This window comes from Haliaeetus leucocephalus, unplaced genomic scaffold (genome assembly GCF_000737465.1).
Source record: "Haliaeetus leucocephalus isolate CR32 unplaced genomic scaffold, Haliaeetus_leucocephalus-4.0 Scaffold848, whole genome shotgun sequence".
Lineage (NCBI taxonomy): Eukaryota > Metazoa > Chordata > Aves > Accipitriformes > Accipitridae > Haliaeetus > Haliaeetus leucocephalus.
Genome location: NW_010973284.1, coordinates 8,144,736 through 8,205,683, shown reverse-complemented (window position 1 = coordinate 8,205,683; position 60,948 = coordinate 8,144,736). Strand labels below are relative to the sequence as shown.

The 60,948-nt window shown below is 49.8% G+C and overlaps 1 protein-coding gene across 1 annotated transcript; it reads right to left on the bottom strand.

Moving 5' to 3' along the window:
- Window positions 1–346: 346 nt before the first annotated feature.
- Window positions 347–27,531, bottom strand: PIK3R3 (phosphoinositide-3-kinase, regulatory subunit 3 (gamma)). The gene is made up of 10 exons (XM_010582439.1): window positions 27,351–27,531; window positions 12,102–12,213; window positions 9,659–9,757; window positions 8,036–8,216; window positions 7,067–7,192; window positions 6,160–6,302; window positions 4,250–4,426; window positions 3,342–3,416; window positions 2,800–2,970; window positions 347–1,351 (listed from the first exon to the last, which is right to left on the bottom strand). Exons 1-10 carry the CDS (start codon window positions 27,454–27,456, stop codon window positions 1,150–1,152), a joined length of 1,392 nt encoding a protein of 463 aa, XP_010580741.1. The 5' UTR covers window positions 27,457–27,531; the 3' UTR covers window positions 347–1,149.
- Window positions 27,532–60,948: the final 33,417 nt, after the last annotated feature.

The following is a 60,948-nucleotide window of genomic DNA, read 5'->3' as shown; positions in this document are numbered from 1 at the left end:
CAAATCAGAGGAGATCTATAATTAGCATGCTCACTTCTGTACAACTGGAAATGACTACACCTCATGAAAGAATTTTGTACAATAAGCCATCCAGAAGCATTCAATTGCACCTACCTCTTTTATACCAAAATCAAGCATTACAAGAGTCTGTCATTGTTCAGCAAGAGAACTGCAACAGGCAAGTGCAAGCTTCATTCTAGTTTACATTCTGAAGCACAGTATCATTAAAAACTGAAAACAGAATCCCAAGCTGACGGATGGGAGGAAGGGGGGTGAAGGAAGAGGAGGGTGAGCAATTACATCAGATCAGACAAATTTAGTGTTTTGAAGCCACACAATGTTTAGCTTTTCCTTTTATTTGTTTCAAGTTTTGGTGTAGAAAGTATGTGCAGATGCTAATGCAACCTTCCCCATAAGTGCTCAATCTAGCAACAAACAAAGTTTTGGTGTGTTCAATTTGGTTATAAATGTTTCCTTTAAGTGAAGACCTGTAGTGCCATTGAAACCAAAACTTTGTTATACTGTTGGCAAAAAAATAAAGCAACTTTTCTTTACAAGCATTTTTCCATTTAAATAAAAACCTGAAGCTTTCCCATAATTCCTTTGGTCTTCTCTCACCAAATTCCATGCTACCTCAAGACAAGCCCTCTTTTGGAAGTTCGGCTGAATCGCAGTGAAGCTGCTAAAATTAACAGAGAAGAATTGCTGTGGTAGTTTCCCCCCTAGTTTCTTGGGAGTTTAAGACTGAAAGACATTACTGATGCCTCAAACAGAGGCTTCAAATTGTCTCTACAAGAACAAGAGAAAACAAAATCCAATTAGAAGTTCCACTGAAGGTGCCTGGCAAAAAATTATCTCCATAAAATGATGTTTTGCTTCCAGTATTTTTGTATGTGTTGTGTTGAGTTTATTCCCCTCATAAGGAAACAAAAGTATCAGTGTAAAAGCACAGCTGAGCTTTTAAGGTAGCACCAGGACACCTACACCCAAGTTGTCGTCTTGTTGCTGCTAGGCCTCTTTTTGATTCACATTCACAGAATCACTTCTTGTGCAAAACAAGCAGTCTAAGGAGAAAGAATGCCCTCCAAGTTCTAATAAAAACTGTAGAAAAGAATCCAAGATAGCCAACACTTTCCTCCTCCCCAAAATTTATCTGCAGAGAGAGGCGGGCATCTGTGCGTAGACAGGATAGGCAAGCCTGACATTTAGGGAATCGTTGTGTTGGACAAGGGATGTCTGCTGGTAATGAAGAACCAAATCCTTAAGCGTGCTGTACAGGTTATACGGTTCTGCAAACCCGTAACCTCTTGGAGTGCTGTAGATCACACAGTGTTTCACTTCTCCATCAGCTCTGCAAAGAAAGAAACCAGGAGAGTTTAACATCAAAGGACAAACCCAAAGTGACAGTCTATTAACAATTAACTAAGGCAGCAACCCTGCCAGTCACTAAATTACATAATGGAGGACCCAGCAGATGCAAGTTGAGGAGATTAATATAGTCTGTGAAGAAACAGTGCTTCAGGGCATGTGATTAAACACTCTTGCATAATAATCCACATAAGAGGCCTCTTCTACCCCAGCAGTACAATTCCCTACTGCATTGTTCTCCAAATGTTTCTTGGAAAAGAAAAAAAAAAAAGTCAAGAGCTTAACCAAGAAGATAAGCACCTGAAGTCAGCTATGATTTTGTGCTCAACTTATCTGGAAACCTTTCCACTAAGCAAAGAAGCCAAAACCCACAAATTCTTAGGATCTACAGAGTATTTCATGAAATGCAGCACTAACCTTCAGTGTGCATTTTTTTAATGTTCAACATGGCATGGGTTCAAGTTGGTTCATTATCTGAAGTCATAGTGACTGAGTCCCTAACTTGGCAAAGCAGTTACTGCAACACAGTATTTCCAAAGCTGTTAGAAAAACTTATCTGCCAGAAAGATCGAGTATTATGTAATCCCTGTACTGGAGACTATTACAATCCAAGTCACATGTAGGAACAGCTTACGTTATGCCATCCCCTTGCTATCTTGTAGTACAATACCAACCACGCAAAAGTATCTGATGAACCCATCACTTCAGTGACTGTGACAAACAGTATCTTGAACACAGCAGATACTACAATCTCCAGTTACCTTGAGGTGATACACCTTCACATAATAATTTCTTGGACTTGCTTTCAGAAGCAATTAACCTCATGTGAAATAAATCAGTGAAAGCCATTTTGCACTCCAGAACAGGCTTGAAGGGGATTTTAGATAATGGAATCAGAGTATTTCTGACCTCCATTACACCAGCATAAAATGAAGTGAAACACAAGAAATCAATGCAACGTTGTCTGAATGTCATAAAAACTATTGCTCACAAGTTATGTCTCCTCTGAAGCACCACCATTGTCTTAAACATACAAGAGAAAGCATCTAGAGTTGGCCATGTCTGAAAACAAGAATGGAAGATGTTAAAGATTTGCAGCCCCATTTTTCTTCTTCCCATGCATTCCTTGGCAGGGAATAATATGGGAGAATTTGGCCTTAATTTACTTACGACTGTAGAGCTTCAAGTTGGGATACTCCAGAATTTTGTACTAGCTACTGTGGTGACTAAAGAGACTGCTAGGACTACAGTTATTGCGCATTCAAAGCACATTTTTGCAACAAAGCTTTTACCATGCTAGTCTTCCTGCAAACATGCAACACATTCCAATGAGTAGGCCTAGGCTAGGCCTGGCTTTTGTTCTCCAAAATAAAGAGCTGTGGTGGAGATTTATGAATTGAGTAGTTAGAACAAAAAGGAAAACAGACTTACACCACAGAACAAGCATAACATCCTTTCTTGCTACTCTCTCGAATTAAAAATGCTCCATCAGGTTTCCCACAGAGCAAGTCTTCTGCTTGGATACGGTTGAGATCCCCAACAAACCAAGTTTTCTCATCATGATGTGGCAGGTTTTCATCTTCTTCATTCACAAAGTATGTGCTGAAAGAGAGGATAAATTACTGACCCGCTGGTTAAGTTAAAAGGAGTTCATAGGCAGAGTGATTTATTTTTGCAGAAATCATTCAAAGAAATAGCAGAACACACCCAAACTGGGAGGTGAGGCTCCTAATGCACAGATATTAAAGGCTTCAACTAAAGGCTGGAACTTAACTGTTTCAACTTCGTTTAATCCTAAATGCTTCAGCAGCGTTGATGCCTCACATGACATACAGTTCCCCTAGAGAATTTCTCCCTTTTTCTGCAGTCCTTCCTTTTTCTATAGTCCTTTACTGAGAAACTGGTGTTTCATATTACCAAACCCCACAAGAGAAAACACTTCTCAGGAAAATTGTATTTATAATGACACTTACTCATCAATATTTTCATTTTTGATCCCCAGCCAGTCATTTATTCGCTTCTGTCTCACCCCTTTGTGATTGAGCCATCTGCCAGAAGAAGAGAGCATTAATACATTACTTCAGAGTACATGTACGGGTTTTCTTACTGAGCAAGCTGAAGCTCAGACACAAGGTTCCACAAAGAAACAGTCTGGGGCTTAGTTTGTTCTCCAGTAGCAAGAGCCACAGAAAGACCATAGATTCCATAAGAGTGCTTCCTTGCATCACCTTCTGAGGTCCCTCCTTTACTGGACACAGCAAAAAGGAGACATGAAGCAATCTCTTAAATGGACAAAGAGGAGCGTTGAGCTGAGGAAGAGGTACTGCCTCTGCACAGTGCAGTCCAGAAAGGAAGTGGAAAACAAATTGTGACAGCTGTCTGTTTCTCTTGGGAAAACAAAACAGGTCTTGCCACTGGCTTCTTCTAACCTCCTAACATCACCTTCCGAGACAGTGTGCTTCCCTCTGTCTTCTGCCACAATCCTAGTGCACTGAGCCCAGCCCAAGGACATTAGGAATTGGATAACAGTGGTGTCAGTGAAATGAAGGGTGGGTACAAGCAACATCTGCTGCACCTAGCACAAAAAGTACTAACCTCTGTTATAAACAAAACCTGTGCCTGGTAATACAACTCATTTATCTTAAATGTTTTATTTACAGGAGTTGCAGAATGTGCACCTAGTTGTGGCAGGCTCCTTAAGTAATTAAGTCATGAAGAGGCCAACCAATTACTCAGACATCCCATGCCAGAACATAGCACTTCAGCACTCACAGAACTTTGGTTGTGAAAAGAAAATTAAATTCCCATTATCCTGACGGAAACAGTCATTAATCAGGTTCACCAGAGACACTATTCTGAGGTACAGGTCAGGCTTACTTACACGAGATACTGATCTCTGATTTTGCGGAGCTGAATTAGGTCAGGCTTAATACTATTCATTTTCTTATCAGTCTCCCTATTGTCCAGAGCTTGTTTCTTCAAATCTTGTTCCAGGCGCATTTTACTATCATGGATCTCACCCAGGCGTGATTTTAATTTTTCATAGTTCATCATTATCCTGCAAACAAGTGTAATATTTGAGAGGTGAGGTCAAACCAGTCTAGAAGGACTGAACCTTACCAGTAGCACTTTATATAAGAGTATCACAAGAACTACCTTAAGAGCAGCTCCTCCCTTTGACCACCTCATCTTAACATGAAAATTACTGTAAGAGTGTGTGCTGGTTTTGGCTGGGATAGAGGTAATTTTCTTCATAGTAGCTAGTACGGGGCTATGTTTTGGATTTGTGCTGAAAACAGCGCAGAGATATTTTTATTATTGCTGAGCAGCGCTTACACAGAGTCAAGGCCCTTTCTGCCTCTCACAACACCCCACCAGTGAGTAGGCTGGGGGTGTACAAGAAGCTGTGAGGGGACACAGCTGGGACAGCTGACCCCCACTGACCAAAGGGATATTCCAGACCACGTGATATCACGCTCAGTATATAAAGCTGGGGGAAGAAGGAAGGGGAGAACGTTCAGAGTTATGGCGTTTTGACTTCCTGAGTAACCATTACGCATGATGGAACCCTGCTTTCCTGGAGATGGCTGAACACCTGCCTGCCAATGGGAAGCGGTGAATGAATTCTTTGGTTTGCTTTGCTTGCGTGCACAGCTTTTGCTTTACTCATTAAACTGTCTTTATCTTAACCATAAGTTTTCTCACTTTTACTCTTTTGATTCTCTCCCCTGTCCCACCAGGGGGGAGTGAGTGAGCAGCTCTGTGGTGCTTAGCTGCTGCCTGGGGTTAAACCACAACAGAGTGCCAGAAAAGACCTCTTGCCATAAGGCCTACCACCCTTTTGCATAGTTTGAACCTTCAGTTTACCTTAATATATTTCCTTCTGGCAGAGATGCCGGAACAAATTATCTCTAGGAGAGTAAGCTAGAACAGAACCCTCCTTCACTGTCAGATTCACTTTTTGGTATATCAATTATGCAATCTCACCATAGGTATCAGTACTAGCAAGATTTCAAATGCAGACTTCAATTACTGATCAAGAGCTACCAGGAGTAACGCTGCCTGTCCCTTCATTCAAGATTAGTTTGCAGGTTTGATACGAATCAGGAGAATTACATATTTCCCCTGTTAATTGATCTTTAGTCAGAATGAAACACCACAACTGCATAATAAGATTGTTACAGGTAACTGTTTTCAGTCTAAAAATCTCCTTAAGGTTACCCTCCTGTGATTCATAAAGCACTGTGTCAAGTTAAGCATTATACCTAGCATTCTTCAAAGGCCCAGATACAGCTTTTTCTGCTAGTATCTTCACAGAAGGGCAATTTCAAATGAGGCCCTTACTGAATTTCTGTTAGACAACCAGTATCCACTACCAAGTAGTGGCAATCAAATACTGATCTTCTTTGAAAGTGACTAAAACTGACTATGGACTATGAGATTTACCAGATCTATGTACATTTCAGTTTACAAGTAAAAGATTTTTCTGAATTATATTCCGAGCAAATCCAAACAGAAGTGGGATAAGCAAATAAAATTATTTCCTGATCCTTTCCTGGTCCTCATCACAGTATCTCAATTTACTGAAGTTAAGAGAGAATAATCCAGAGATCTCCCACCTCTTCTCTCTACAATGCAATTCCTTGACAGAAGAGGGCTTTACTGAAGGTTCAGACAAAATACTGAGTTCACAAAGTATTTTATATGATGCAGTATTATACAAAAGAATTTCATGGGAGTGTCAATGTGGACACTAGTTCTTCCTTGTAAGCAAACAACTTGAGAGCCTACCGTTCAATTTCTTTGTCATTCCCCTCCCTGCGAAATCGCTCAATGTATTCTTTGCTGTATCGCTCTTGTGAGTGGCACTGTTCCTCAAATATCTTAATAGTTTCATTAAATGCTTCAATTGCGGTCCTCTTCATCTGAATTTCCTATGTGAGGAAAGAGTTCTTCATCATTTGTTCGTGATACAGATGACAATGCAAGACTTGATTATGTTCCCTAAATTGACTGAGAGGAACTGTTCTCCCCTCAAGTCAAAATGTGATTAATCAGTTTTAAATTTAGTCAAATGTCCGAGTAGAGTCAGGGCAGTACAGGGAAGACTTACTCCCTGTAAGTCTACCCTCCTCCCCCACATGATGCTCTCTATTAGGCTGCAAACCCCTCAAATATTTTAGTCATATTTTCCATCCTAGTTTGCAGGAAGACTGCCAGCAAACATCCTCCCCATATATGAACTATCTTATTTTACGAGAAGCAGTCCAAATACTGTATTCACACTTCCTTAATGCATAATATCTGGTACCCGATTTGAACATGACTTATAAAGAACCTGGACAAACCCCTCTACAATTCTCACTGCAGCATACAGCAGCTGGAAATACTCAGCAGCCAAGGAAGAAATCTGCAGTGCAAAGCTTGTAGGTGATGGCCGCCTCCACCGCTCTACCTTATACTAGGGAAGCTCAGCTCCTCTTTCTTCCTTGCTCTAGCACCATACCTCTAGGACTACCAAACAAGTAATATTCAATGTTTCCATCAAATTTGAAACCACCTTGCTCTATTCCACAATTTACTGGTTTTTTCCTTGTATTTTCTGACCTGGGACTGCCTTTATTAGCAATAACAGGTTAAAATAATTTACTTTTTAAACAACAAGAAACAGTCTACACATAGCTAAAGTAGAACCAACCTGTGATGTTCTGGTATATTCTTCATACAATTTGTCATACTCTTTACTCTTTTCCTGATACTGAGCGTGGTATTCTTGAAGCTTTTTACCTACTGCATCTATATTATCTTCTTTCACCAACTGATCCTGTACATACAAAAAGCTATTAAGTCTTCAAGCAAAGCAGCTTTTCCTTAAGAGTATTTGTTTAGGTTAAATGAATACACTTGTGCACATTTGCATTTTACAGCTATTAGCATGATTTTTATTATCAGGTTTCTACAGAACAGAACACAAACACTGTATCTAAATCCCCCTTCCTCCACGCAGTAAGTCCCACGGTTCAGACAGTAGGAACTGGAACTATGGGACACCAAGAACTATGCCAAAATACTAAGCTTCCAAAAACACACTACAGCTTCAGTCTAGGATTGCTATCCCCTATTAGAGAAAGGAGGAAGTGAATTGCTCAGAAAGTTAAAGATCAGAGTATTTTTTTTCCAAAAAGCTCTGCAGTTTTTTCCTTAATGCAGGACAGTGTCTCAGGCTACTGAATAAAACTTTAAAAAAAATATTCTTGAAAAATTGAGATGGCTACGCACAGCTACGCAGCTGCATGGCTCATATGCGCTTCAAGGGCAACACTGTCTGTAACAGTGCCCTGTGGGTCCATAAGGGTCCAGGGGAAAAAAAAAGAAGAAAAAAGGCTTCTCAGAGGTTAAAGTCTGCTGCATGTCAGGGTTTCACTTCTCTATTGGACTGCTCAGATGGAGACTGGGAACTTGATAAAATGAAGAAACTTAGATGGCTAGTCAATTTGGAATATCCATTAGTATGAGCAAAGCAAGGTCAAATGTGAAAACTCACTTTTTTTTTCCAGTTTTCAAAAAAATATATCCGGCTTCACGTAGAGAAAACAAAATTATATACACATTTGCCATTTTCTTCTTGTCTGCACTGTTAGCTATTGGGGTCCAATGAAGATCTTACCTGCTGGTACCGGGACACTGGATACATCAATTTCACATCAAGCTTTGGATTATACTGAGCAAGAGACTCATTGCGGTAGTGGTTAATGAGTTCCACGACTGAGTTAAACGTTAGTGGATCAGAAAAGCCATATTTTCCATCCCGATGATAGATCTTTATCAGTTTATTGTTGCCACCCTTCCTGTAAAGTGATACAGTCATTCAGAGGTTTTACTGTGTACCTCCTATCCCTCTTCAACACTAAGGCTGCTAACAAAGACACCAGTGAAATTCCTGGGCAAGTGGCTTTGACACTGTACACCTTCATAGTGATTCTTTACATACTAGCAGATATTAGGTAGTTTAAGAGTCAATACACACAGAATTACCAGATATTTGAACAGGAGCAAAGCCCAAAGTAAATCTCTTCCTATGTGTTCATTCTGGAGCCAGCTTATGGTATTTAAGACCTAGATTTGCCAGAAGTTTTGCAAGGGAAAAGGAGGATGCTGAAGGCTGAATAAAAGAGCCATACGAAAACCCAAACCCACAATTTGGGGTCACTAATAGTATACAACCCAGTATACATTTATACAGTGATTAACAAGTCTTTTGAGTTATGAGTGCTAACACAGGATACATGAACCTAAACAAAATCCTTTGAGGATTACAAGATGGTTGTAAGTTTAGGACATTATCCAGATTTATACATTCTAGCGGTTTCCACAAACATAGTGCTCATTTCTTCCTTTTTTCACCAACAGACTGTTTAGACAATATCCTGTCCTTCCTGTACTCTCAATTTTGGTTCCTAATGACATCTGCGTTCAGCAAAATAACCAAATCATGCCAAACCTTAGTGCACAAACCATGAACTTCAAGGCAGAAGTCAAAGCAGAATTTAAACTACACCCTTGGGGTCAAACCTGCCATTAAGACAACAGAATTTCATGACAAGATCAAATATCTACCATATCACAGTAACTCCCAAAGGTGTGCTACAGAGGCAGTGGCTTATGCGCCTTGCCTGTTTGCCTCTAACAACTAATCTTGGGAGCCTGGCAGAGGCAAGCAGCTGGACAGGCTGGGCAAGGCACCAGCAGCTAGTCACATGAGGTCTGCTGCCTAACTGCAGCAGACAGGGCTGGGGCAGCTCTGGGAAGTCTGCCACTTGCAGACAATTTTAATGAAGAAAGGAACATGGCTCCAGTTCAATATTTCCTAAACTTTAGATCAGAAAGCACAAGATACTCTTTTTACAAAGACACTCTGTTCAATTCTCCAGAGCTGCATGCTGACGAGATATTCAACACACTCCCATTAATCAAAGCCCTAGTTTATAAATACCTTTTACCTTAGCAGTTCTGAAACTACGAAGCACTACTGAGTGGCTCTCCTCCCTGAGTCCCATCTAATCTACACAGAGATCCTTACAGTAGTGTTTAGTGAGGGACAGGATTCAATACACAGAACAGAACCAACTATCAGACCTGGCTATTTATTTGCTCATTCTGTGATCTGCAGTACCTTTGGGAACATCTCTCAAATTGAGCCATGTCAGCTTTACGCAGCCACTGCTGTCACTAGTACAGCAACTAGCTACTCAGGGTTTTACTATGTGGACTACAACTGCTCAATGCTTACCGTAATGTCAGAGTGTAGTCCCCCTGCATCTTGGTTGATGCATCACGCACCAGGAATGTTCCATCTGGCATGTCTCGTAGTTTGTCATTTACTTCTTCCCTGGAGAATGGAAAGAAAGGCAAAATTAGAAGTGTTAAGGACATGATCATCTTTGCCACAGGTATCAGTATTGGAGCCAGTAACACCAGCATGCGTAAGGAGTTCAATCTTCAAAATATCAGGCAATCTTCTTTCACACTCAGGCTCTCCAGTCTTTTAGGCCATCTAAAGCAAGTCTGAACTTGTGTAGTTATACCAAAAGGTAGCAGCTGCAGTCAACTGCCACTTAGGAAGAAGTCTCTGTTTAAGCAACAGTAGCAGCTGTGTCTCAGAGTTCACAACCTTTCCCTGTAATCTGCTCAGGTTTTAAAGTCCACACTGGAAACAGGTGCCCTTTGAGAAGCCAGTCCTGACCTCTTAAGAAATGGTCTCTAGCATCATAGCTCAGTGGTGTCTGGAGTTAGCACAGTTTTAGTCTCAAGAGACTCATTATTGGCTTAACTCTGATCTTATTTACAGCAGTTTTAAACCACTACAACCTTGCTAGCTTCAGTGCAACTTTTCCTTCTTCACAACTGAAGCACAAGGATACTCAGTCCAGTGCTTTAAGCTAAATCAAGAAATCTTCTAGTGAAAGTGAATACCTGTAAGCATTACAAAAATTATTACAGCTGAAGAGTTAAGTGTCTTGCCAGGTTTGACCATTTCACCTAGATTACATATCTCATTTTATAGCAGCTCCCTCACAGCTTAGAAGCACTAAGCACTTTTTAATACAATCATTCGGAAACTAAAGTTTATCAGGTAGCCTCAACATTATCTAAGTGAAGTAGGAAGCCTACTTAAATCTTACAAAGAAAAATCAACAGCAGCTTTTTTGTTCAAATACTAAGGAACAAAAGTGTTCTTATAAAAATAGCCTCAGTTTTGATTTAGCTACCTGAAAACCATTCTGTTAGTAAAACTGACTCCTATTAAGTATCATGTGCACATTCGCTTACTCCTCTCAGAACATTTTACAGATTGGACCCAGTTAACTCAAATGGCCTTCTTTCTGAATGGATAGATATGACCTAAGGGCTTGAGCTTATGTCTGCAAGTTGCACCCTGGAGCTAAGTGACAAAATTTTCATCGCAAGTTCTTGACTGAAGAACATGGCTCCTGCCCTGACAGCCCGATGTAGTCTGTACCTGCTGGCTGTCAAATTAGGGTCATAAACAATTCCATCTTTACATGCGTGTGTATCACATTTCAATCTAATAAAGCCACTCCACTGTGATTTGTACTGCATTAGCTCCTGCCATCACGTGCACTGTTACTTGAGGAACAAATCCACAGTCAATAAACTGATACCAGTATCGAGCAGCTTTAAACAAACCCTGCCTAGTGGGTTTTGTGATGAGGTTTTGCCACTCTGCTTCGATTTAGAATTAACAGAAAAATATCACTGCCAAGGCCCTTCAAAAGCAAGATCTATGCGGGTTTGCTTTGTAAAGATAAGGGTGGTACAATAAAGATATGAAAACTTTATTTCCTTTCTCAGAACTTCAGTGAACTGCTGTGGCAAACACATTCTTCTTGCCTTTATCTGACAAAGTGTTTCAGAGTATTATCTGCACAAGTTTGAGCAATTCCTTATCACACTCCCAGCGTGCTCATGTCTTCCCTTACAGTTCCAAATTCTAGACTCTTCAGAAGTGCCCTAAGAGGGAAAGAGATGACTGGACACTTCAGTTCTTTTATGCAATTAAGTATATAAAAACTGGTACTTCCTTTTCTGAACCTAACCCAAGACATCTATTTTCTCAAGTGCATAGAAAAGGGTTTCCTTAAGAGGTAAAAATTTATTTGGTATGTGTCTGTATCACCTGCTCAGTATAGCTCGTGATAGTTAGCATTTGTAAGAGCTATTTTTATAGCACCATGTTATACAAATTAATACAGATGCAATTTTAACCAAATGTTAATCAAAAATAAGAATGCAACTTTTATTCTGAGCAAGCCTCCTACTGAAATTTTTGCTGAACTGCATGTATTCCAGCACTGTATGCTTACAAAACCTTATTAGCTAGCACATTCAGAAGTACTTTTCTTTTGAACGAAATAATTTTCTCTTTTTTAAAGACTTTGTGTAACTAGAGAAATTTAGAAACCCAAAATAACTGTCACCAAGACTGGCACTATCTGCGCCAGAACAGTAACAACTTAAACACAAGTCCTGAATCCAGTTGAATACTTTCATTTAGGTGCTTCGCCAAGTATAGTACTGAAGCATTTCCCTCCTATAAAATGCTGCCTCAAATAGGCATGTTCTTTTTCTCTTGAATTCTAACAGGCTTATTCTATTTTTTAATAACATATATTAATATATTTTAGTTAATATATTTTAGTAATGTTGCTTACCTTGAGATGTCACCCCAGTACCACTCTGCTTCCTGCAGAGAGAAACTGGAATTGTCCTTTATTCCATTAGTATTGACTGGAGTCATTGGTTTGGGGGGCTTTGGAGGAAGAGCTGAAAATGAAGAACAGATTAAAGAAAGGTAAACAGGGGAAAATAATCACTTAACTGTTGATGAAATATGACAGTGAAGAAGTGAGAGAAAAATGTGCATCTTGAACTTGGATTTCAAGCTCTCTCAAAGTAAATGGAATCTGTAATTTTTAAAGAATTTTGAAGTTAACAGCTGCACTGTGATCCCAGATTTCCTAGTACTCAAACCAAACATGGGCTTGAGGGAGGGGAAAGGGAAAGAGTATGAGGAAACATGAGTTTTTGTTAAAAGGAAGACTGGCTCAGGCATGATTACAAGGGCAATCACAGCCTAAACCTCCACACAAGTTACAAAGGTGTATTGTGTTTGAAACCCACAGCCTGGAGAGCCCTGTGCACCACGATGGAAAAACTCCAGTTGCTTAGGTGTCACCAGTTCTTATGCCAACCTGTAAGAGCAAACGGGTGGACTCTTCAGAGGGAAAAACACTGCTAGCGAGAGAAGTGGTAGCTGGGCAGTGGTATATCCATCATAGGCCCAAGGTTCATGTTTCATACTAGATTTGTCATTTAGACTCCTGTTAGGAACAAAAGCTATGACTCTTTGAATACTACAGGACATGAGGTGATAAAGAAAGGGGAGAGGGGACATTAGGTCATTATTAGAGTGCCTGCACCACTTTACATAGCTGAAGTGTCTACCACAGGAAAGGGGATGCTACAAATCCCCAAAAGACAGGCAGAACTGCACATCTGTAGGCCTAGTGCATACCTGCCCATAATTCCCCTATTCCGAATTCAAGGCAAACAGGCTTTTACTTCTGTTCTCAAAACAGGTTACACAATGTAAGGGCATACAACACACTGAACCTCTTTCTATTTGGTCAGTTTTTGCTCAAACAACTTTATCATGGTCTTGAATGTAAGCCCTATATCAGGAGTAATTCAGCAGCCACAGGCATGCTCATGTATTGTAGAGACTCATCTGTCAGCAGAAATGCATTACACTATTTTCTTCGAGAAAGATGTCTTGAGTGCTCTCCCCTGCTTTGCAGAGTCTGAACGCTTCATCAAGAACAGTATCACTGAAACTGAGCATTTTCAGGCATTTCATGAGACAGAGTGTTTTACAGGGACAGGTCACATTTGAATTCAGAGTAAGAAAGCAGCTACACACATTGATTTGCTACTAGCACATTTTTAAGTCAGACCCTGAACATCTGTGCTCCCAGCCCTGTGCCCTAGCCATCAGATTACACAAGCATCAGCCAGCAGGCCTGACACACTGACAACAGCCATCTTTCAGACACACACGATCCCAGCGGACAAGCAGAAATACAAATAAAGGGAGCAGAAAGAAGATTTTGATCTCTAGCTCCAGTGTGGAATGGCTTAACGCTGAGAGGTGTGCTACTTGGCACCATCCATCTGCTCACCTCCGAGCCACACCTCCCACATTAAAGAAGAGAAAACAGTGTTCCAACTGCAGTTCCAAATACCATTTCATGTTGAATATCCAACACAGTAACTTCACTGTTCTCAGACAAACCAGTAGATACTTTAATCGAGCCAATCTAAACTAAATCTGAACCTTGACCCAGACGTTTGCACCCTGGGGTTGCTGACCAAACACCTGATTCAGATAGCAGCATTCATTCTGCGGGACTGAGCATTAAACCATAGCATACAGGTTCTTTTTATGGGTTGAGCTGGGAACTTTCAGGTGTGCACATACCTAGTGAGGCAATAACAGGTCTTGTTATAAAAGGAAGGTGAAAACCTTTGGATTCAGTGAAGTAGCTTCCTGGTTAGGAGGCTTCAATTATTCCTAGCTCAACTACTACAGTTGTTTGTATAGCACCTAGGTATTTGTACAAAGCACCATTGAGAGTAAGACACAGCTCTAACCCTACTTTGCTTTAAGCTCCCAGCCCCATCCTATTTTTGCAGGGTCAGAGGAGTATATATCCAGGCTAAGCCCATACAGTCAATTGTATTTACTATGCCCTATGCTGTTCCATCTCCCCCATTCAAAGTTCCTGAATTAGAAAATGTCTTCAGGTCCTCCCACCTCACATCTGGCTGTGCTACCCTACACACTCTAAGCAAGCGACAGGACAGACGTAGCAGTTCTGAGTCTCATCAGTGTCTGCACATGGCAGTAAATCTGAGTACAGAAAACCTGTAGATGTTCTATCTACTCCAGAATCTTTTGTAGATTGAGTCATCAACAAGCGCACGGAGTTTCATGTAAAAAACATAAAACAGCATGGAGAATTCTTAGAAAACTACACCAGCACCAGCAATTATTTCACTGGGTCTTGCAAGTTAAGGCTTGGGACATATCAAAAACGTCAAGATATTTTACAGTGTAAAAGCCTGTTTTATGCTGGTAATAGGGGCTTTCCAGAAGTGGCTTTCAAGTATTCTCTAGAGTACTTACTTCTCTAGCCCTCCCTGTAGGATTAAGTCTTGCTCCTTTATATACTGTGGAATTATTTAGCAGCTTTGTTAGGGCTCACTCCAAAGCACTGGGCACAGAAAAGCAAACTAACAAAGACCAGAGAGGTAAGGAACAGGAGTTTGCCATATGGACACAGAGCACTAGACATTATACCAAGGGTCCTTACTACAGGTGCAGGTTTTTCCTTCTTTCCCTTAATAGGTAGGTATCACGTCTCACTATTGGGGGTTGTCTGCAGAACTTCATTATGCGTAAGAAAATTGGAAGGAAATTCTTCCAGGGAGAAGAATAAGGCTTGGACCAGTTCCTGTAAAACCTGACTCATGGAAGCCAGTCCTTCTCACAATAGACTTTTGAAAAAAGCTTTTTAATAGCTTGCACATTTTAAAAATACAAAAGTATTTGCAAGGGTGGATCCTGTTTCCAGAGAGCTATGGATCTAATTCTTTACTTTCAATACTTTGAGCTCTTTGAGTCATAATAGATTTTCCCCTGTGTTGGATACAGAACCAGGCCCTTGCTATTCCTTTACCCAGTAGACTAACATGACCATCCATTTCAGCATTTCTTGGCTACCCTCTCAGCCTGATAAGACTGCAGACTGTACAAATAGAGAACTGAGCACAAAGGTAGTTTAAACCCCACAGCCAAGAACCTGTGATGACATGAGGGGAACATTTTCTAATAGCACAGCAAGTCTACTGTAATAGAGCAGCATCCACCCTACTGCTGCTCTTATAACACTGGCCCAGTGGGTTGCTAGAAGAGGCATCCTAAAATAGTTTTTACTAGTACCTAGACAGTACTAACCACCCTGCTAGGAGAAATCCTGTGATGTTTCTATGAGAAGCTACAGACAGCCTTAAAGAGTCTACAGATTTTGATTTAAATTTAAAAAAATCCAGTTTTATATACCTTCCTTGATGCTAAGTAGCTAAAATCCTACAAGTAAAGTAAAATAAGGCTGTCTTGAAGTCAACAGAAATGCTTTCAAGAGCAGGCATGTTTCCATGTCACTGGCTCCAATTCTGATCTAGCCACAGGTACAATCTTACTTTATCTCAAGTTCCGATTAGAGTGAACAATCCTGATGGTTTCTTGCCTCCTTTTCCTGGGAGAGAAAGAACATTGATCACAAGTGATTAACAGCACAACGGATCTATCTGTTCTAATAAAGAACTTGCTGTTAGCACCAGATACACAAGCGTTCTTCCCCTGCCATGTCTCTAGGACAGCTTTATGGCACAGATCTTTCCAAAACCCAGAAGGCAACAGCTCAGCTGGATCCTTCCACTCCCGCATGAGTACATTCCCAAGATCAGGTTCAGTTCTCAGTGACCACCTGGCTCGCAGCAATGACAGCAGACTGGCTCTCCCTCCTGCACGAGCGGGCATCTCTGGTTTTTCTTTCTTTAGCAACTCTAGTCCCCTCTTTCTAGCTTCCCCAAGCAGCCTAGCTTGAGCTAAATCCCAATCCCAGATCAGTGTCACTTAGAAGAGGGGAAATAAAAAAGAGCTGGTGATGGAGCGGAGGCGGCTGCAGCCAATGCGGGCCGGGCCCGGGATCGGATGTTGCTGACGTCAGGGCCCGGAAGGCTGCCGTGCTGGCTCCAGCAGGTAGCTTCAGCTGAGCTGCTCTGCAGAGCTGCAGCACAGGTCCTTGGAGAGAAAAGCCTATTGATTAGCCTTTGCCAAGGCAATTTTTCTGATGCTTTCTTGACTGAGTAGAATTGCTTTTTAAAAAGGCTACTCAAGATTTAACTGACATGATTCCCTGAAATCCAAACCACCTCCAACACCAAGACAACCAAGAAAGCTGGCAAGTGTCTGAAGTTCAGCACCATTGTATTTTTTGTTAACGTCTCTTGCAGAAAATAGTAGCCTGTATTAATCCCGAATTTAACTTCGGCAAAGTACACTGTGACTTCCATGAGATATGCACTTTTCCAAGTTTTGAACCAAAAACTTCACAAGTTTACATGATCTAAGAGTCACCGAGCCCTATGTGTGAGGGTTTTCAATGGCACTAATTCAGGAGGAATGAAAAAAGAAGAATGCCTTGGGTCTCCCAGTGCTACATCCCACACAGCATCCAGTCAAGCAGCCCATTTCTTCTCTGGCTGCAGTATTTGCATACAAGATAGACCTGCCAGTTAATTAAACTCTAATTTGCAGTTTTAAGGCAGATGCCACTTAAGTCTAAGAATGGCTCCATAACTTAGTTCTTCCAGTATTTTCCAAGAGCTGCAGGCCAGATACTTAAAAGCATAGTAGGTTTAAATGCAGTATTAACTCTATTACAAATAATCACAACTACCAAGTACTCTGATAAAGTAAATTTTAAGTCACTCGGCACTTCCATGAGCTTGTTTACTAGCCTTATTTCTGATGCTCTCAATCTACTCTCCTTCCACATTGTGACAAGCAGAAAACAGATCAGAGGATTTCCAAGACGGTTACCCAGCTTCAAAAAGGCTGACATACAGTAGATACCCTACAAACTGTAATATAAAGCTCTAGGAAGTGTCATTACTATGGAAACATGCAAGTAATCCACGGTTAGGCCAGCTAACATTTTAATGACATAGTCCTTAAGGACAGAAGGTTTTTTTTCCCTTTGGAGGTATAAATGAAGACTTGGAATGAAAATGTAGGCTAGCTTTTTTAAAAATAAAAAAAAATCTCCTCAATCTTTAAGTGCTCTCTGTAGTCTTAATCAATTTCTCACACTTTCCTCAATTTCTCTAACACTTTTAAGGCAAAGCCTCAAAATCTTTCCCTCCCTCAATAGCTCTATAGGTGTCCCTGCTGCACAAAATCCCCTCAAGATACCCAAGAAAAAAGCGTATGCTGAACAAAGGTGCTTTTTGCACACCATTTCCATGAAATTGTGTACTATGTGTGCAAGCTAGAGCAGTAAGGCACCATGCTTTTGCAGAGATTTTCCAGCTGACAAAGAGGAGGGTCATGCGCACCTGCTGACAGCAGTTCATTCCCCACCACTGGCAGGTAAGTTATCTTGGCAGCTCCACATCTCAGCTCGTCAGTTCTCTTGCCAAGACTCCTTTCACAAAGTACTGAGCACCAATGCCCTTCGAAGCTGCCCTTCCTCAAAGGGCAGCTAACACGCACTGCAAACTCCTCAAGGGACGGAGAAGGAAGCTACTCGATCACATTATTGCTGGCCACAGAACCTCAGGCATGCTCACATTTTCGCTCTCCTCCCCCAAAACAGGCGAGATGCCAAAGAATAAGATATATTCAAAGAATTGAAGTCTTTCAATATCTCATTACAGAAAACAGCAGACAAGTTGGCAGAAAGCCAGGCAGGCTTCCAATAAAAACACTCCCATTATAGCTTTGCTCGTGTTTCTATGAACTTTTATAAAAAACAACACCTTTAAGAAATATTTCAGTTTTGATTAATTGGCTTTTTTGATAAAGATCTGTTTTGTTTGAAAACTTCCCAGCTATCCAGTCCTCTCCCACACCTCCCAACCACTGTTTCACCTCCTACAGCCTGCCAGACTTCTGCAGCACTCTGATCTTCACAAGCACCCACAGCCACTGCATAGATTAAAAGATTATCTGCTACAGGACACCTGCAGAATGGTGGACAACAACAGTGTGTGAAGGGGCTGGCTCAAATTCAGAATTTTTTGGGGCATCTCACAAGGACCCCTCACTACTTCGCAAGGCTTCTTACTTCACAGCCTGAGACAGAAAAAAATAGAAGATGCTCACTGTCAGATAAATGACACTGGAATCTTTGACTTCTGTATTATAAAGTAACAGCACCTCCGCTTCATTCCAGCCTTTACATGAAGTTGCAAGGTCCCAAAACCTCAATTTCCCAATTATTTTCACTGCTTGATGAAAAACAGTTTTCCTTTCAACGCAGACCATAGTGTAACAGCTGCAAAGCTACAGCAGTGTCAGAGGTTCCATGATCAACAGGCTTGAGATGACTGTCCCAAAGTTAACATGAGGAGGTTAAAAAGAGTAAGTCCCCTTTTACCTACCAAGCATAATTAGCACACTATTAATAAAGTTTTAGAACTTTTGCCATGTTTCATGACTCAAAGATTGTCACTACCCAGCATCACATGCTCAGCTCACTTCAGGAAGTAATAGCTTTACCTCCTAGCCAGCAGGCCAAGGCTTTTACCAACTCTTTGGATGAAAGTCCGCGGCAGACATTTTATTGTCCATGAAAATCTGAAATATTCTGTAAGAACAATTGTACTTTATAGTTTCCAATGTCAGGCCTAGAAGACTTTATGATAAAAGTAAATATAAAATGCAAGGAGCAAGTAGATACTCCTTTTTGCTTATTAACTAAAGCAGTTCCTCACCTGTTTTCTACCCCTTCACAGGTAGAGTCTTCAAACGGCTATTAAAAAAATACTCTTTGGTCAATACATGGAAATAGATTTTTGGATAAGAGTAAGGAAAACACAAAATTTAGCATAAGCACAGAGCTACGGTGATCGAGAATAAAGAACTAGCTTTTCAATGTCAAAGACCAAGAATAAAGTCAGGCCCAAGCAGTGGCACACTATGGCTAGGAGACCTACCAAAGCCAAAAGAAAATGCCATTTTAAATAAAAATAGCCCAGGGATGTCTTCCCCAGATATTTCAAAGACTAACCATCCATCCAGGTGCTAGGTACAAACCTCGTAGGAGAACCAATTCACAGAAATAATCAGCACTACTGAGAAGTTTGCTGCACAAGAGTCTACTTAAAAATAGTAATAATACAGCTGTAAATACACGTGACTCTTGCTGCTCTAAGCAGCATTTTATTTCAGCTTACCACTAGCTCACATCTTTCAAAGTAGTATGTAAAATTGTTCCTTACACAGTACCTGTCCTTGTGCTATGTCAGACTATTTTCTAGTTTACCAAAGTAGAAATATTTCAACACCACCTAAATTGCGTACAGAGCCATCTAAATCAAGATCAAAAGGTGCATTTCAAATCAACGCTCCAGAAGAAATCTGAATGTAGAAAAGTATTCAGAGGAAAACTGTTGTACATTGTGTCATGCATCAGCTTTTCTAAGAACCTTGATCTTGAAAGAATTTCCACCAAGGCAGAAGTTCCAACCCATGCAGTCCTACACAGTGCCTGCAGCAGAAACTGAGATTCAGAGTGGGCATGGAGTAGTCTAGCCAGGCTCAGACTGCAGAGCCGTTGCTCATGCTGAGATCTCAAGGTGTAACACAAGAAATGGATTCAATCTTGTCACTCAAGTACACTGTGATCTTCAAAATATTTTAATGAAATCCACTTCACAGCAGCAGTTTGACTTCTTTCACTGTCCCAAAACTTACCAGTGAGACTGTACTGTACCCTTTGAAATGGAAAGGATCTTAAACATTCATCTGATTGATTCAAGCTTCCTTGTATCCTTCAAGAGACTACTTTTGGAGACAGGAGATTAATCAGAGTAAAGATGCCACAAACACCAAAGACTTCTAATTTGACACTTGGGAGCAGTTCCTCAGATGGCCAACAATCCAGATTCCTATAATGTCCCCAAGATGACTATACAGGGCAGTGCAGCATAAGTACTGATAACCTGGGAAGTTCAATTGCAGTGTACAGATTCACGTTGTAACAGACTACAGAACTTACATACACAATATTGCCAGTGAACTTCTTATCCATCTCACCTCTAAAATATTTTTCCTGGGGCAGGTGTTGGAGTATAAGCCCTACTGCCCACACCCAAAGAAAAACACATCTGAACAGTGGGCTGTGTTCTCTCATTACAGCAATTTTTCTCTAGCTCCATTGCAGCAGCTCTAGTTTTGGGGGTTTTTGCTTGGTTGGTTTCTTTAGGGGAGGGATGCAAGGAAGGAAAGAATTCCTCCAAAAGCAAAGATGATTATTTGTAGCATCAGATTTTAGGGACTACAGAGCCTGAAATTTAGGATAAGGCTACAGAAGGTAAAAACCCTGAAAAAAATGGCTCTTGTGGATATTTTTATTTCACTGGGAAGAGGAGGAAAGTAACAGAGAGTAAGTAGTAGCTAATAGAAGGAAGTGGGAGGTTTATGTTTGGAAGAAGAAAACTGACCTGACATACAAGAGTCCCAATGTGACACCAACCTAAACCTCAAATTATTCTTTAGCGGAAGAACAAACAAGAAGGGGATACAGATTGATATTTTTTTGATTTGTCCAAACCCACAACTTTTTGTGCTGAGAAACATGACGTTTTTCAAGCCTTTCCTAAATAACCATGCATCAGCTTCAGGGATATCGGATTTTAAAAGAAGTAACATTCCTATGAACTATCATTAAAATAACATTTTTCCAGTTCACAAAAACTGGTAGAGAGTCTGGGCAAATGTTGAAGCAGTCACAGGTTGAAGCAATTGAAGTATTTAATCTCTTTTTTCAAAGAGCACTGGGTGGAAGGTAGCCATCAAGTCTGTGCTGCTGGACTCAAAGCCAAAGAACCTGGATCCTGTTCAGCCACAGGAAAGCTTCAGAGTCCATTGTGCTTCAGCATCAGGATTCACCAGGCAGCTGGTTGTTGTCCAGCAGGGCAGCTGGGGTCCTTTTTGGAGAGGCACCACTTGCACTTTGCTTCTTTTGAACTGTATGAATTCTTATAAAAATTCCTGTATGTAGCCACTTTTCTTCAGAAGAACTAGAAGAATTTAAGGAATATATTCATTGAAACATTGCAAAAATCTTTGTCTGTTGAGTGGAGAACATAGCAAAGATGAAGGGCAATGAAAACAATTTTTTCTTAAGAGGTTAACATCCACTCACATTGTTTGGGGACCCAGCACCAGCTCATATGCTGTCGTTTAGATTATGTGGAGAAGCAAATTCTTGCTTACTTAGCTATTGTGCAGATTTTAACCTGTCAGAAGAAATGACATAAAAAGCAGAAGAAAAAAGAAAATCTGACTCATTTCCATAGGGGCATTTAGTACACGAGCAGTCTGTTCTTTAAGCATTACTCAGCAACCTACTTTCAAAAACAAGTTTCCAAAAATCCAGCTAGAACACCTCTATTGCCTTAATGGGGCCAAAGTTTTACAGCAACCTGTTTCAACACAGTTAACATTCTTTTTTATAATAAAAAAGCCTAAGCTTTAAAATATACAGGGAATACTGATAAAAGTATTCTTTATGCTGCTGTTTCCAGCATTCTCTAGTTCTCTGCCCAAAAAGTGACTCACTAAACAACCAACATGAGGTGTTGCAAGGCACCCAACTGATTTTAGTACTGGGCACAGATGTGTATGACCAGCTATGCCTCACTGTTTTCCCAAGCTGTAGAGCAAAGATAAGCCTGAACAGCTTCATTCTGGAATAAGATACCATGCAGGCAATGGAGAAGACAGAAGTCAACTCTGCTGCTTGAGAAAACAACATTCCCCAAAGGAAACTCCAAGAAGTGTCTTCTCCTTTTAAGCAGGTGAGGTAGAAGGAAGCAACACAGCAATTAACTCCTGTCAGGTATAGGCAACACACGAGATACAAAATTGTTCAGAACAACAATTGCAGAAATAACATTTGCTGCAGGTTTTGCCTTCAAACACACGGTGAAGAGCTTGGTTTGAACTTTCTCCCATGTTTTAATTTGCATAAACCTACAGCTTTTCAGAACACAGAGCTGAAAAACTTCCTTCAGCAAGCTTTCCCTCCCCAACTATTTCTACATCATCTGAAAGCTTACTGATAAAACAAAAATGTCAGCCTTTTAAAGCAAGCTCTTCCATCTCAAGCAAAACATCATTGCACTTTATATTAATGATGCCATTTTTTGCATTCATGTATTTAATTGAAAGCTGATGAGTGATATTCTTTAACAGTTCGAACCATCAAAATGAAAACCAAATGCAAGGAATGCAGAAGCAAGCCTGAAAACGCTATCAGAAATAAAAAATGGTTACAGCAGTCATTAAATGAAAAGGCTGGTAGAGAAATCTAGGTGCAACAAGAACAGAATACAAGCATTTCATGTGACTGTCCTCATAGGAGATGAGAGTCCGATTCAAACCATTTTCCAGGATATACAGAATACAAGGGACTGAGCCTTACTTATTCCCTGCTCTACCCCAAAAGAGTCTGCACAAACTTCCCTTCTGTAGTAAGGAAAATCTCAAGCCCCAACATCTGCTGTTTTGGAAACCTGACTTTCAGCAAGACTTAAATTTGCAAGGAAGACAGTTGCTGCTACAGTGCTGCTGTCTTGATGACATGCACTAGTAGAACTAGTTTGGGGGTGGTGGGGGTTTTTTTTTTTTTTTTTTTTTTTTTTTTTAAGATGTGCAAGAGCAGAACTTTTTTTTGCTAAGCTTCTGGAGTCAACTCAGATAAGCTGAAGGACAATACTGACAATGTTATTAAAATTTGCATCTGTTCTCCCACTGGAAAACTAGTCAGGCATGGACATGCAGTGTTCACCTACATCTGGCTACTGCATACCACAAACCCCATTTGAGAAGCCACATTCAGTTTCCACTGTAACATTGATAATGATACAGCACAAATGGTATCTGAATAAACACTGCCCTTGAGATCAGAACCCTGTGTTTTCCAAATTACAATTATAGTATCACTCCCCTAAAACAAGGGTTGTCAAATTATATACGAGAAGAAAATAGAAACTATAATGAATAAAGACACTTTTTCCCTTGAATACTTGTCTCACTCATACAATGGCAGTGCTGCTTTTGCAAAGTAGACTAAACTAAGCAGCCTATAGATTATTGCTGCCCCCACTCCCCTTAATTATTAAAAGATTTTGTAGCAACAGCATCGTTGCAGCCAGTCTCAGCACATGAGGCAAGGAAGAGTAATATGCTTGAAAAAGATGGTTCGGTCAAGTTATAAACGCAGGCAATTGTATTTGGGTCTAACAGCCTTCAAAAAGGTAGCTTTCATATAGCTTTAGGACAAACAGTCTTCTATCTGCTCATAAATAGACAAAGCCCATTCTTCATTAGTAAGCCTACTTTGAACTTGTGGTTTTCTTCATAACCCACACAAATGAAACTAACCTCTAATTTGTAGTTGAGCCAAATATCTTTGCTGACATCTGTATCTGAAATCCCAGTGGAACACTCTTAGTGATTTTCATCCAACTGTGACAAAATGTATTCAGTGATTACACATTTTATCATCAACACAACTGATAATATATCCCAGATCTACAGAGGGAAAGACATTCCTTAGTCCTACTAATTAGAAGTGAGGTAATACATAGGTAGTTATGCTTTAGGTACTCTGGTAACTTTTGCAGCCAATTCAACATCCTCCATTCAAAAATTTAACTTCTGGCAGTAACAACTTTTTGCAGACCTGAACAGATGTTGTTAAAACCTAAATTCAATACAGTAACCTTTTTCCTTGTCTTCTCAGACAGCAAGACCCACAGCAAGAACAAACATGCAAGTGAACCCCTGACAGCTAGTTTCCTAATGCCAGAACCAGCATATGATGCTACTATGGCTGTAATACTCTAAATTAATCCTGATTGGAAAGTTTAGAAGCTACTATGTTAGCTATATGCAACTGATGGTTCCAGTTTTGTCTTTAGATGCCGAAAGTTACTTAGTTGCACTTAGCATTATTTGCCACATATAGATCCTACCTTATGCCAGTGCTACATTTTATTATGAATTTATACATGCACACAGAAGGAAAAAGCATTAGGTAAGAGGAGTCACCCTGCTGGGTGCCACCACTGTTGCTCCTGTTATTAGTTGTACTGCTTTAAGGCATGTTTTGCAAGGCTGGCAGAACTGAATCCCTAGTTCCACTGCTCTATTTAGGAAAACTGTCCCACTCCTATGTTTAGGATGGATTAAAAGCTAGCAATCCCTTGTCGCCTGACCCTGCCTCTGCTGGAGTTGGGGAAAACTCATGTGCGACAGAGGCATCAGCTTTATTATTATTTTTGAACTTTTGAGCAAGACTTCTACCAGAGAGGCTTCAGGACCTGCTCTGAGCATCCATTTACCCCTGCAACCCCGGACAGAAAACACGAGCACACTGATAAGCTGGCGCAGGTGCACTGAGGCTTGACAGAAGCTACGGCTGCGCTGCAGGCTGCCTGCCATCACAGGATTTTACTTCTGTATTATTATTGGGCAAGACTAAGGTGGGTATTAAGACAGCCTGCCAAGACAAATTAAAGGTCTACTGGCCCTTAACAAGAAACAGTATCCCCACCCTTCACTTAGAGGTTACAGGTGACACCACACATTACGTTCACCTTGCTTTTGTCTTCTGCCTGAAGTTTAGACGCAATAAAATGTAATCACGAGCAGTCATGCATGATTTGCGACACTTGGCTCCCAGTATCAGTTGATGCCCAGTCCTGCAGCACAAAGACCAACCAGGGATCTCTTCATGCAAGTTCTGTGAACAAAAGACCGCGCTGCCTCCTTTGGCAGTGGGGACACTCGCTGCATATTGTTAGTTTGTGCGCTGCTGAGAAAACATATTGCCACCATTCAGCTGCTCAGGAACTCCAGCCACCGTGTGGGGGAATGCTATACTGAAAACCTTCACAAATTTTTGTTGGAAGCAGGCCAAATGGAGTTGTGGTTGTTACCGGGTGCAAATGCAGTGACTTTATCCCAAGGCATGCTGAGTGTTTAAGTCTTCCAAATAAATACCTCCACACTCCCCTTAGGGATGACCTATCATCCCAGACCAGAAAATGCTTTCCCACCCCACCTCTGGATGAGGAAAAAGCAGACCACCTCCGCCACATTCTGTCTCCCTCCCTCCCCCTGCAATTTAAGAGTTATAGTTCTATGAAATCTGGACATACACATGGGGATCATCATCCCATGCATCATTGCCAGCTCTGGCTTTTCTAGTTTAAAAATATGAAAGATAAAGTTACTGAACGCTTCAGGGATCAGCATGTAACATTAAGTCCTCTTACTAACTGGTGTTTGGACCGTGCAGAGCCTTGATCCCTGACAATAGGGCTTCAATGATGGAAATATTGGCATTATTAATGACAGAAGCACTGCTTCTTAATGTAAACTTTGTGAGGCTGTATGGTTGAATTCCTGCAGAAATACTGGAAAGTTGTTTTCTGACCAGTTCAGTTAGGCCAGCCCCTTTTAGCAGCCTCCTCGCACGAAGCCGTTCAAGGGGCTTTTATTTTTTTTAATAAAAAACCCCACACCAATTGTTTTAAGTCACCTACAATGGAACTCAGGTTTTTGTTCACTTGACACAAGCGAATACAAATGCTAACCTCATGAATAGTTAAAATTAAATGCATTTACAAGAAAGATATCCTTTGAAATTCACAAAGGGATTTGACTGAACTTTAAGATTTCAGGAGTAATATCTAAAAATAGGTAGTGTCAGCTATGCAAGAATTTAACGAGTTGTGGCCAGTATTGTGTGTCGGAGAGATCCATCCAATTTTTAAAGTGTCAGAGTTACCAGAGGAAGTGAGTACAAGTCCCTGAGATCCAAAAATCTCAGGATGATCACCTCCTCCTCTTAAGTACCACATACCTACAGGGAGAAAAAAAGAGCTCACTGTGCTGAAACAAAGAGACTAAACCACACTTGGAGATACAAGCCATGATTCAAGCACAGATTGAAAAGCCCATTTTGCAAGTCTAACAGTACATGCCACACAGAAGATATCACTTGGAAGTACTTATTTGCTATCAATTTCTCTGCAGGCTAAGATTTTTGGTGCGTATTTCACTGTACTTTCTGGCTGTACAGATCAGAGACCTGAGAACATAAAGGCCCTTCAATTACCTTACTGCTCTCAGCCTGTTAGACTCTTACAGGTATAGATACGGTTTCACCAGTACCCATTTATGCTTACTTTAATTCATTACCAAAGAAAGACTCAATATCTTCTCCTTGTAAGCCTTCCCTCACTCTTCAGACACAAAAGAAACTTTCTGTCCCATCTAAAAACTTCAGACAAGCAAAGGACAACACATTTCTCCACATTCAGCACTGGCAATCCATGGGAAAAAAAAAAAGTTGCATCAAACCCTTTTGAACAAGGTTATTAGCTGTTATCAAAGTAACAGTGCCTCCAGGGATGGATTCCAGCATGTTCCCAAGTATTATCCCCCCCAGCACCACAATCCAGCAACAACACACACCTCATCTGTCAATGCTGGAAGAGAGCTGGCGAGAAAAGGGTCTCGGAGACTGTAAAAGCGATTAAACTGGAACTGAATGGAGGTAGGTAAATCACTACCATCAAAGTGCTCCAGGCACATAAAGGCACACAGGTGAAGAGGCTAATAAAAACGCTCTTCTAGAAGTGAATACGGCCGAAATATACAGTTTTCAATAAAGGCTTAAAAAAAAGGAGACTCGGGAGAGGGGCTGTGAGCAGCTCTCCTCCTCCTGCCTCCTTCCACCTCCCAAAAGGCACCATAAATTGCAGTTATCCTCCCACCCCCCCAAAACCAGTATTAAAATACTTTTGCCCAAGAGACAGTGGGTTCAAGTCCCTGAAAAGTTTATGCAGGCACCCAAGTTTAACTAAAGATATATTTTTTTCCCTCCCCCTCTGCAGATTTCCCCTCCTTTTCCAAACGGGAAAAGTCTGCAAGGAGGAGTGAGGACAGGCAGGGGAAAGAAGGCAGGAATGAAAGGCGGCCCTGGCCCGCTGTGAGGGGTGTACAGGCAGGCACGCAGGCTCCGGCTCCCTACCTGGAGGGTCCATTTCAATGTAAAATATCAGCTCAGTGGAATAGGGCATCATCACTTCCCTCCAGTCCGTGTCATCGCGGTCCATATCCCACACCGTGTTGTACATCGCGACAGTCAAGTCCCGGCAGGTTATTAAATAAGAGATTGGCTTTCTCGGCTTTTAATGGAAGGGGGGGGAAGGGAAAGGAAAAAAAAAAAAAAGCCGAGAAGAATCCACCCCGTTCTAAAATAACACTTCCAGAAAAAAAAAAAATTCTTAGAAAATCGCAAAATTAAACTTAATTAAAAAACCCCACCACACAAGCCACCTCAGCAGCTGCCCTGCAGGAACTAAGATAGCTAGTTATGTATATAATCTATACATAGAGAGTGCTTCTTTTTGTTTAAAAAGACACCTTTCCACAGAAAAGCCACTTTCCTGAATTCTCTCTAAAAATCGCCATTTTCGGGGTATTTTTAAAACACCGGGCTGAAAGCAAAACAAAACCCCACACACAAAAGGGGAGGGAGGGTGGGAAGAAGCGGATAAAAAGGGGAGATTTCGGTCTCTGGATGAATTCTTTCCGCCGGCGGTGGAGAAAGGAGGGGGCGGCGGGCAACAATAACGGCGGGCGCGGAGCCCGAGCGGGGCGGGCAGCGCTGGGGGCGGCTCGGCCCGCGGTCCCCGCCGGCTCGGCTCGGCTCAGCTCAGCTCAGCTCAGCGCTGGGCGGGCAGCCCGCGGCGGCGGCTTCGTCGTCGTCGCCCGCCGTGCCCAGCTGGCAGCCCCGGGCGGCTCCGGCAGGTCGCAGCCCCCGGCTCTCTGCGGCGCTGCCGGCCCCGCTAGGTTTCATTTTAAGAGGCTCTGAGGGGCCCAACCGTCGCCAACCGCCTCTTGCCGAAGACGAGGCCACGCCCCCCCGGCGCCGCGCGGGAGGGGCCCGGGGGCGGGGCTTCGCGCCGGCTTTTTAACCCCTTCGGGGAGGAAGGCCGCGGGGGGGGGGGGGGGGGCGCTTCCACGAGGCAGAAGAGGGGGTGGGCAAAAAAAGCAGAAGGGGGAAACGTCCCTCTTCGCGCCGGAGAGACGTGCCCAGAAAGAAGGCTTGGCACAAAAGAAAAATCTGTTTCTCCACTTTCCTAACTGTTACCCGGCTCTCTTTGGCCGCTGCGGCCGACTCTCTCGCCGTCTTTTCCTAGCGCCCCCCCCCCTTCTGAGGAGAGCAGGGGAGGTGGTAGGTCCCTCGGCTGGCCTGTCGCCAAGGCGCTGCTGCCGCGGAGCACGCGCGGGGGGCGGGGGAAGTCGAGCCCAGTTGCCAGAGCTGCCGTCTTTGTCTGAGGGAGCAGCGAGCGCCGGGATTGGCAGAGGGCTGCGGGCAGCCCACCCAATCAGCTGGCGGCGAAGCCGGCCGGCTCGATGGCGATTGGCTGGGAGCCCCAGTTACTAAGCGGGACAAAGAAAGGCGAGCGCTGAGGCGGAGAGGGGGGACGGGGCTGAGGGGGCGCGCGGGCACCCCCGGCCCCGCTCCCCGGCCGGGGCAGCCCCCGGCCTGGGCCGTGCGACCCCCGCTACAGCCGGCCCCGGCGCTGCTGGTGGGGGACCGCCCCCTGCCCACACCGACGGGGGCTGCGTCCCCCCCGGGCCGGTGCCCCGCAGCGCCCGGCCTACCTGCTACTCTCCAGCCAGGGCCGGCCCCCGCTTTGCGGATGGGGTCTGTGGGAGAAGGCCGCGGCCCAGGCCCTGGAGGCCCTTTGCTGGCGGAGCCGCTGTCCCCATCCCCGGCTGGGGCCTGGGCTGGCCGACCCCACCGCACCACCCTCCAGCTGCCTGCCCTGCTGCCAGAAACATGGGCTTTCCTCCCCTGCTTTACTTCGGCAGGGCCCTGGCAGCTCTGTATTGCAGATGATAACCTGAGCGTTTCAGAGGGCATCATAACTGTCCACTAATGAGAGTGTGACCCCCGGCAAAACCCAATGCTCTTTCTAGCGATACAACCACAGGAAAAAAGCAGAGGAAAACGCACCAGACCGGATGGCTGCCTCTCACAAGCTTTGGGATAAATCTGAGCTGCAAACACACCCGAAACTGAACCTCAGCTTGCCTGCCAGCCAGATCCCAATGGCCAGACCCTGAGCCCGCAGCCCACAAGCACCGGCGGGAGGCAGAAATGCAGCCAGCTCCGCAGCCAGCCTCAGTCTTCACGTGGCGAAGCATCCTTGAAGGAAGGCAAAATGACAGCTGTTGAGAAATTAAGGAAAAGCCCTTTCCGGAGACTTCCAACCAGTGTCACAGGCACAAGGACAGGCGAGCACCTTGATCTGCTGCAGAGATTGTTAGGGAACGTTAGAAAACCCAACACTGAATTTGTCTGCTTTATTTGCACTTTAAAGCATGGAAGAGTAAGTTATGAATAATTTCTCCTGCTCTAGCACCAGGTAGAAAGCTCCTGAAAGCACTCCTGGCTTAGGTGAACCTAAGCAACATTGAATAACTGAAAAGCTACACCCAACATTAAGAGTATGTGGGAAGAGCTGGGTGCAGAGGATCTGAAGTTTGCTGCTGTATCACAACTTTCATGGCAAGCAATGGAGAGCAGTGCTGCTCCAGTAATAGAGCAAATTGAGGGATGGACAGCTGCAGAGGAGCACAGGGCTTTGATTCACATAACTCACTGTAGATAAATTAATTTTATATCCCCATCCACAAACTCCGATTAATCCACGGTAACTAGATACGATTCCTTTTTCTAATTTTTAAATTAAATTTCTTGGTCTGATACAATATATCAGCTCGAGCCTGCTCAAAGTGAAATGCCCCTCCTGAAGCACACCCCGCTCCCAGTGAAAATTAAATTGGTGTTGTGGGTACAAACCATCTGCTGCCCACCAATGGTGTACAGGGCAGGGCTGCAGAGAAGCCCCACAAGGGTTGGGTGGTGGGTGCAGGTGGACACGCGGATGCCGCTTCGCAGATTCCACGGTGCTGAGAAATGGGGCTGCCATCACTACCGCAGCCCCCAAACTCGGATTAGCAGCTCTGGTGGGGGGAGCAAGGAGGGAGGGAGGCTTGGGTTGAAATTCATTTTCCCCCTTCCTGCACCTCATTATAAGTTCCACCCACATAAGACCTAATTACTTGGCTTTTATGCTGGCAAAGTGGATTTCATCCTTGCTGTTTCCCATGGTGGTTGGTTGCCTTCATTTTCATGGCAGCACTGATGGTTACAGCTTATTGATGTTTTCACTTTAGTGATTTAAAGCAGAATACATTTTGTTATAAGCACTGGTTTCTCTCATTGCTGCTTTAATCAAAGATGCAATTTAAGGCAAAGGATTGTGTGTAATGGTAAACAGTAGGATAATGCCTTGAGAGAACAGAATATTAATGTGTTTTTATTTCTCAAAACTGCGCTTATAATATATCCAGGATTACTTGATTCCCAACACACATGCATGGGGCACTCCCTTTCCTACCACATCGCCTGCCTTGCAATAGGGGCGAGCGGTTGTGTGCATGTGCGTGCTGGAGGGAGAGAGGGAGACACATGTGCTGCCTTACACACTGCAAAATCCCCTCTGTCTGTGCATCTCTCCTCCATGGGCACAAAGTCTGAGCACCCAGCATCATGGCAGTGCCCTCGGAGAACAGAAAACCAGGAGCATGCTGAATGCTCAGAGATGCTCACGGTCTGGCTGAGCACTAGATCACACCGAGTCAGGAAAAGCTATATTCAAACACTGAAATAAAATAACGGCAATAATGACAATGCTTGCGTAGGGGACACAGTGCTCAAAAAAGGGTCCTGGTGCCCCATGCTAAGGCTGAAAGGCAAGAAGCGAGCACAGCATCTGCTGCCTCCCCAACATCCCCGTGTCGACGGCCACGCATTCGCTCGCTTTCATTTCCTTGGATCTGACAATTTGCATTTCAAGGCAAGATTAAATATTGAAGTTTTGAGCGCTTCCATGTGCTTCAGGAGGAGCCGAACGGACCCGCGCTGGAACAGGCTGAACACAGAAAAGCCATTTGTGCCAAACTGCTTGGTTTCCTCTTTGCCGAGCCATGATAATGTGATATCCGACAGCTGAATGTAGGCCACAACAGGCTTTTATAGTTGGAGGGGTGGAGGAGGGAGGGGGGCTGAATCCACAGTGCTGCCAGCCAAACGCACTAAAATGATGAGAGATTTTTGGGGCAGGCTGGAGACTCCTGGCCACTCCCAAGATCCAAATATTAGCTTCACACTTAGCACAAGCTCAGGGCCTGTTGCAGGGGAGTTTGTAGAAGGTAGAGCTGTGTTCGCATCAGGAAGGATGACTCCCTGGCCGGCAGTAAATACTACATGAAATTACTAGCCTTGTGCTGCACAGACACGGGGATTTGTGGAGTATCTGCCGTCATTGGTGGCCAGCTTCCCACAGGGGCAGCCGCATCTTGCAAGTAACAGCACGAGAACAACCAGTCGCGGCAGTTTGGTTTAGTTAACGGATTATTCCTGCCTATTTCTCACCTCCTGGTGATGAGGAGATGAGGGAAGGCAGGAGGGTTGGTCTTTGGCTCAGACGCTGCCTTTGGGGTCTTAGCATGGCTCAGTGCACTGCAAGCTAAACCTGGGGCTTACTGCCAGGAGAAGAGGTGGTGGGGGAAGGCAGAGGTTCATCCTGTCTTCCTGAACCAGCGCGGTGCTGGCAGCATGGGGATGGTGCAAGCACCATCTTCCTCTTGAACTGTACAATCTGAGCCCTGAAAATATCCCAGAGACTGCAAAGCATTTGCCACCAAGTTAAGAGTATTAACCCCTGCGGGGATAAAGTAGCAGCAGTTTCCCTCCCTGCATCCTCCTGCACCTTCATGTGAAAAGTAATGGGTGTTTTTAACAAGGACTGTGCTTCCTCCTCTCTGCTTTAGAGTCATTTCATGTCCGAATAGACTGCAAAACAGTTGCCTCGCTCCACCCGAGATGCGGCCGCATTTCTGTGGTGAGGAAAAACTCTGGCAAGTGTGCTGAAGTCGGGTGCTTTGGTTTGAAAATTATACATTGCATTAAAAACCTGTATTAAAGAATAATATGCGGTCTGCAAAAACATTCAAATGAAACACTTCAATGTTAGGAAGTGTCTTATTTACAGCCGTTGGAGCAGCTTGTGCCCTCTTCCCTCCCATATCCACACGACAAGGAAAGAGGGGCTCACGTACATAAAGGTTGTAGCACAATGCATGCACACAGAGTTGAGCTTGAGAGGAATCATACATTAGGCATTTCCTAACTTAAAAGCACTTGGCTTTGCATTGTAAACAACATTCTTTTAGCATAGGAAATAACATTTAAAAAAAAAAAAGAATAAGATCTTTTAAATAAATGTCTACAATGTAGGTTATTGCAGCTGGACCTAACATATTCCTCAGCAAGGTTTGGACTGGCCTTTCCTCACTGCTCCAGAGGTTTCTGCCCCAAAAGTCGCCAGGAGTAACGGTCGGGGCTGGAAGTGGAAAGCCGCTCTCCTGTGAGAGGAGAGGAGGGGTGTGTGGCTTTTGCAGCCGGGCAGCGTATGCCAACCCCATGCTCTGCCCACTGGTGTCCAGGGTGGACACGTCTGTGCCGAAGGGTGCCTGGGGATGGGTGTGCGAGGAGGTGGGCATGGGGGGGTGAGGGAAAGGACACGCTGCGCTGAGCTGTGCTGAATTGCTGCTTTGGCAGACAGCACCGGGCCAGCTCTTTAGAAAGTTCACGTTCAGTTATTGTTTTGACAGGCTGCCAAAGTTTTCCTGAGGAATGCAGGCAGCAGAAGGGAAATGGCGATTTTCAAACTTTTTTTATAACTCAGCCAAACCAGAATGGAATTTCATGGGAAAAGCGAAAGGTACATCTCTAGCCTCGGGGCTTCGTCACTGCCAAATTTTAGAGGCTGGCTGCGAACAGTGGAGGTGTCGGAGCATCTCCAAAGCAGCGCACACTTGCACACACTCATATGTGCTCACACACACTTACAGTCACAGACACACTGGAAGTATCTAAGCATCTTCTCTGATGGAGAGTGCTCCCGCCCTACATCCAATGCCCCCAGAAGACTGACATTAACCCATAGCACTTAAAAAAAAAAAAAAAAAAAAATATCCATGGTGTAAAAGCAGAAGACAAAGCCAGTTTGCAGTTGATGAAAGGTTTGCAACTTGGCCTTGAGAGGACGCTTAGGTCCTCTCCCCACCTCGATCCCAGCCTGCAGCCAGCTGTGCACGGTTCTTCAGCGACCCCACAGCCGTGGGGGGGACCCCTTCTCCCCACACACTCTTCACTATGTCTGTTCCAGAGTCGCAGGGTATTTTTGCAGGTCTTTCTAACCCCAGGAAGGGCAGGAGATTGCAAGCTCCCCTCTTCCTCCTCCACTGAGGCGGCAGAGCAGCCGGTGAGCTGAGCTCCAGCACTGTGGCACCCCGGGGTCTGCAGGGCTGTGGAACTGGGCTGTGGAGCTGCCAGTTACCTTATATTTTCCAGTACACTAATTTCTCTTGTCATCTTGCCAGTGACAAACAGAGAGAGTTAAACAGAGCAATCCATTAAAGAAGCAGCCTGACAGACCGATTGTTAAGGGTTTCAGCGATCCCCATTTACACTGGCTTGAAAAAAATTTTGCCCCGAGCAGCTCCAATTACAGAATTATCAGACCACACTCCGGTCCCTTTGTGCACTTCACATCTCTGTCATCGTTCCAGGCCTCTCTCTATTTAGTCACTTGGAAATGGTGAGCAAAATGGAAGGAGACTTGTAACAAGTTCAGAGAAATTAGAGGGGGAAAAAGAGAGAGAAAAAAGCCACCCCCCAATTCTAATGTCCTAAACCAGGACATTTTTGAAATGTAACACTGTATAGGAATTTAAAATATTTTTCACTTCCTCTATTCATTGCTTTAATGCACTGGAACTACTTGCTCAGATTTTTTTTTCCCCAAGGAATGTACAATAACCACTCTGTAAATTCTTCAGGTCTGATTTTAAGAGGAACTGTAGAACTTTATTCATGGAGGAAAGAAATAATCCCAATACCTTCCTGCAATAACTCTTTCTTTTTAATAAACATGGCAGCGTATGTTTTGATCACAGCCAGTGATGCAAGCGGCAGGAAGAGGAAATCAACGGCACGTCTAGGAAAAGCAAGGTCTCGTCCCTGCTCTGCTGCCATCCCACTTGAATTGCCAGCACCAGTTTGAAGGTGGCACCACTCCCATTAGGAGGAATTCTGGAACAGCCCAGATGAGTGGTCACTTCTGCAAATGCAAAGCCTGAGCTCTGTAGATTTGTTATTATTATGAAAAAAAACCAAAACCAAAACCCAATACAATAGTTTTCCTGCCCTAGGATGCAAAGCTGAAGGGTTCCCTAATCCTTCACCCATGGCTGAGCCAGGCACTGTCACCCATGATGCAGCAGCAATGTGATATGGACGTTATGCTCCCAACCAAACATGACCTCACCTATTTATCTTCCAGCAAACTCTCCCGTTCCTGGCTTCCTAAATGATTTTACAATCCCATAGCTGGTGTTACCCTAGTACTAGTACTCTCGTATATCCACAACATGTTACCCCACAGTAAGAAAACACCCCTCTTTTCTTGCAGCAGAGATTGTGTAGTTTCACATGGAGGGTAAGTGAGCAAAGCCATCCCTGTATACTGCTGGGGGGAGGTTGAGATAAAGCTTCAGTGCTAATGCACGAGTGAATGCCCTAAACAGAAGGAAGTTTCTCATGGCTGGGTCCCCAGTCCTGCCATGGGACTACCTTGTCCCCATCCCTTTCCCTGGGATGCGGCGGAGCTAACCCATCACTCTTCGGGTCCAGGGAACCTCACTGCAACACATCCGTACTCAGAGCTCTGCCCAGCTGCAGTAATGGAGACTCCCACCCAGGGCTTTGGGTGGAGATTGAAAGTGGGAGAAAAAAACCCGAAACAACCCAGGGAGCTCTCAGGGGTATTGAAAAGTCATCTCATTTCTCATTAATTGCTTAGGCCAGGAATTCAAATGTCGGCAGCTTGTTGGCTGGGGTTGTTTTCCTTGCAGTTATCCACATGCAGTTCATGCCTTGGAAAATGACCCATTTACCATCATGCATTGTTGCTTAGCTACACGCGCTTTCCCTCTAAGTTTTCCCAAATGGAAACATGGCTCTATTTGCTTTGGAGATCATTTTCCCTGGCTTTCTTTGCTTTACAGTAAATAAGTGCAAGAAGAACAGCCTCTGAACGCTAAGCGGGGAAATAAAACAAACAGCGCTGTGTAGGGTAATCATTTAAAAACCAGCGCATGAACGTGATGCCTTCCTCATCCAGCCAAGGTGATGGGCAGGGAGGGCTTGAGCAAAGGCAACTTGCAGATCAGCTTCTTTAAGACCCGTTTTTGTCTGTCTTTTGCTTGCTGAAGATTTCCAAACCTGAAGGGGGAATTCGGTTGAATAACGCTGGGTTCCTAAGAGAAGAATATTAATTTCCTGGAGGACAGGTGGCACTTTAGGGCACCGAGAACTCACTCTGTGTCTCTGCTGCCATGCTTGCCTTGTGGTGTCCTAGGCATCCTCTAGAAACAGGCAGGAAAACACCTCCCTCATCCCTGCAAACCACCGTGCCGCTTTGCACCACCAGACAGGACTTTATCTCCATCAAACCCCAAAATTTCACAGATTCACTAAGTCCTGGCTGCAGTGGCATAGCTGTCAGTGGGCACGTGCTGGCAGATCACCCACTGCAGCATGAAGTTCAGCTTCCCAGCGCAGCAGGTATATCCTTTGGCCATTTGCTGCAAGCCTGAGCCCATCAGTGCCTGCGCAGCACAGGTGTCCTCTAAACGTGCAACAAATCCAGAACACTGGAAGGCATAAGATTTACTGCCTGTGCATGGAGGGACTGTGCAGCATGTGTGCGGCTGGTCCCCTGCCTCCTGGGAGCATTGGTCTTGCTAAGCACGTGCCTTGGGGCTGAGCTGTGCTGGCACGGTGCTTGCATCCAGGATTTCCAGCTGTCCGGCAGTTCTTCTGTTCCTCAAGGATCAGACAAAACTTGCAACATCTTTAGATTTTACCAAGGACAAAGCTTTTGGGTAAAAAGGCGGCCGGGTGTCTCTCACAACACATAGGTTGGTAGAGACCAAAGTGCAGAAACTTTTGTTTCTCGGTGCCATGAACACACACTGGATGTGAGCTCTTTGCAGAGCGTAGGCAAAGCTGGCAGCTGCCGGAGCACTGGGTGCCTGCAGCTTCCAGGAGGAATGGGACGCCCCAAAGGGTGAGTTCTTGCCCTGCCTTCTGCTAACAAAGCATAAAATGCATATTGTCTCTGAAAAGAAAAAAGGGAGAGACAAAGTAAATAGTGCGATACTGTTTACTGAGCCAACATACTGGTGTAAGGTTTAATACAACAGTTTCCAGGCCAAGAACCTGCCAGAAAGTGAAGAGGGGTATTGTACCTATGCAAATCCTGGTCAGTGGGTTAACACATCCCAAACACTGCACACTCTGTGAGAGCTGCCAGCACCTGAAGAAGCCACCTTTACTGCCCCACCGCTTGGAAGCTCTTATCTAGCTTTGACCAAATGTACACAATACAACTTTGTTTTAGGTGATACCTCCCAGAAGAACGGCCTCTTAAAAGTGCTTTGAGGAATTAAATGAGAGAAAACAGTAGGAGGGGGAGAGGCAGGGGAAGGAGAGAAAAGCTTGCTGCTGCACTACAGGAGGCAAGGTTGGTGGATACGAAATCCAGTAAATAAGGAGCTAGAAGCAATGTCAGACTGGAAGAAGCAAATGGGTGACCAGGCTCCCTGCCACCAGAAGCACCCTGAGACAGAGGCTCAGTTCCAAAGTGGGTATCCACTTCACCATCCCCTGTGTCCCTGCAGCAAGGATGGGGATGCAGTCACCTGTGGATGCTGTCCAAGTCTGTGGCGCTCTGGCTAACCTGCCTGCAGCTCCACACACACCAAGCTTAGGCACATCCTCCTCATCCTCACAGCATGGCCCCCTGGCCCTGGCTCCCCACAGCAGGTGGCTTTCAGCACAGGCATTTTGGGGAGCCTGGCAGGTGATGGGATCACCCAGGGTGTCCTCTCCTTCCCTTTGCCGATACATTTCTGCAGCTGAGCCAAATTCTGCTTCTTGCACTCCCCTCTGGTCTCTACAGTTGACAGGGAGATGCCAGGTCTCTCTTGCCCTGGGCAAAGGGGTAGAGACCTGCTCTTAGGAAGCTTGAGTGTCTCCTGGTCAGAGCCACAGGATCCTGCTGCGGGCAGTGGCAGGGAGTGGGGCATGGCTGATGCAGAAGACACCAGGAGGACCAGTACAGCCATGCTTACGGGACCACAGAGCTCAGTGCCACTGTGCTGTCGGAGGGAAGGCAACACAGATGGCTGAGAGCTGTGTCTGTCACTCTGGCTCACTGCGGGCTGGGCACCTGCCTGAGGTCCTGGAGCTGAATCAGGCCAAGGGCAGTTTTCCTGAATGGAAATCCCTCTGGATTTATTGTCTTTGAAAGCCTGGAAACACCTGCCGGTTGCTCAGAGAAACAGCAGGCAGGCAGGATAAGGGTCTGGCAGCACCTCCCCTTTGCCCCATGTCTCTCCTGGGCACCCTTTGGGGCCCAGCCCCTCCGGCACCTAGTGCCCCCCCCAGTTGGTTTGGAGTTGGCCCTGTGAAAATCAAACATCAAAAGGGCTCTTTCAGCAAGGGCTATTTCCACATCAAATGTCTACCTCCAGTCCTGAGCCATTGGGGAGAGACCTCTTCATAAAAGGAGAGGGAAGATTAATATTATTTTTCAAAAGTATAATGGGAGGTTTCCACTCCCCGAGCACTTCAGAGTTGGTTTTTGCACAAAGCCAAAATAATTCCAACCCCGAAGGAGAAAGGAAAAGAAAAACTCATTAGAGGGGGTTACAAATGCCTGAAAAAATGGTTGGTCTGAATAGAAATGTTCACGCCACTGTCCCTTTGTGGGCTGGAGGAGGCTGCTGCTGGGGGAGCCTGACTTTCCCATGAGGATGCTTGTCCACCATCCTCACTTGGAGCAGCAGGGTCATTCCGGACCTGCCTGAGCATGGGGAGCACGGGGAGGTCAGAAGAACCAGAGGTGGGCTGTCAGAGTTGCAAACTGGTGGAAGGGGGAAGGAGAGGGCAAGGGGTGGAGAAGATGCTGGCAGCACCCTCTTGGGCAAGCGGAACGGGGGAAAGCCTGGTGCCAGGTACAACCCTCCTGCGGCTCCATGGAGAGAAAGGCGGCACAAATCTGGCCCAGGGATGGGCTGGCAGTGTGCCTGGACCATGGCATGGCTCTGCCTTGGAAAGGCACCTGTGGCCTCAACATCTTCCTCTTAAAAACATGCCATAGCATCATGGGGGAACCACATCCCAGCAGCCTTGACAGCAAGTTTCTGCTCCGTGAGCATGAGCTGTTGGGCCAGATGGGTGTTTAAACAATTATTTGATCACTTCCACTGCAGGAACCAACTTGAAAAATACCTCTGATTCACAAGCTTGCAGTCTGCTTCTGGAAAACCAGACTAGGAGCAAGCTCCCACCCTGGAAAATCCCTTGCCTGTGTCTGCTGTGCATCCTTTCGCATGCTGAGAAGCATTGGGCCAAATGCAGAAGACTACCATGGGGCTGGCAGAGCTGCTCGGGGACAATGTCCCCGGGCTGCTGGGTCAGGGGTGGCAGGGCTCAGCATCTGGGAGGTGATCTGTCTGTGGGCAACAGTGCCTTGCTTGCTTTCTGCTTCTTGGTCATTCAATGGATGGGGCTGAATCTCTTGCCAGCGTGTCCTTCCTCTGGACTTGGGGTGCAAATGTGAAGCGAGATGTGGGACAGTCCTTGCAGCCTCAAGCCTCACAGAGACTGGTGACATGAGACCCTCAGTGGTGTTCACTTAGCAAGTGGGTAGGGAGAAAATCCTTGTGGGTAAGGCAGAGAAAAATGCAAAACGTGATCCTGAAGGCTCAGAGAAACTCTTCTGGTTAAGCCAAATCTTGCCTTTTCTTAGTGCTTGGAGTTGCCCATCCATGAAGAGGGCTGGAGTAGGCATCTTTACCATGTAAATCCCACTTAAGCCCTTAAAAAAATGCTTCAGTGGCCCTTTGGGTTCATCTGCTGGCCACTGCAGGGGCAAAGATTTCACATTCATCCAAGAAAGCAGAAAAATCCCCCAGTCCCTCCGCTGGAGATTGCAGCCGATGGCTGGAGGGCAGCGGTGGGAGAAAGAAGCAGCAAGAGGGTGGCTGGGCAGCGTTTTGTGGGACCATGCTGGCAAGCACCAAGTGCCCCAGCATCCTTCTTCTCTGGCTTTCCTGCACACCCAGAGCCAAAGAAAGGGGGGGTGATGGCAGACACAGCTCCTCCCCCTGAGATATCGGCTGCCTGCAGGAAGGTGGGGAAGCCCTGGGAAAGCGGCTTCGCGCTGATGACGGGGGCTGATGCGCGGCGGATCGGTGCTGGGAAAGCCAAGGGGCACGCTGGAAACGGGAGATGCCTGTGGCAGATGATTGTGCCAGTAGGATACAGCCGGTTTACTGCCTGCAGGACTTCAAATGCTCTGCCCAAAACAACTTACTCAGATTTACTGTAAGCAGCAGCCAGGCCATCTATAGCTTGTGGTGAACATACCAGCCCTGCCTGCAGAAAGGGCCGCGGGAGCCAAGCTGGCCCCTTGCCCAGCAGGCTGGAGGAGGGGAGCGGGGGGGGCTCCGCAGCCCTGCCCGCCTGCCCCAGCCCCTGGCCTGCGGGAACAGCGTTTCCCAGAGGTTGCTGTTTGTTGGGGTGAAGGCGTTGAAATTTGGTGGACTGCTTGTTGGGGAGGGAGCAGGCGAGAAATACAAGTGGTGAAACGGGGGTGGGCTCATACACACATGTGCACACACACACTGGACCCTGCTCACTCGCCTCTGCACTGGCTGGATACGTCCAGCCAGGGCCGATTCTCACCATTTCTGGGTCCCCATCTAACTCCAGAGCCCATGGAGCTGTACCCACAGGCACCAGCCCTGCCATGGTTGGGCAGGGGAGCAGGGTGTGCATGATGGGGACATACTCCCTCCTGCCTGCAAACCTGCTTGTCTTCATAGCCAGGTCCTACTGTTTGCAGCCTGATGGCACAGAGCCACTTGCCACTTCATAGCCTAGAAACACAACTGTTTGCCTCCGATCGGAGCCCCCCCACCTGCATGCCAGGCCCCTTGGGGCATACTCACCTGGGGCTGGGTGTGTGGGAGGAGGATCTGGAGGGGGGATGCTGCTGCAGGGACAGGGTGCTGTGGCATCGCCATGGAGCTTTGTCATCAGGGATGGCTAATTTTCTGCTCACATCAGGGCTAGATCAAAATGAATTTGGGACTGCCAGTGAGGAAGGAAGCCTGGCTGGCTCTTCTGACCCGTGGTCCAGCAAAGCCCCCCCCTTCCCCTCCCGCTCCCCCCGAGTGCAGTGCTGTTGGTTTCCAAGGGGAAATTCAGGAGTTTTTTTCCCTGGGAGGGGGCTTTGGGGGAGCCAGTGGCTGGTGGGGATGGCAGAGCACAGCCGGAGTTTCTGATGTTCAGAGACTCTGCGTGGGTTCAGACAGGAGGGACCCACCACTGCCCACCGGGCATCACTGCCCAGCCCTGTGCCCGGCAGCAGCTAATGAAGTGTGGCAGAGGCAGGAGCCCAGCACTTCAAGTAGGAAGGCAATGGTCCCAAGAGGACGTATCTTCATCACCCAAAAGCTGTGCTGACCAAATCACGCTTTCTTGTTCTCCAGCAACAACCCCCATCCCAGCATGGAGCTGGTTGCAGAGTGTCCTCATGTACCTGGTGGCATTTGTGGAGCTCACCCACCACGGGGGCCAAATGTAGGAGGTGGGCTTGAAACCTGCCTAGATGCCTTCGAGGTGCTAGGGGCACTTTTGACATAGGATTTCAGGTGATTTCTGGAAGCTGGCATGCAAGAGGCTGGAGCACACCACCAGAGGGGACTCCCACCTGCCACCCCACCCTACGCACACAGTCCCTGCCAGGACCTTGTGGCCAGAGCAGCCGATTGCCCCGAGACACATCCCGAAAGGCAGCAAACCTCTTGATGGGGCCGGACCCACTGGGGGCTGACGTCCTCCCCGCCGGCGCAGCCGTGGGTCCCACCGCAGCCAGGGCCGTTATGGCCGGCCGCCCCGCTGCTGCCAGCTGCAGCCCGGTGCCTTCAGCCCGGCACAGGTCCCAGCACCAAGTTCAGAAACACGTGAGGTGGATTTTCTCTTGCCAAGTGCTTTCTGCCGCCCAGCGACACTGTGAACGTTAACCCTGGATGGATTGGTTACAGCTGCTGCCGTGCCCCGGGCAGCCCTCAGCCCCCCATAGAGGTTCCGCTGCGGCGGTACCAGGGTGGCCGGCCGTGCCAGCGGAGGAAAGGCAGGGAAAGCCCCGACTGTGGCAGAAACCGCTTGAGCAGCTCGGCAAAGGCACGCAGAGGCCAGGCTGGGTGCCGCTGGCTGGCAGCTGGCTCGGCCCTGGGGTGCCTGGGGCCTCAACCGAGCCGGGAAACCCCCCGGCTGCGCCTGGCTTCCGGCCTTTGTGCGAGGAGCCGGTGCCGGGGCGATGGCGTGGCGGTGGCAGCGCTGCGGCCATCTGTGTCACCCCGGCCTGGGCTGCCTCCCCCGTGGCCCGGGAGGCACCGCCGGATGGAGGGAGACCGTGCGAGGTCTGGCCGAGGGGAACTCGCCGTCCCCTCCTGCGCAGCCCTGCCGGGAGGGAAATTTCCAACACTGCTGTGTTCCCAGAAGTCGGGGCAGGTTTCGGGGCTGGCTCTGCTGTCTCGGCTCACGCTTCCTTCCCGGCTCAGCCTGCGAACCTGGCACTCGGGGCTTAGCGCTGGCGGCACCGGGCGAGACCGAGGGTGGGCAGCCGTTTGGGCCAGGCCCTGCGGAGCAGAGCCGGGCTCGCGCCAGCGCCGACAACTGCTCCGGCCCTTCTCCTGGCCCCTCTCCCAGCTGGGCCGTCTTCGCTGGCAGATCGCACCGGCGGGCCGCGGGCTGCCACAGAGACGCTTGTGCCGGCAGCGCTGCCAGAACCGCGTGCGGCCCGACACCGGCCAGCTCGGTGACATCAGCCCGCACCGCGTCCCTGTCCCCCTGCCCCAAAGCCTCCCACCGAAATCCCTTAGCGGGGCACTGCGGCCCCCCGGCAGCGGCGTGGGGGTCACTGTGCCGTGGGGTGCCATAGGGGTGTGCTGCGGGGCCGAGGGCCGGCATTTTTGTCTGTCCCCTGCCTGGCATGCAGGCCAAGCATCCTGCGAGGGAATACTCCTAAAGGGACGGATCCTGCTTGTGTGCAGCCACAATGCTGGTGCCCACCAGCAGGCATCGCTGCCCTGGGCTCTGAGGACTGATGGGCTTGATCCAGCGCAGGCGATGGAGGATGCGGCTGCTCTGGGGTGGGTTGGGGGAGTCAGGGGAGCCAGAGGACACCAGCCACGGGTGTCAGGAGCATGGCCGTATCCTGCAGCAGCCTCCCCCCCTGCCTGCCCCAGCTATCCAGCACCGGCTGCGGATGTTTTCTGTTCTTGCAAGAAATCCAGCTGAAAACAAGAGAGGCTGCGCCTGCCAGGTGGCTCCTTCAGAGCTCTCGCTTCTGCTCTGCATTTAAGCAGCAGTGATTTTTGCTCAGAAATGTCCAAATTTCTGCTCTGCACAGGCTCTGATTTTGAAGCTACTAGCACCGAGCTCCCAGGGACCGTGGGGCTCCTGGCGCCTGCCCCTCTCCTGCCCATCCTGCCTGCAGGACCAGCTTGCCAGAAAAAAATTGAGTCTGGGGCTAAACCGTCCAGCCCAAACCTGATGTGCCTGGGCAGGAGAACTGACCCTGGCCCCTGCAGCCCTCCAGCACCAGCTCAGGCTTAACTCTCTCCTCTGTGGGAAGAGTTCAAGCCTTCCAGTTAATTCCGGGAAGGAGTTAGCAAGTCTTTGTGGCAGGCGGATTAGAGGCAGAGGTAAATGCTCCTGCTAAGTGTAATCTGGCTGGTTAAAAGCTCAGCTCAGCCTCTATCCCAGCATTGTCTTCACTTCTTATAAATATAGAAGACACTTCTGCAAACAGGGATTGTTTTCCTTTTGCCTATTTAGAGACCCAAGAGATTGGGAGGACCCTGTTGCCCTCCTCCTCCTCTCCCCAGGGTGTCATTAGCATTTATTACCACCCCCCCCTCCCCAGTGCCCTCTTCTCTCTGGGATGGGTTTCGTGCTGGCAGCCTCTGATCCTGCGGGTGCAGCAGGAGGGGGATTACAGCTCGCAGGGCCACGGGTCAGGACAGGTGAAGCTCCTGGCACTGGGGAAATGGGGCTGGGGGCAGAGCCAGGGCCCTCTTTCACCCCTCAAGCCCTGGGGAGCCCCCCTGGATGGTATGCGGCAGGGGTTGGGGGGGATGGAGACTGGGAGGCTGGGGGCTCTGCTCACTGTGAAGCATATAGGAACTCAAAGCAGAAAAAAAATAAAATCATAACTATATAAAAATAGGTAACAGTTAGCTGGTTCTCTCTAAAAACTCCTATTCCAGAGCTGGTGGCAATAAAATGGGTGCAGGAAGGTGGCAGCTCCACCTGTGACTCTCCCTGCCCTGGCCATCCCACCCCATGTCAGGAGCATCCTGGGGGGCCCTGTCCCCACCATCCCCTGCAGGTGACAGAGGACTCCCTGGGCAAGGCTACCAGCACCCATGTGCTGTTCCCAGGTGTTCATGGGTGCCCTGGAGAGGGTCCCTTGTCCCCAGGGCTGGAGGGTACGCAGATGACTTCTCCCCAGGGATTATGGCTGGAGTGGAGGGCTCTCGCGGGGAGCACGAGGCAGGCAGCGATCAGGGGCTTACCAGGGATTAAGGTATTTTCCATATATTTAAACAAGTTGTCATAAACCCAGAGCTATCTAGGAACAAGCGACCTGGAGCACAGCGCCCAGGGGGCAAGGGAGAAGTGGGGGGAGAAGCTAATACCCGCCCTGGTCCCCCCACCAGGGCTGGCAAGGAGCAGGGGGAAGTTGCTCATAGAGGCTTGGAAGCCCCCAAAGCCCCAGGGATGGTCTGTGGGCCCCAATTCAGGGACAGATGAACATGTGCCATGCAGCCCCAGGGAGATGCCTGCTGGCGGAGGAGAGGTTGGGGGACTCAGGGGGGACAGCAGTGAGCCCCAGGGGGACAGCAGGGCACCGTGCCCTCTCTGGGGCCAGGACAGAGTGGTCCATCCTGGGAGGCACGAGGGCTGGGTGGCTCCAGGAGCTTGTTAACCTTAATCCTCCCTTGGATTAATGCTCAGGGGAACTGGGGACAGTGGTTGCACCTGCAGGAGTGAGCCTTCGCGTTGAGCGTGGCACTGCAGCAGGGTCGGGGGGGACAGAGGGCACAGGTTAAGGGCAAGGAGAGAGGGGCAGGCAGTCCCATGGCCTAATCTGACATGCGGCCTCAGATTTTGCAGGGATGTTCCTGGGCACTGCCCTCCCTGGGAGCAAAAGGATGGGCAGCGTGTTGGCCAGCTCCACAGCGGGGTCACGTCTGGTAATGCTGCCCAGCTCCGAGAGGCTGCTGCTGGGTCTGGCTCTGCAAGGCCACTGCGGGCTGAACCTCTTGGGATCAGAGCAGCCTGGAGGTGCCAGCCCAAGGGGGAAACTGGCTGCTCTTGGAATGATGCTCTTCTGGGGGAGTGTCTGCCTGGGATGAAGTCTCTCGGATGGAGTCCCTCTCTGGGGCTGAGCTGGCTTCCCCGGGGCTGAGCTTTCAGACTGGCTCAGAGGAGCGGTGTGGGGATGGTCAGGGATGCTCAGACAGCCCACTCTCCTACCCATGCAGACCCCAGGCTGACCCCAGCAGAGGTCCCCCTAGCTCGTGGCATTAGGAGCCAGCCCCATCTGCAGCCACTGGCCATGATGTGGGGCTTGCAAGCCCACGCAGGGGCAGAGCAGCCTGGCTGGCATCCCTGCAGATGGGGCCGCCTGTCCTCAGAGCAGCCGCAGCCCTAGCTCCCCCACAAAGCAGGTACCAAGAGCCCCATGCAACCCCCTGTGACACCCTGTCCCAGCCTGCCAGGGACCCCACGCCGGGTCCCCAGCCCCAGCTAAACTGCAAATGCCACATGGATGCCCTTAGAGGAGGTTCCCATCCCTTGGCAGCGCAGGCGCAGCTCCCTCCTGGGCATCCCCTGGTCTCTGAACTGTTTTGCCAGGCAGCTGGCTTCGGCATGAAGGTGACACTGAATTACACCAGCATCCCCTGGACCCCGAGCACCAGTTACACCTCCTTCACCCCTCTGCAGGCTTGGCCCCTCCTGGGAATCCCTTGCCCTGCACCTAATCCAGCCTGTGGCTCCATCTTCTGGGGCTGGCACCGGCACCACCCAAACCTGCCCCCTGTCCCAGGGAGATGCCACAGGACATTGTCACCCATCCCAACGTGGCCAGTATCACCTTGGGTGCCTCCTCGGTGGGGCAGGGGTGGCCTTGCAGGGGCTGTGAATGCCATGTGCCTGACCCCTGGGGCAGCGAGACAGGATGGGATGTGCTGTCCTAAGTGGCATCTTAACTAGATCTGATCCAGCCTTGCAAAGCCACAGCGCCTTCAATTCCCTTAGCACTCCAAATCTGCTACTGTGCATCTAAGCGGATTATTTTAAATACCCCATGATGGACTGCGCCTTTGTAATATAATCCAGCCTCATGTGTCCCATTCCCCTCCTATTTGCTGTGATTTAGCTGCAGCTGTGACAGCCAGAAACCTCCCTGGCTCCCCTTGCTCCCTAGGAAATGTCGCTTGTACCAGCCCCTTCCCCAAATCCTGCTCTGCCCTGTGCGGCCAGATCCTGGAGACGCTCCCGCTGCCTTCAGCGCAACCTTAGCGTGCAGCCTTTCTCATCTTCGGGTGAGTGGTGGCCATGGGATGTGCTGCCCTAGAGCTGCTTCATCTGCATGCAGAGCTGAGCCCCTGCACCAGCATTGCCCCAATCCGTACCTCAGGGCCAGATCCTGCCTTGGCTGCTTTCACCCAGAGAGGGGCCATGCAGGAGCCCTTTTGGGTGGGTTTTACCAGTTTTCAGGCCTCTTGCTCAAGCTGACTGGCTCTGACACCTCAGCCCTGCCATGAAGTCATCCAAGCGAGAAAGCATCCTGCCTCTGGCTCCTGCTGGAGACGGGGGTTTGGGGAGGGCGGGGGCCAGCATGGAGCCCACCCAGCCCTGCTCTCAGCAACAGCAAAGAAGCTGCTGCTTTTTCAAGCGCTTCCCTTTGGGGCTTGTCTGATTAATGAGGGCTTGTTATTTCCAAACTGTTTGAAATCGTGTTTATTTTATCTGCCGCTGGATTCCTCTGACTCGGGGCTCATCGTTAACTGCCAAAGATGAGTGACAGATCCCGCTAATTACAGCTAATGATGGCCTTAAAGGATCTCTGCGCGCGCACGTGTGTTTGTGTGCACACATGCCAAGGGCCATTTATAATTTAAAGTGGGGAGAGTAGTTAGCATAAACCATGCCCAGATTAATTGCAGAGAGTGGCCTCTCCAGGGAGGATGCTCACCAAGAGCTTGTGCTTTCAAGCGCTGGATGCTGAGGACGGTACAGTCTGCCCAGGCAGTGGCAGCATGGTCCCAAGCTGGGTGTCAGCCTTGGGGACACCAAATCAAAGCCACCACATAGGAAATGTTTGGCACAGAGCCACCAAGCAGCCGGCAGGGACCAAGGGACCCCGACACGTGGCACAGACACGACTGGCTCAGAGCTGTGCGGGGCCGTGGGAGCTGACATCCACCCTCTGGCAGAGCTCTGCAGGGTGTTTTCCAGCTGGGAGGAGCGCCGTGCCCAAGAGACTCAGTTCTCCCCCAGGTTCCGTGGGAACAGGCAGCAGAAGCACTGGGAGACACTTGTTATGGCCCCCCCTGAGGACAAAGTAGCTGCAGGAGCACAACCCTTTACTAAACACTGGAGACCTCACCTGGGGGGCTGGGGTTAGCATTGCCTCTGCCCTGGGGAGAGCTCTCCCCGGTTCAGACTCTGCGTGATCCAGCCCTAGTGTTGACTTCTTTGCTTTCACCTTTCTCCCCAGGAGGGAAAGAGGGAGGATGGAGAAGACGAGGCTTTCCCCACCTCTGGGCTGGAGGATGCAGCAGAAGAAGCAGCAGCTGCAGGAGCTCACAGCCACCACCCCGGCGAGGGGAAGGGCAGGTAGCAGCTCAGGCACATCCCACGGAAGGGCTGACTGAGGGAATTCCATGACCAGCACAGTAGGGTTTGTTCTGAGCTCTTCCCTAAACCAGCTCTCCACTTGCCTGGGCTGACTTTCCCCCATTCCTGCAAAGAGGGTGCAGATGGACAGACCCATGTGTCTCCCAGCTCCACCTCCTCACCCTTCCCCTCCTCAGGGGTCCGAGCGATGCCCTCGCCCCTCTCCCAGCCCTGCCGACACAGGCCATGGAAGAGGCATCCAGAAGGAAACCAAAAGCTGTTCCAGATGGCAAAAGGCTCAGCAGAGCAGAACAACTGCTCCCCAGCCCTTATCGTTCTGCAAACCAAATCCACCCTTCTTGGAAAAAAGTAATTCAAGCTCGTTGGCCTTCCTCAGAGCTGGCGAGTGGGAAGAGCGAAGCGCCGGCGCCGGCTCCCCAGGGAGGGGAAGCGCCATCCTGCAAAGTGCTTCTATATCTGTCTCTGCCACGAGAAGGTCTAAATTGGAAGTGATGGCAGCAGCAAGCGTCGGGATGCTGAGATGGACTCTGGGGCCAGCGTGAAGGGATTTCAGGGGCTGGATGTGCTCGGCATGGGGGGACGCCTGCCAGCGCAGGACACTGCAGTTCTAATCCCACTAAAAGCTGGGAGGAAACGACTTGGACGAGGGCTTTTGGCTTCCTCGCTGAAAAGACCAGATTCAGGTCAAGCCTGATGGCTCGTGAATTTGTCTTGGATCTTTTGAATTGTTCTGGACCCCAAACCACTCAGGTTTCTCTTTCTGAAACACTCCAGATGTTTCAATTTAAGGCTCTTGCAGAAACAGCTGTCAGAGGCTGTGGAGCAGAGCTCCCCTTGGAAATGTGCAGCCACTCGACGCTTACGACTGCTCCCCAAACAGCCCAGCAAGGCTGTTTGGGCAGGGCCAGCCTGGGCTGGTGCTTTTTGCATTACCAAAACCCTATCACTGGGGGTTTCAGTCCTCCAAACCCCATTCACACAGGAGTCCTGGGGGCTTGTGCTCTCCTGACCCCACTCTTTCCCCTGGGGTGGCTTCCTTTGCCATCGTTCCCCGCCAGCACTTTGCAAAGCCTTCTCCAGGCCACCTTCCCCATAGCTTTAAATCCCAATGTAGCCAGTTCAGGAGGTGACAGGAGAGATGCTCTGGAGAAGCCATGGGCTGGGAGCAGGAGGCGCTGGTGCTGGGGTGAGAGCAGCGCCAGCGATGCTGGGTGCCTGCTTCAGCGGGCTTGACACTATCTCACTGTGGACTGAGAGCTCCAGCAGCACTGGTGACCTTGGGGACATCAGTCTGGGCAGTCCATGTCTGTGGTACATGGAGCCGCACAGCCCATGGGAAATGGGTGGTTTTGAGGCCCCAGTGTGACTTTGGGGTGTGCAGAACCAAACGGTCTCTCCCAAGCTCAGGTGAGATGTTTTTCCCTCTGTGCCATGGCCAGGGAGGGTCAGAGCCATCCGAGATGTGGGGTTTGTGACAGGGCAGGCCACCACGAGGTCCTGGGTCTGGGCACCATGCTGCAAGCTGCTTGCTCAGCGGCACGCTGAGCCCTCCCCAAATAACCCCCGTGATCGCCGTCACCCAGCAAAAGAGCCCAATTGCAAAGAAAACAGGGAAGCAGCTGAAAAAATAAAGGCGCTGCCATGGCACTGTGCACGCCAGGTCGGAAAGTTGGGATGGTGCCGAAGCACAGCCCCGGATGCTCCTCCCGCCCCAGAGCATGAAGGGCCAATGCAGGATGGAGAAATTAGGGATGCCAGAGGCCAGCTGGAGGGCACCCTGCCATGGGCAGCCAGGACTCATGGGTCCTCCAGGTACTTGGGAAGAGCCGAGGATGCTCAGTAAGGATGCTGCAGCCACGTCTGTGTCGTGTGAGATCGAATGGTCTAGCCCCAGCCCTGTGTCTCCTGGGGACAATGCAGTGCTGGGCTGTTTGGTAAGGTGTCAGCCTCTGTGGGTACCCCAGCTCCTTCGCCACCCACACCTCTCCCTGAATGCCAGAAGTATCCAAAAGATGGAGAAATCTCCCCAGCGACCCCAAAGCATGCCCATGAGCTCCCAGAGACTTAGTGTGGTCCCTGAGCCCTGGCCACGGGGCAGTAACTCTTTCAGCTGAAGGAAACGATGAATGGAGATGAACTGGGCAGACACACCTTTGCTGAGAGAACTGGAAGGTCACTGAGCCTTGAAGTCGGGCTAAGAGGCAATGCCAGTGCCTGCCTCCCAACCCTGCGCATAGTACTGTGAGAGACTGAGAACGCCAAACTCATTACACCTCTGCCCTGGGCCTCTGGTTGTCTCCAGCATCAGCCGGCTTGGGGGCAGGAGCAGGTCATGGCAAAGCTCTGTGCCCCGGCCCTGCCAGCGCAGGCGGGGTGTGGGTGGTGGCAGCGGTCCCTGCCCTATCTGGCAGCCTCTGGGATTAGCTGTGCAGCATCGGGAGCAGCTCTAGCAGTGGCTGGGTAGGAACAGATACACACAGATAAGGCAACCTGAGCCCTGGGGACAGCAAGCCAGCTTCGTTAATCCCCGAGCATCCAGGTGCTGATGAAGATGCTATTGTCCCCTTTCCCTCCCTGGCAGCTTGTGTGTGGCTGTCAGTCCTGGCTCATACAAGGACAAAATCCGCCGCTTGCATGGGTGGCCCCTCTCTCCCGGAGCTGCTAAGTGCCTCCGATGTCCCCCTGGGGACACTGCCGGTACAGGGACCCAGCTGGCGCAGGGACGCACAGCTTGCATGGGGACAGAGCTGGTACAGACATCCACAGCCAATGTGGGGCCCCACAGCCAGTACAGAGAGCTATGGATGGAGCAGGAGCATGCAGCCAGAATGGAGACCCTGCCAGCCCAGGGGTGCAACACAAGGGATGGAGACCCATGGACAGTGTGGGGACACGCAGCCGGGACAGGGACCCAGCCGGCATGGGGACACATGCGGGGGAACGCTGTAGAGCCCTGGAGCACAGCGATACTGCAGGGCAGAGGATGACCAGCAGTATTGCCCACCTCTCTGATGACCTGGGCCCCATCCCCACATCCCTCCTCAGGCTCCAGCTGCAGCAGGCAGCAGGGTCCGGCACCGTGCGGGCACCGCCAGGTCCCTGCTCGCATCCCCATCGCTGGCACGCCGCAGGCTGCTCGGGGATGGGTGCAGCACGGCACTCCCCATCCCCATCCGGCATGAAAGCACCCGCCGCGGCAGCAGCCGGGCCTGGCCACGATCTCTGCTTCCAGGTAAACAGATGAGGCAAGCGGCTCGCCTCCCCTCCCTGCTTGGCAGCCCCGGCCGCACAGACCCGCCATTCAGCCCCACCACCCTGCACAAACCCCCAGTGTTCAGGAGAGGGCTCGTGCTCCTTGGGGGGCACCGGGGGGGGACATGCCAGGGCCAGGAGGTTGACACCCGGCCAGGCTGGAGCGAGGCCAGTGGGTGTAGAAAGAGCGGCTGTGTTTTGGCCAGCTCCTGCCATCCCGGGGTGGGGGCAGAAAGGGACCCTTGTGTGCGCGGGACCCAGGGGATGCCCCTGCAGCTCGGCCACATCCGGGGTCCCACGAGGCCACGGTGGTGGTCACCGGTGGGTCCGTGAGTTGGCGGTGAGGAGGTGGGGGTGGGAGCCTGAAGGGGTCAGAGGCGGGGGAGCTTAGCCAGTGCACCGGTGTGCACGGTGCTGCTGCTGCCCTGCTGCTATCCAAAAGATTTGCAACCCCAGACTATGGGAGACAAAAGCAGTGGGGGTGGTTGACCAAGGACACATTCAAGCAGTAGCAGAGGCAGCTTTTCCTGGGCATCACCCTGCGAGCATCCTCCTGGCACGTTCACCCCATGCTCCCGCACGGCCTTCACCAGCACAGACAGCAGGTCACCCACTGGAAGCGTGCCTGTGGCACTTCTCGACAGGACCAAGTCAGGCACTTGGAAGGATGAGGAAGGAGGGTGCCAGCTCCTGCCCCCCAGGGCTCTTCTCCCCCTCAAACCCCCTGACCCTCTCCCCGGGCTTTCCTCGGCACTGCTGGGGGTGTCTGTCCTGCAGCACAACCTGGGGTGCTCGGAGGGCTGCCCGCCCCTCTGGGGAACCTAGCACCGAGCTGAATGCATCCCTGCCTCAGCCACAAGCACCCCCACGGGGCCAGGCTGAAGGGGCAAGGGGAAAGCAGGAAGCAGAGCCACGATGCTCCAGCATCCCAGCTGTTCCTCCTGCTGCCTCCATCATCCACAAGTGGCCATCAGTGCCTTTGCTGGGGACAATGTCCCCTCTTCCATGCCTGGCACCTTCCACCCTTGCTGCTCCCCTGAGAAGGTGGCTTTCTTCCCCAAGGAGCGCAGGGAAAGCATTTTCCACCACGGCAGATGAAAATGGATTTGCAATCCAATTTTACCCTAGTACCAGTTCAGTGATTTTGATGGAGCCGCTCTGGATGGGTGCCGGTTTGAGCCAGAGGACAGCTGTCGTGGCTTCATAGACCAGGGGTTTCTTATCTGTGTCACCTTTGATTACTGTAATTGAAATCCTGCTCTGATCTGAACCATGCCTGAACGTTTCTGCTGCCTGTGTGTCTCTCGGCTCGAACGGCAAAATGACGTTAATAGATTTTAAAGCCGGGCTAGGCCTGCGAGACCATTTCTGCTTGACCTCCTGGATAGCAGCCAACAGTCACCGCTTACCCCAGTACCACGCTCAGCCACTAGCACAACCCTGCCGTCCCCCCATGACTCATTTTCCCTCCTGGAAGCACAAATCCTGCCTTTCCCCAGAGCCGCTCGTGTGTGTGCTGGGCAGCCCGCCTCTTCCCCCGCCTTTGGAGCAGAGCTGGGATGCTCTCGAGGGAGGAAGGGTCCAAGGGTGCTGGTGGGATCACGGAGGGATCAGCGGCCCTTTAGCCCTCCTGCTCCAGTGTGAAATCCCCCGTGGGCAGCATTGCCCTTTTCTGGCATCTCATGACCAAAAGGGCAGCGGGGTGACACGCTGCTGCCCGTCTGCTGCCAGGCAGGCTGCAGGGGTCAGAAATACCACTGCGCAGGAGAAAATGCCACTGACTTTGGTGCCGAGCTGGAAAACCAGCTGTGCCTAGTGGTATGACCAGCGCTTTGTCACCCTCCCCGTCTTCTTTTGTGAAGCGGCCGGTGGTGTTTAGCCGGAGCCACTGCAGCAGAAAGAGTGACTCCAGCCCAGACAGCGTCTGAGGGCAGGAGCCGGTAGGACACGTGCGCTGGCACGCACGCTCCTGCAGTTTGGCTCGTCGAGCAGCCGGCATGAGGAGCGAGCCAGCCCTGGCCGGGCTGTGGCAGCAAAGCCAGTGGCTCCGGCCGGGACAGGGAGAGTTTGCTCAGCCAGCCTGACCTCCGGGAGTTGCCCTCTGGAGCAGGCAAGGGCATCCCAGGTGCAAATCCCCATCTGGAGAGCCCTGCAAACCCCGAGGGCCAAACCCTGGCCGCGCCAGACAACCTGCCTGAACCCCTGGGTTTTCCAGGCCGGCAGCTTTTGCGGCCATACAGCCAAGAGCTGGCCAGCACGTGCTGGCACAGTGGCCTGGGCTTGCACCAGTGTGGATCCAATGGAGCCATCCCAAAACTTCATATGCTGACAAAAAGAAAGGAAGGCTTCCCAGACGGCAGGGCAGCCCCAGCGCCCTGCAGCCGGCATGCACGGAGGCTCGCTCCAAATCCTGGCTGGCTGACCGGCAGCGTTTCCTCTCCAGCAGTGAAACCCCTGGCAGGTCATGGGACGGCGGCACACACAATGCTTGGAGTTATCCAGCCCGTTATCAGCTCCGGCCAGACGGTACAGGGAGGAAAAGGGTTTCAATCCCAGCCGAGCCGCATTTCCGTCGGGAACAGTTCACCCTGTCACGGGGGAGGGCTGGACCATGCCATGCTTTCGACACCAGGACCAGTGGAATAGGGCTGTGGCTGCCATGGGGAGAGAGGGACCACGGGGCTGTCTGTCACCCCGTATCCCCACAGCATTGCCAGGATCCCTCCTCATGCCAGGGAAGCTGCCGGTCTCCGAGCGATGCAGTCGCTCCTGCCCCAGCTTTGCCTGGCAGTGCCGTGCTGTGCCCTGGGCATGGCCACCTGCAGAACTCAGGGATGGGAAGGGGCAAGAGCTGGTGTCCCTCAGGAAAGGGGCTGCCACCGTGGCCTGTGGCAGAGGTCTGGGCTGGCTCAAACATCCCTTGCTGGGTGTCACTGCTCCCCACCCCAGGGAGGCATCCTAGAGCCCTGGTGTGCTGGGAAAATGCCTGCCCAGAGCAGTACGGGCAACCTGAGAAACCCCACTGGCAAAGGCCATCTCTGCCAGCCAGGAGGGGAAACTGAGGCATGAGGAGATGCCAAGGGAGGCCTCCTGCCCCCTTGTCCCTAGGCTGCCGTGGCACATCCTTCCTGGGGCTGTCCCAGCCGCTTAAAGCCAGCTGGAGGAAAGGGACTGCAGCACAGGGTCACTCCTAGTTCCTCAGCCCAAAATCACTGGGGGGGGGGATACACCCCAGCCCCTGCCCCTCCAAGCCCTCCCAGCAGCAAGCACGGGGCAGGCAGGGGAGCTGGCAGAGGCACCGGCAAAGGCTGGGCTTGCTGGGATGCCGTGATCCCCTCCCACTCCATGATTAGTAGAAAACAGGCTAAAATTAGCTGCGGAGGCAGCACCCCTGGGGTCTCCCAGCAGCATCCCACTGCCCACCGGCTGCCTGCAAGTGGGTCAGGCAGCAGCTGCCTCCCAGCTGGGCACCCTGGGTGCTTGGGGGACCCCCATCCTCTGCTGCAGGTGGGAGCATCGCTCCCTGCTCCATGGCACCTCCCACCTCCCAGCTGCTGCCCATCTCAGAGGCTTTTCCCTCTCCGGATTCACCGGGCTGGGCTGCATTATGGCCAGAGCAGCTGGGGAGGCACAAGGCCACCTTCTGGGATGGCAGGAGCACGGATCCCTGTCATGTTCCTCCCCGTGACTTCAGGGATCTGTTATTTTTAGCTGCTCTCCCTATCTCATGTCACTAGCTAGGCTCCGGCTCTCTTCCCGCCCCGCCCGCCCCCTTCCCCAGTGTTAATTTGTTTTCTCTGTATTATTTGCAGATTTAGAGAGGGAGAACCAGGTGTCTCGGCACAGGGGATCACTCAGCTACAGCCTCCCCATGCTGCCCTCCACCCAGGGGTTTTTGGTTGGTTTTTTTCCCAGCTATTTTTAACCTCCATCGACTCCCCATCGGCAGCCCCAAGGGGATGAAACACCAAGGGGTAATACAAACCAGAGGCACCCTGCGGCCCATGGGCCAGGTCAAGTGGCAGGATGCTCATGGGGCTGTGCTGGGATGCTTCCACCTGGGCAGGGCAGCACCTGGACACAGCCCCCGGTACCCCGGGCAGGTGGGGGTCTGCACCCCTGGGGCTGGCCCCTCCTGGCAAGCCCTCTGCTTCCTCCTGAACCCCTGCGCATCCGAGTCTGCAGCCTCCGCTGCGGCACGCTGACACGCGAACAAGGGAGAGCGAGAGGATGGGCTTTTCCCTTGGATTCAGAAGAAAGCGAACAGGAAAAAAGTTAATTAAAAACTTCAAAGCCAGATACTTCCAATTTGGTTTAACGCGGCAGCCCTGCTCGGTGGTGATGCTGTCACACAGGTGCCTGCGTGGGGCTTGGGCTGGGAAGTGCCCAGCATGTCACATCAGGAGATGTCACCCCCCCCCCAGCACCACTGCAGCACTGTTGCCTCCATCCCTACTGAGCACTGGGATGTGGGGTGCCATGGTGCTGGGCTCAAGACTGGGCATCTGGGGACCAACCTGTGGCATGGGGCTGCCAAACCTGCTCTTTGGAAAATGTTTTCAAGGTGCTTGGGCTGGCTGCTGGAGCCCGATTCCCACCCGCTGGCATTATACCACTGCCCCACGTAAAGCAGGGCAGGGCTGGGGGTCCTGGGGGAGCAGGGGGTGCCAGCCTGAGCAGGGTCCAGCAAAACAGTGGCCCCCGTCCTGGTGTGAGGAGGGCACCCTGGCACCGCCAGTCCTGTCCCCTCCAGCCACTGCTCTGAAGGAGGAAGGGGACATCTCCCTTGCCCAATTCTCACTCTTTTCCCCAAAAGGAGCCCAAATCCTCTCATTTTATCCAGAAACCTATGCCACAGGACAGTGATGCTCCTGCCCCCAGCGCTCTGCTGCCTTTCCCTGCCTCCCACACCCGCTTTTAGGTTTTTTTTGGTGGTGGCTTTTTGTGGTGTTTTTTTTTTTTTTGCAGAAGTCTGTGCTGCATGGTGAGTAAAGGCATCCTGCTGTCTGAGGGCTAACGGCTTGCTGGAGAGATAATAAAGCAAAGGGGAGTAAATTAAAGTGGCTATAAATAGCACCAGGAGAGGAAAAGGAGATGAAGTCATCTTCCTTCAGCTGAGCTGGTATTTGCATCACTTCTTCCCTTCGCCTTCCCCTACCCCCTCATCACTCTCGGGGAAACAGCCCCCCCCCGGGGCTCTGGGGTCCTGCCGTGTGCTCTGTGTGCCCCCCCAGGTCCCCATGGGGCTGGGGAATATCCCCGTTCCCCTGGGCTGGGGGTGGCTGCCCACTGCTGGTGGCTTGCTGGAGAGCATAGCAAGGTGGCCTGGATATGGTTGCTTGGCCCCAAGCTGCATTCCAGCTTTGCCAAGGATCGGTGGCATTGCCCTGTGCAAACCAGTGCATGGCCCCATGCAAACCAGTGCCTCCAGCATGACCCCAGTGCTGCATCCCACAGTCACCACGAAGAGCTTTCAGGAGCCATCACAGACCTATCCCATGCCAGTTCCCTTTGCAGCCCATCCACGCGCGGCAGCATGGACCCCCCAGGAGCAGTGCCTGCAGGAAGGGATGCCTCAAACTCAACAACAACGAATCTGCCCAAGGAAGCCCCTCCAGGAACCAGATTTCTTAATTTACGTTTTCATTCTTGATGATTTTCACATCCAAGCCTCCACCATCAGCCCCAGGACACATGGGAGAGGAAGGACCCCGACCCCGCAGGAGCCTCCATGGGGTTAGCAACCAGCTCACCCAAAACATGACCCTTGCTGCCAAGGCAGCCACTGTCCCTGCAGCCCCTGAGTGGCCCCAAAACCCCCCAGCTGCCCCCAAAGCCCCCAGCCACCCGCTCGCACAAGGTATATTTACGCCTGAGTCAGAATGAGGTCACACCGTGGTTTCCTCCGTGTCAGCTACCAACTCCTATTCCTGTGCTATGTGCACACACCCGCCATGTTATTGCAGGGTATTTATAGCTATTTTACATGTATAATTATAAAACCACAACTCCACACACGCATGAAAATAATCCCGGTGCTGGGACGCAGGGGAGCGGAGCCAGGGCGATGGGAGTGGGGCCGGGGCACGGACCCCACAGCTAATAATAATTCTTTGCACTTTATATATAGCCCCTTTCATCCGCAGCTCTCAAAAACGCTTTGCAGGCATTTAATTAAGCTTCCCAACATCCTAATGTGATGACAGCCAAGTAACAATATCCTCGCTTTTAGGTACGAAGAGAGGGGAGGTGGCAGGACTTGTCTGAAGTCCCGCAGCAAAGCAGCCCGTGGGGTAGTGAGCCCAGATGCCCGGTGCCCTGCCCCACACTTGTGGGGTGCCCATGTGGGGACATGCCCATAGGGGACATTTTGACCCAGAAAAGGGATGAGGACCCCAGGATCCTGCGCAACCCCTCTGCTCAGCTGGGGGTGGGGGCAACCGGTGACAGCACAGGGTCCGGGGACGACAGTGGGGACCCCAGGGACCGCTGGGCTGCAGCTGCCCAACATCTGGATCAGCGGGTGGAAGAGACATATGGATCTCAACAAACTCGTGGGCGAGAGCTCGGGGGAGAGCAATAAATAAGATGACAGGTCTGAAAGGGCTGATTTACGAGGAATATTAAGAGTCGTAATCCTGCCCAGCCTGGCCACCCCTCAGGGAGGCAGGGTGATGACAAGGACCCAGATACATCACAAGGAGACAGGATTCACTGGGGCCAATGCTGACATATCTCCAAGCAGGGGGGCTGGAAGCAGTTGTGACTCCTGGGGGTCTGGGCAGCTCAGTGCAGGGACACACCTGGATCTTGGTGGCTGCCTGGAGAAGGGATCCCACAGGGATGGACCTCTGTGGTCCTCAAGGTCTGTGGTTTGTGCTCCACTGAGCACCTTCCCTCCTGACCGTGTATATCCCTGCCTGGATGGACCGCTTGCCTCCCATCCTTAGAGTGCTACAGAGGGCACAAGGGGCATGTCTTTCAGTTTTGGACAGCGATGGGACATGAGATGCCACCAAGCAAGAAGGACATGGCAGGAGAAGGTGGCTGGCAGAAGGCTGGGACTTCAACCACCAGAGCAGAAGTAAAGAGCAAAGAGGTGCTGGAGGCAAACTCTGGTGTTGGTAATAAAAGGGGCAGAACTGCAGTCCTGGGGGGTCAAGGCTGGGTGGGGTCAATAACATCTGCAGAAAAACACATGCTCCCAGTTCCTTTCCCACGCATGGAGAGGTGGGGGACAAGCACCCATCCTCATCCCCACCCTGGGGATGCCCCACAGGGGAAGCAGCAGGACGTCGATGGACGCAGTGCGATTCTGCACACATGAAATCTAAATGCAAGTCAAAAATCATGAACCCAGATATGATACCATAGCAAGCACCATCCTGCCATTTTATGGTTGTGTTGGTATTTTTTTTCCTCCCAAGCTGCAGCCAGATCCCTGCTCACCGAAACAACCTGCGCAGCACCCCCTGACCGAGAGCACCCACACCTACCAAGCCCCCAAAATGGGGGAGCGGGACCCACTTGCACCACACCAGAACCAAAGAGCAGCAACACAGACATTAAGCAAGAAAACAGCTGCAAACCTTCCAAGGGGCTGCAGAGAAATGCCCCCAAAACAGTATCTCTGAGAAAAGAGAGAGGGAAATGGGAAGAGCGTGCCTGGCCAGGGAGCCAGTGCAGCCTGCGCACAGCTGCAGAGACGTGGGCACCTTTCTGTCACCGCACCGAAACTGCCTCGCGACCTGCTATCACCTCCCCAAATTCCACTCCCGCTGTCAGCCGGGCATCTCTTACCAGGGGCTGCTGGCACCTCCTCCGCGTCGCCAGCCATGATGAGGGACTCAAGGATCCTTGCGCGGAGCTCGGGGCTCGCCTCGGTGCTGAGGGGAGAAGGGGAGGGCTCTGTGAGGGTCCCAGCAGCTCAGCCCCCCTGGAGACCCCCACACCCCTGGGACAGGAGCCAGCTGCCCCGAGGGATCTCCTGTGGGACTGGTGCAATGCTGCATATCCCATGGGAACCAGCGTGATGCCAGAGCATCACAGTTGGGATGGGGGCTCCCAGCTCTGGCCTCCCCCTTTGGAAAACCCTAGAGCTGAGCCACTGGTGGGCTCTCATCCAGCAAAATCAGCTTGTTTGGGGGCCAGTGTGCCCATGCCTGGCTACAGGCACCCTTCTCTCGCCCACCCCGTCCCAGGTATGGCAGGGGCATCTTACCTGGTTGCCGCGGGGCAGAGAAGCAGCTCCCCAAAGAGCTCCCCGAGGAGCCGGGGTGAGAGGCGGCTCCTGTGGGTGCCCTGGCAGAGGTGACAAAAGTGGTGGACAAGCTGGCGCAGGAGCAGTGCCTGGGGCTGCGGCAGGGCCGGGGGGGCCAGCAGGGCTCTGGCTCGCTGGCCACACTCCTCCAAGCCTGGGGTCTCTGCAGCAGAGGGAAAGAGTGGGGAAGAAATGTCAGTTCACGAGGCCAGGGCATCCCCTTGTCTCTCACAGGAGGCTGGTACCTGCCAGCACACATGGCATGAGCTGTGGCAGGTCTCAACTCCCCACAAAGCCCCCCCAAAACCTGACTTCAACCTCTCCTCCAAAAACCACGGCTGTTTCTTTGCAGCCCATCCCTTCCTGCAGACAGGCTGTGGGACATGTGGGTACCCCAGGGAGTGCAGGACATGCAGAGGTGATGCCCTAGGGGTCTCGTATGCCTCTCGTGGGAGGCTGCCAGCCCCATTTATGCACTGACATCACCCCAGATCAGATTGTACCGTGACATGAGCACGTTCCCCCTCTTGGCACAGCCAGGGAGGGAGCATGAAGGGCCAAGCTGCTCACCTGGCAGGGGCTGCACCTAAACACCCCTTGCTCCTGCTGCAACAGAGGAGAACAGCGAGAACCCATCCCTGCCCTGCAAAGCCATGGAAAAGGCAGAGAAAACAGAGCAGGGAAACAGGTACCAGCTGGAAGACCTGCTGAATTTAAAGGCTCTCCCCTCCCCCTGCAGAAAAAGCAAGCTAGGAGGGAAAGGCTTTTTAGGAGAAAAAAAGCTGCACCTGGGTTGAGAGGTACAGGCAGGGCTGCAGTGAGGTCCCTGCAGCCCTCGCAGCACAGGCTCTCTTGTCGCCCTGAAATGCAACAGCAGGGGGGGCTGATCAGGGGGCAACTACTTCCAGCGATGCTTAAATTGGCCATGTGAATACAAGGAGGCACCTAATAGTGTTGCACGTCATGGAGGTGCTGCTGGGACCCCTGTCGTGGGCACTCCGAGCAGCCCCACAGCCTCGCAGTGTTCCCACCAGCATCCCCCTGTGTTCCCAGTGCCCTCTGGCAGCCTTGGCCAGGGCTCCCTGGTCTTGTGAGCTGTGAGCTCAGCGGCCTGGGACTGCAGTCCTGCCCTGGGCATGAGAAACAGCCGCTCTCCAGCCATCTTCCATCCCCGTCTTGGCCCGGCCCTTTCATCTGTGGGGGACAGGGAGGTCCCCAGGGCTGCATTGCTTTCAGTCAGCTTCAATGCCCAGCTTGGCCGGGGGCTGGCTCAGCTCCCCACGGCTCTTTGCACCAGGGCTGAGGCTTGGCCGATGCCCAGCCAGCTCCCAGCATCCATCCTCAGGGCTGGGGTGCACCGGAGCCGGAGGGTTGGCGGGTCTGGGATCCCCTCCCGAGCTGGTCTGCAACCCAGCTGGGATCGCAATGGGATGTTTGTGTGCCCCCCCGTATCCAACAAGATGCTCCCGTGGGATGTTCGGCTTCGCTCCAGGCCTCTCCTACCCTAATCGGCTGCTTTTTGCGCCTTTTTGCACCCAGGGGTTGCTGCAGGGCGAAGGTCTTCAGCCAAAGGGGGGAATCTGGGGATGTTTTCCACCTCCTTTTGCAGGTGGTCAGCTCGCCGCTTTTCCAGCCCGCAGCCTTGAGCGGGGCAGAAAGAGCTTGCTTGCAGGGCAGACTGCCAAAACGCAGCACCGTCTCCTGAAAGGCTTGTATTTTTATTTTTTCTTTAAAGCCCCAGAGAAGTCCCCATCGGTCTTGCCTCCGTTCCTGCCCCCTCCTCCTCCTCCTGCACCCGTTGTGCCAGGAGCAGAGCCCACTCGACGCAGGCTGCGGGGAAAGGCACTTCCCTTTGAAGTCGCTTAACGAGGCAACCCAGCTAATTGCTTCCTAATT

Coding starts and splice junctions, on each gene's coding strand:
- PIK3R3 (XM_010582439.1), bottom strand. CDS start 27,456: ATGTACAACACGGTGTGGGATATGGACCGCGATGACACGGACTGGAGG. Junction 4,427..6,159: donor AATGACAAAGAAATTGAACG/GTAGGCTCTCAA, acceptor ACTTGTTTGCAG/GATAATGATGAACTATGAAA. Junction 3,417..4,249: donor ATCAGAGATCAGTATCTCGT/GTAAGTAAGCCT, acceptor TTCTTCTGGCAG/ATGGCTCAATCACAAAGGGG.